This window comes from Cherax quadricarinatus, chromosome 18 (genome assembly GCF_038502225.1).
Source record: "Cherax quadricarinatus isolate ZL_2023a chromosome 18, ASM3850222v1, whole genome shotgun sequence".
In the NCBI taxonomy this organism is placed as follows: domain Eukaryota; kingdom Metazoa; phylum Arthropoda; class Malacostraca; order Decapoda; family Parastacidae; genus Cherax; species Cherax quadricarinatus.
In genome coordinates, this window is record NC_091309.1 from 11866637 (window position 1) to 11938725 (window position 72089).

At 41.7% G+C, this 72089-nt stretch overlaps 2 protein-coding genes across 5 annotated transcripts in view; one reads left to right on the forward strand and one right to left on the reverse strand.

Annotated features, from left to right (window-relative positions):
- Positions 1 to 8328: 8328 nt before the first annotated feature.
- LOC128689526 (organic cation transporter-like protein) lies at positions 8329 to 35050 on the reverse strand. Its single transcript, XM_070086185.1, is given in 8 exon segments — positions 8329 to 8627; positions 21625 to 21707; positions 23255 to 23402; positions 29942 to 30110; positions 30278 to 30432; positions 31833 to 31936; positions 32541 to 32649; positions 33188 to 35050. Coding segments are annotated over 8 exon segments (879 nt in total). The 5' UTR covers positions 33286 to 35050; the 3' UTR covers positions 8329 to 8614.
- A 20440-nt stretch (positions 35051 to 55490) lies between these two features.
- The window catches only part of LOC128689376 (organic cation transporter protein), a 108628-nt gene continuing 92029 nt past the window's right edge, over positions 55491 to 72089 (forward strand). For 2 of the 4 annotated variants that reach the window (XR_008407153.2, XM_053777583.2), the window contains exon 1: positions 55491 to 55722. The gene's annotated coding sequence lies outside the window, so the exon portion shown is untranslated. Of the gene's footprint in view, positions 55723 to 62752; positions 63010 to 72089 lie in introns of all 4 variants that reach the window. The other 2 variants (XM_070086188.1, XM_070086187.1) reach the window with 2 other exon arrangements.

Here is a 72089-nt window from a genome sequence, read left to right on the forward strand (position 1 = left end):
AAGAAAATCATTAACAAAAAATATATATATAAATTAGGCCCTAAGAGTACTCATCTCTTAACTTGACATTTTAAGGTATATATTTTTTTTTTTCAGGGGCAAGAAAGGGCATCGGCAATTATGTTAAGAGTTCCACTTAAGTGTTGAATACTAATCAGATAAAGTTGGATCCTCAGAGCCCACTTGAGGATCCGAGTGTTCTTTGATTTCATAGAATTAATATAAATTAAAGGGTTGTGATCAGAAAATACCATAATTTTATGGGGGGAGGTTCCCAGATAAACGTCAAAATGTTCCAAAGATATTACTAGGGCAAGAGCTTCTTTCTCTACAGTGGCGTAATTCTTTTGGCGACGTTTCAACTTTGAAGAAAAATAAGATATAGGATGCAAAATATCAGTAGAGGGGGATTTCTGAGGTAACACCGCCCCCACAGCATAACCGCTGGCATCAATGTGTAAATAGAAGGGTTGATTAAAGTCAGGACTTTTCAATACGGGTGACGAAGAAAGCAACCGCTTTAACCGATTAAAAGCTATCTCACAATCTTTCGACCAGCAAAACTTCATCTTGCTACTGGTCAACTCAGTAAGAGGAGACGCAACCTGAGAAAAATTAGGACAGAAACGTTGATAATAACCAGTCATTCCAAGGAACCTCTGTACAGACTTTCTATCTTGAGGGATAGGAAACTCGGCAATGGCCCTAACTTTTACATCAACAGGACGTACCTTGCCCTGGCCTATACAAAAACTGAGGTATTTAATCTTGGCTTGTCCAAACTGACACTTGGCTAAATTTATGGTAAAGTTGTACTTTTCTAACTTCTTAAATAAGGTTTCCAGGTGAATTATGTTGCTCCCACTCATTGCTATATATAACAAGATCATCTAGATATGCATCCACTCCTTCTAAATCATTGGTCAGCAGGTTCATCAGGCGCTGAAAGGTAGAGGCCGCGTTACACAACCCGAAGGGCATAACGCGGTAATTGAATAATCTGCCTTGTATAGTAAATGCGGATATTTCTTGGGCTCGCTGGGTAAGCGGCACTTGGTAATAGCCCCTTAATAAATCCAGGCAGGTAACATAGGCGGCTCCTGATACTCTGTCCATTAGATCATCAATACGGGGCAGTGGGAAACCATCCGGTACCATGAGAGCATTAACCTTACGATAATCAGTGCACATTCTAGAAGTTCCATCAGGCTTGGGAACTAATATACAGGGTGAGGCCCACGGACTTTTACTTCGCTCTATGAGTCCATGGGACAACAAAAATTCTACTTCTTTGTTTAATGCTTCTTGTTTGAGTGGACTTGCCCTATAAGGTGACTGTTTGCAAGGCTTAGCTCCTTGTACATCTATGTCGTGAATTCCCAATGTGCAACACCTAGGGACGTCATCGAATAAAACCTCATAACGTAATATCAAGTCTTTGATATCTTTTGCTTTTTCCAAATTAAGGTCCATAAGAAAGGTATCAAGAGATTGCAATGTCTCTGAATTTTTTAAACGTACTTCTATCGCTTTAGAGATGCTGGGCAGACGTATATTTTCAGTTTCAGCTAAAGGAAGAACTGTCGTAATTGGTACGAGACTAGGGTGGTAAGCCTTAAGTTGGTTTATGTGATAAGTACGTTTTGCTTTTCTCTTTCCTGAGTTCGTAGTACATAATTTACCTCATTGAGCCGCTCAATCACTTCCAAAGGACCTTCGTATCTAGGTTGCAGAGTGTGTCCAGGTAAAAATTTCTGTGCCATCACACTGTCACCTGGTTTAAAGAAGCGAGAGCGTGTGTGTTTGTCATAACAATGCTTCATCTTGGATTGGGCCTTAGCTAAGTTTTTTGAGGCTAATTCCCTCAGTTGTGACAAACGCTTTTGCATTAGAGTTGAAGTTGTTTTAAACGAGGGTTCTGATTTTCCCGTCCATGAATCTTTTAGTAAGGCGAGGGGGCCGCGTACTTGGTGTCCGTAAATTAATTCAAATGGACTAAACCCAGTGCTTTCTTGCTCACTTTCCCTTAAGGCGAACAAGAGAAATGGTATTCCCTCGTCCCAATCTCGGGAAAACTGCTCGTAATATGCTCTCAACATTGATTTTAATGTTTGATGAAATCCTTCGAGGGCTCCTTGTGACTGAGGGTGATATGCAACAGAAAATACGGACTTAATTCCGAGGCGAGATAAGGCATCACGAAACATCTTAGAGGTAAAATTTGAACCTTGATCGGATTGAATTATTCGGGGAATCCCCACCTGAGAGAAAAAATTTTGCAAACCGCGAACAATGATGCGAGAATTAATTTTTCTCAAAGGGATAGCCTCCGGATATCGAGTAACGACATCCATAATTGTAAACAGATATTGATTCCCTTGTTTAGTCCTGGGTAACGGACCAACACAATCTATTATCAGGCGTGAGAAGGGCTCACCACTGACGGGAATCGGAATGAGGGGAACTGGTGGAGGTGTGTGCGAAGGTTTGCCGGTCACTTGGCAGACTTGACAACTTTTTAGATAGTTTTCCACAGTCTCCTTCATTCTGGGCCAATGAAAATGCTTGGCTATTTTGCCCAGTGCTTTCCTTACTCCCAAATGTCCTCCCATGGGACTATGGTGGGCAAAACTAATAGCTAATTCTCTAAAGGTGTTAGGTAGCACTACTAGATGTTTGCTGGTAGACAGATGATCGTCGGAAGACAAAAGAGACTTTTCCTTTCTCATTAATATACCATTAGCAAGATAGTAACAATTGTCTAGGTCTTGGGCGTCATCTTCTGTAATAGCTATCTCTTGTAATTTCTCTAGGGATAGATCAAGGAACTGATCCCTTATTAAATCTTCTTTCGATAGCATTTTAATATCAGAATCTTGAAAAGGGCCGATCATAGAATATTTCAGATTTGAAGATCCGGGTTGTAAGGATCGGCTGAACAATAAACCGAGACCTAAATCCTCGCCTTCACTTAGGACTTCAGTTGACAAAGGATTTTGAGGCGCTCTAGACATTGCTCTAGTTATAACATTGAGAGGAAATAAGATAGGAGCCTCTTTTCGAGCTTCTATGGCATAGTTAATGTCAGTAGAATAATCAATAACTAGAGGCTCTCGGCTTATACCCAGAGAGTCTAGATCATTTCCTATGAGTAAGTCAACGCCCTGAATAGGAAAAGTTTCACTGGATATACCTACCGACACAAAGCCAGTATAGGTTGGTGTTTGGATGTATATCCTGTGAAGAGGCACTCTTATAATGGCGCCTCCATAGGCTTCTAATAACACATCTAGCTTGGTGTGAGTCATATCACTTACGGGAAGTATGCCCTGCTTCAATAAGGTCAAATAACTTCCAGTATCACGTAAGGAATTAACTTCAACTAATTGAGCCTCGTCTATCCCAACTTTCACTTTAGCAAAGTAGGGACTCATAGCCGAGCGAATATCTTGTTCTGAAATAGCTCTAGTATTGAGTCATCTAGAATGACTACTGATTCACTCTTGCAAACCTTGTTCGGTACTAGGGTTCAGTTTCTTTTGAGTTGTCGATGAAGATATTACCCGAGTAGGGAAACGAAGTCGCTCGTTCCTGGTATCCCTCTCTAGCCAATAAGTGTTTCCTTACATGCCCTTTTTTATTACAATAAGTGCAGTTCAATTCACTGTTATGCCTTAGTGGTTTTGAACTTTTCCTAGAGTTAGATCTAAATTTATCATTAATGGGTGTGGAGGCAAAATAGGAGGTCGGGCAAGGATTCTGTATGCGACGTATCTCCGTAAGATTAGATCGTCCTTTCTTAGGGGCATATTTTTCATTATCAATTATTATTAATTTTTTCTGTCAATTGGGGGGATATGGCCCTTGTAGCCCCCTTTCCTCTGGCTGCACATCTAAAAATTGAAAATGTTACCAGAAAGGAGTCATATACAGAACTTTTACCATAGATTAGGTTAGTGATTTGGGCTATGAATATTTTACTAATTCATCCTCCTTGATCTCCAATTTACTTAAACAGAAATCATACCGAGTCCAAGAACAATGCACAATGGTATTTATATTACCATTTTCATAACTAAACTAATCATTATGTTTTGCATGATATATGGCCTACCACCATAGATAAGGACATGAGAATTAAAGAATGCAGGGACAATTTTCAGTTTCACCCAACCAACGATTTTCTGATGTGGCTTATGTGTTTCTGGGGAAATATGTAGTAAATTAATTGATGTTCTACATCACTTCTAAGCATTTGCGACGGAAGTGATGTAGAACATCAATCGAGATCTGTTATCGAAATGATAAAGACTTAAAGACAGGACAAAGTGCTTTTAAAACCTACAAACGGAAGTCAGTTTGCATTTTTAGGTTTTTCTTTAGAGTATTTTTACCAAAAATGCGTCTTTACTGGTCAAGTAACCCTATCAGGTACCTCCCTTAACATTTAGAGGCGAAAACAAACATTTATCCATACACATCAATGTCTATCAACAACACTTCAGTTAATTTGTCACAGTACAAGTCTAGATAACATGAAATTACTACAGAAAATTGGAGAGGAATCTCCCATACTCACCCATTAGCGGGAAAACACAGCTGTTCTGATGTAAACAAAGGCGTGTTGAGTGTTGCCATCTATGGTTAGGTTTATTTATTTTTATTTTATTTTATTTCATTATTTATTTTTGTTTTGATTAATTTTTAAAAATCAATTTTACTCTCCAAACACTTGAACTTGCATCATGTGTGCAGTCTTGGATGAGCCCCTGAACCCCTTGGACCGCGGGGCCCCCAAATGCGCAGGGCCCTAGGCAAATGCCTAGTTTGCCTATGCGGTAATCCGGCCCTGACAGTACCGGTTTTCATATAATGAGGTTTATAAATTACATTTACCACATTTTACGATGAACAAGACTATTTCCTTCTGTTCTTCTTACATCGTTGCTTATGGGAATTGTACCCGGGCCCTGTGTGTGTGAAGCAAGAGCTTGCCAGCCAGGCCATGGGGGCCACCCTCATGTAACCTTTGGCCTCCAAAATGCTGAGTAAATTTTATGAGACATTTTGGGAAAAAATAGTCTTTGACACCGTAAAATATGATAATCATATTGTTGGAATACATTACATTAAAACACATTACAGTGGACCCCTGAGTTTCACGATTAATCCATTCCAGAGACTCTGCTGAAGGTCAAAATTCACGAATTTCAAAACTATTTTCCCCATAAGAAATAATGTAAATCCAATTAATCTGTTTCAGACACCCAAAAGTATTAAAAATTATTTTTTTATTGATTAAATATAGATTTACATACAGAAAAGAATGAGAAATCAAGTATAAAATAATAACATCATCACACTTACCTTTATTGAAGAACTCTTGTTGTGTATGGAAGACAGGAGGAGGGAAGAGGATGGAGAAGTTACAATATTGTTGGGAAAGGGAATCCCCTTCCATGAAGACTTTAGGTACCAAGTCCTTATCTGGGGTTACTTCCCTTCTTTGTTTTTTAATGCCACTAGGACCAGCAAGAGTCACTGATCCCCAGTCGCTCAAAAACTGTTAAAGAGCTCTGTTTCTGGTGTCTTTAAAATTTGCCTAAAATGGGACAAGACAGTCATTGTACATGCTGCAGACGCAGCTTGCAACAGCTTTGTTAGGGTGATGTTCCTCCACAGATGTTTGCACCCTACTCCACATTGCACAAATCTCCTTAATCTCTGAAGATGGCACCTTCTTCCATCTCTCTTCCTCCTCCTGTGAAGCAATTTCCTCGGCTGTGGTCTGTTGCTGCTGCAGCTCTTCAGTGGTTAGCTCTTTACTGTGGTCCTCCACCAACTCTTCCACATCCTGGCCACTCACATCCAACCCCATGGACTTCCCCAGAGACACAATACATTCCACAACAGGCATAGGGTTGTCATGGTCAGCCTCAAACCCTTCAAAATCTTTGTCGAGGACACATTCTGGCCACAATTTTCTCCAAGCAGAGTTCAAAATCCTGGAAGTCACACCCTGCCAAGCCTTATCTGTAAGCCTTATGCAATTGAGGATAATGAAGTGATCTTTCCAGAACTCTCTTAAGGTCAATTCAGTGTCTGAGGTCAAATCAAAGCACCTTTAAAACATTGCTTTGGTGTAGAGTTTTTTTAAGTTTGAAATGATCTGCTGGTCCATGGGCTGGATGAGAGGAGTGGTATTAGGGGGAAAGAACTTCACTGTGATGAAACTGAACTCCACCATTTGGTCATCCAAGTCTGGAGGATGAGCAGGAGCATTGTCCATTACCAGGAGGCACTTTAGTGGCAATTTATTTTCCAGGAGGTATTTCTTCACACTCGGGCCCAACACTCATATTGAACCAATCAAGGAAAATTTCCCTTGTAACCCATGCCTTACTGTTAGCCTTCCACATCACACACAATTTACTCTTGGTGACACTTTTTCTTGAACACACTGGGATTTTCAGAGTGATACACCAGTAAAGACTTCACTTTGAAATCCCCACTAGCATTGCCACAGAACAGAGTGTTAGCCTGTCTTTCATAGGCTTGTGTCCTGGCAGTACCTTTTCCTCCTGCATGATGTAGGTCCTCTTTGACATTTTCTTCCAAAAGAGGCCTGTTTTGCCACAACTGAACACTTGTTGGGGGAGGAATCCTTCATCCTCTACGTACACCTTGAATTCATACATGAATTTTTCAGCCACACATTTGTCAGAACTTGCAGCCTTGCCATACCTTACCACACTGTGTATGCCACTACACTTCTTAAATCTCTCAAACCCACTACGCTTCTTAAATCTCTCAAACCAGCCTTTGCTGGCCTTAAATTCACTAACATTAGCACTCGTTCCAGGCATTTTCTTTACAAGATCAGCATGCAACTGCCTTGCCTTTTCACAAATTATTGACTGCATAACATTATCTCCTGCTAACTGTTTTTGGTTGATCCACACCAACAACAAATTCTCAACACCTTCGTGTATTTGCGATCTCTTTATGGTGAGCAAATCTACCCCTTTTGCAACAACAGCTTCCTTGATTTCCTTTTTCTTTGCCACAAGGGAAGTGATCATTGAATGGGGCTTCCCATACATCCTGCTGAGCTCAGCCACATGCACTCCACTTTCATATTTTGCGATGATTTCTTTCTTTAATTCCATCGTGTTTCTCACCTTCTTTACCAAAGGGCTCGCACTAGAAGCTTTCTTTGAGCCCATGGGGGCTTATTTAGCAGTTGCAAGCACAAAAAAGAATGGATTATAAAATGTATCGTATGAATGCATGGGGTGATGGTCACTCGCCCAGAAACAATGCCACACTGACTCTCTGAATGGTGTGGGAGCCTTTGTGTATGTGCAGCTGTTGGGAGGCCGCTTGGACGTGTTCTGTACCACCAACAAACTGCGAGGCAAATCACGAAACACAAGGCTATATTTTGATGAAAAAAGTTGCTGAAAGTCGAAATTTAGGAAGTGTGGGGCTCACGCAACTCGGGGGTCCACTGCATAATACTACCTTGATCAGTATGGTATTGCATAGTACAGTATTTCTTTTGACACACATTAACCTACTATGCCAGGTATTCCTGTACTACCAAATTGAAAAAATTAACACATGCAATATCAAAACTAAAGTCAATCATGTGACAGCCATTCTAAGCTAAAGTATACAATTAGCAACAATAACTGAAAATTTCATGTACTACATCCCCTCAAGGGAGGTTCCTTGATGCTGGTGAGGGGCTCTTGATCTAGGGAATTGTATCTCTGCTCCAGTTCCCTGCATTGAGCCTGAATACCTTCCATCCCCCCCATGCACTGTATAATCCTATGGGTTTAGCGCTCCCCCATGATAATAATCATATGCAATTGTAATGTGCTAAACTCAAAACAAAAGTTCTTAACATGAGGAAGGAGCTTGGTATTTCTAGTATCAGTGATAGGATTGTTGAGATTAACACTGTACTCGGTATTAGAATGTTGAGAAATGAACCAGACACTGTCACAATGAATCTTACCAAGTGTCTAGAGGTAAATACACACAGATCGAAATGGATTGTGAAAACGTGCAATTGCATTAAGTTTTATAACCTGCATGAACTGTATCACTGTAGGCAACAAGATTATTATTATTATAATAAAAAAGAAGCGCTAAGCCACAAGGGCTATACAGCGCTGTAGGCAAGAAGAGCATTTCACCCCTCCGTGGAAGATGTGTTCATTTAATATCACATACCTGCAAGTGCTCATTGCTAGTAATCCCTTCCTTAAATCACTTGTTAAAGCAACTGCTCAAGAAGAAATTTCTCACCTAGCTGGTAGTAATAAGTTATCACAAGTTATATACACTGATCAGGCACGGATCTAGGAACAAAGTTTGGGGGGGGCCCGACGGCAGAATTTTCGGTTGTTTAAAGAGCATTAGCATTACCGTTTCTCCACTAACGGGATTCTTATTTGTTAATTACTGGCGGACTGACCTAAATGAATGGGCATAACCATCTGCTCTAGGTGCCAGTGTTCCTCTTCATGGTCACCATCACCACTCTTCTGGATCACTTTTGTCTTGAAGAACGAGGTGATCTTCCTCTCACTCCCGGCTTGCTTCATGTTACACTCCTTGTGAGAATGAGAAGGAATTAACTCAACAAAGCTTTACCTATTTTCACTGAAACAATAAAATTGAAACTGGCATCCTTCAGAGTGATGAAAAAAAAAGATAGTCCTTTACTGATAGCTGTCGTTGTAAGTTGTTACCGTTTTGTGGCTGCTGCCGTTAAGTAACTAAGTAACAGTCAAGTCAAACTATATAACGAAAAAAATATGAAAAGGGTAAAAATGGAAATACAGTACCAACGATAATAAATAAGTTAGTACAAACTTTCACTGCCAGTTTGATTCGAATACTCTATCTCACAGAATTTTCTGTTGTTTTCAATAGTGGTCTCAACACTTTTGTAGCTTGAATAGTGAGATAATATCTCACTATTCAAGCTACACATACTGACTCACTGCGAGCCGGGCACGAACCAGGACGAGAGGGTAAGGGTTCATGAACCATTCAGTGACCTTACTGCACCAGGTAAAGGGGCCAGGGCAAGATTAATACATTAGGCTATTGTGTTTATGCCTGTTTTGGGGCCTTGTGGGACAGTGCCAGAGTGGAGTGGGTTGGAGCCTTGGAGCTATGCCTACGGTAGCCTACCGTGAAAGAGTATAATAATAATAATAATAATAATAATTGTTATTTTTATTAGGCTAAGTTTCAACATATTTACCCATATCTCAGAGATATGGGTAAATATGTTGAAACTTAGTCTAATAAAAATAACAATTATTATTATTATTTTTTTTATTATTATACTCTTTCACGGTAGGCTACCGTAGGCATAGCTCCAAGGCTCCAACCCACTCCACTCTGGCACTGTCCCACAAGGCCCCAAAACAGGCATAAACACAATAGCCTAATGTATTAATCTTGCCCTGGCCCCTTTACCTGGTGCAGTAAGGTCAGTAAATGGTTCATGAACCCTTACCCTCTCGTCCTGGTTCGTGCCCGGCTTGCAGTGAGTCAGTATGTGTGTTGGAGCCTTGAAATACCGGGGGACGGTGACTCACCGTCACAGGGTCACGCCGCATCAGCCGTCTGATGTTACCACGTGCTCTCAACATGCAACACTGCTTGACGCGCATCAGCCGTCTGATGTTACCACGTGCTCTCAACATGCAACACTGCTTGACGCTCGCTGAGGCTGACCTCGCTCTCTCAGAGCCTGCCTGCCTCTCTGGGTGTTATGCGAAATTTCTTTCAAGTTAGGACATTTCCACGATTTTTTTTGCCACATCTCATTATTCTCAGCATCAATACAGCTCCAAAATGTTTATTATAAGTATCCAACCTTAAAAAGCATTTTTGTATTGTTATGGAGCTAGAGGTATTAGTGGTCTGTAAACTTGCAAAGTTGCAAAACAAATTTAAATGCATCCCAAAGCAGTGGCGTAACTACGGGGAGCCTGGGGGGTCCGCCCCCCCCCTCACTAGAGCTGTGGCCCCCCCCACTTGAAAAGGAGGATCTGCATAGTTTTGTGTCTAGAAAAGTATAAAAAAAAAAAAAAAAAAAATAATGTATGTACAGTGGTCCCTCAATAATCGTCCATAATCCGTTCCTGGAAGTGGGACTATTATCGAAATGGACGATTTACGAATCAATTTTCCCCATAAGAAATAATGTAAATTCAATTAATCCGTTCCTGACACCCAGAAGTATTAAAACAAAAAATTTTTTTACATGAAATATAGATGTAGTACATAAACAATACAGTGGCACATGATGAATTAAACATTAACAGAATAACACTTACCTTTATTGGCGATTCTTCTTTGTGTATGGAAGACTGGAGAAGGAGACTGATTGGATGAATTACTGTTTGGAAGGGGACTCCCCTTCCATCAACACCTCGGGTACCAATTGCTTTTCTGGGGTTACTTCTCTGTTTCTTAATGCCACTAGGACCACCTTGAGAGTCACGAGTCCTGTCTTGCAAAAAAACTGTCCAGAGAGCTCTGTTTCTGGCGTCTCTTTAAAACTTCCCTAAAATGGACCAAGACTCTGTCACTGTACAAGTTGCCGATATGGCTTGCAACATCCTTCTCTGGGTGATGTTTCTCCATAAATCTTTCCATCCTACCCCACATTTCAAAAATCTCCTTAATTTCTGAAGAAGGCACCTTCCTCCATCTCTCTTCCTCCTCCTCTGCAGCAAGATTCAGAGCTGCGATCTGTTGCTGTTCCTGCTGAAGCTCTTGCAGCTCCTCAGTGGTTAGCTCTTTGTTGTGGTCCTCCACCAACTCTTCCACATCCTCCAAACTCACATCCAACCCCATGGAAGTCCCCAGTGCCACAATGGATTTAACTGACATAAGCTCATCAGGGTCAGCCCCAAACCCTTCAAAATCCCTCTTGTGGACACAATCTGGCCACAATTTTCTCTAAGCAGAGTTCAAAGTCCTGGTAGTCACTCCCTCCCAAGCCTTACCTATAAGGCTTACGCAATGGAGAATACTGAAATGTTCTTTCCAAAAATCTCATAGGGTCAAGTGAGTGTCTGAGGTCACATTCAAGCACCTTTCAGAACTTTACTGTGATGAACCCAAACTCCTTCAGAATTAGGTCATCCAAGTTTGGAGGATGAGCAGGTGCATTGTCCATTACTAGGAGGCACTTGAGATTCAATTTCTTTTCCAGGAGGTAATTCTTCACACTAGGGCCAAACACTTCATTGAACCACTCTACAAAAATTTCCCTCGTGACCCATGCCTTACTATTAGATTTCCAAAACACACACAATTTACTCTTCATAACATTGTTTTTCCTGAACACACTGGGATTTTCAGAATGGTACACTAGTAATGGCTTCACTTTGAAATCCCCACTAGCATTAGCACAGAACATTAGCATCAGCCTGTCTTTCATAGGCTTGTGTCCTGGCATTGCTTTTTCCTCTTGTGTAATGAAGGTCCTCTTTGGCATTTTCTTCCAAAAGAGGCCTGTTTCATCACAATTGAACACTTGTTCAGGTTTCAGTCCTTCAGCCTCTATGTACTCCTGGAATTCATGCACATATTTTTCAGCCACCTTGTGGTCCGAACTGGCAGCTTCACCATGCCTTAACACACTATGTATGCCAGTACGCTTCTTAAATCTCTCAAACCAGCCTTTGCTGGCCTTAAATTTACTCACATCATCACTAGTTGCAGGCAATTTCTTTACCAAATCTTCATGCAACTGCCTAGCCTTTTCACAAATAAGTGACGTCATAAGACTGTCTCCTGCTAATTGTTTCTCATTTATCCACACCAATAATAACTTCTCAACATCTTCGAGTACTGGTGATCTCATTTTTGTCAGCATATTTACCCCCTTTGCAACAACAGCATCCTTGATTTCCTTTTTCTTGGCTATGATGGAAGATATGGTTGTGTATGGGATTTGTTATACATCCTGGCCAGTTCGCCCACACGTTCGCCACTATCATATTGTTCAATTATGTTTTTCTTAAATTCAATCGTATTTCTCACCTTCTTTACCAAAGGCTTGGCACTAGGAGCTTTCTTTGGAGCCATGGTAGCTTATTTAGCACTTAAATAACTTGCAAGCACTAAAATAAATGAAATATTATGAAATATTTCGCTGGAGCACGTGAGGGGACCGTCGCTCACTGGTAAACAATGACACACTGGCTGGGAAGGAAAGGCCAAGGCGGCTCGAGGCGGCTCAGACCGTGAGTACGCGTCCGGGATGAAGGACTATTAGCGAGTTACCGGACCATTTCCGAGCCAATATTTTGACGAAAAAACAGGACTATTTCCAAAATGGACGACTTTCAGGCCAGACGATTATTGAGGGACCACTGTATATGTATATATATATATATATATATATATATATATATATATATATATATATCGGCTTTAAAATCTCAAATAATTCGGGAGGGCATGCCCCCGCCATGTAAAGGATTGGCCCCTCCTTCCCCTCGCCCCAAAACGAAAACCCAGCTACGACACTGGGCCAAAGCCCAAAGAGGGCCAAGGGGGGGGGGCCCGGGCCCCCTGGGCCCCCCCCCTTATATCCGCGCCTGACACTGATGGATCTAAACAGGAGTCTTCTGGCAGGGCTGCATCTACTCTTGTTGCCACCTCCCTAGTTAAGAACGATAATAAATTTGTTGAGTTAGGCATAAGAATTAACAACTGGGTGTCTACACTGCAAACTGAATTGTTTGCAATCCTAATGGTGCTAAAGCTAACCTATGACACTGAGCTTGACTATATCATCATTACTGATTCTATGTCATCACTGAAGGCTCTTGACTCATATAATGACTCCAACAACATGCTCATTGGAGAAGCCAGGTATAGATACTCAAAAATTAGGGACAAAGGAATTAATGTACAATTGCTATGGATCCCATCACACATTGGATTACTCCTTCATGATAAAGTTGATATGTTAGCCAAGAAGAGTACCCAGAAGGAGAATGTAGAATATAACTTTGGTATAACTGTGTCTAGCATTAGGAATAATACTGTATTAGGAGAGAAGTAAATAATGAAAATGATTGTTATAGGAATGCAGTTAGAAGCCTGAGTAGATCAATAACCCACTATGATAACATGAACGTAGATAAGTATGTTTACGGAGCAACTTGCAATGTGAACAGACTGACTGATGTTGTAGTGGCCAGGCTTAGGCTTGGTTACAAGTACTTCTGGCAGTTTGGGAGACACACAGATGATGATCAAACTAAATGTAAATTATGTGATCAGGCATATGGTCACTGTCTTGAGCACTATGTGCTTAATTGTCCACTTATTGAGGAATACAGAGACAGACAGTATAATAACCTATGTGACATGTCAAGATATCTTATTAATGAAAATAAGATACCAGATATACTAAGCAAATTTCCTAAATTTGCTTGTAACAAATAAGTGAACTATAGACACGTAGATATAAATCCATATGTATTCCTGCTAACCCTTTGGGGCCTAGTTCCTAGGGCTTTTGTGTATCCATATGCTCTTGCGCTACCGTCCACAGGATGGATATGGGGTGCACAATAAACTAGCCACTTCGGTAGCAAAATCTAATCTGCTAGTTTGTAGTGATATGTTGAAAAGATTAGCCAAAGGTATGCCAAGTTCCTCTTTACATTCCTTTAACACCCTTGCAAACAGTTCATCAGGGCCTGGGGATTTGTTAGGTTTTAGTTTCTCTATTTGTCCGAGAACCATATCACTAGTTACCGCACTTGTGCATAGTTTAGTATCGTCCTGTTCTACACAATCTATTATTTCTGGAATTTTGCTAGTATTTTCCTGGGTAAAAACTGAGAGGAAGAAAGTATTGAAAATTTCACACATATCCTTATCACTGTCAGTGATCTGACCTGAGTTACTCTTAAGTGGGCCTATCGTATCTCTAATCTTACTTCTGTTTACCTGACTCCTGCACTTGAAAGCTAAAAAAAAAAAAAAAAAATATTTTTACTCATACAACATGAACCTGTCTTATGATACTATGTAATAAATAATAAAATCATATCTCCAGAACCTATCCAGAAATTGGGAATGGGGTTTAACATTTTGGCCCATACTGTACCACTAACTAACCGCAAGTTGTTGCTTGATAATGGTTTTGAATGGACTGAAACGTCTAGTTTCCATTTCCAGTTTGTGGTCTTGTTCTCATTACATTATTGTGCATTTTATTTATATCTTACTTGATGGAACAAAGGTGAGGCCAAGTAGTGTGATACCCGAGATGAAAAAACAGATCATGTTGGATATCCATCGTCCAAGATGGTTGACCATAGGGATGGTGATGGTGGAACCACGCATCTCCATGATGCCGGAGAGTGCCATGTAAATAAAGGGGTCAGAACTATAACCTTCTCCTCCCAGGGAGAGACCAATGTACACCACCCCAGAAGTGAAGAAGATACAATACACTGAGAGAGTTATTCTTCACATATTATTTGTTCTGGCAAGGAGGAAATTAAAATTATAAAACAATTTCATAACTTTCTAAATGTGAGAAGTGGCTTATCAATAAAAGTTATGTAAACATGAATAAAAATAATCTAATTCTAATCAAACTAAATGCTAAACCTGAAAAGAAATGTGAAGTGGGTCATTGTAATAATTTATGTTTTATTTCTTTATACTGACAGATTTATATAATAATGTTGCAGCAATAAAAATATTCCTAAATAGAGGCCCACTGGTTACTCAGCATTCTGTAAGCTGTGTCAAGCATTATATGCTCAATGATAAGAAGCCTAGTGACAATATAATGGAGGAGCATTACAACAGACCCACTGGTTCATGCTCCTAAAAGGTTCCTTAATGCATATGAGAGACTCTTGATCCAAGGAGTTATATTTGTTCTCTTGGATCGAAACTGATTACCCTTCATGCTCCGGGTGCTATGTGACCCCAACTGGTCTAGCACTTTCCCTTAAATATATGTAAAAATAAAACTGGCCCATAAAAGGCAGGTTCTCAAATACATTCCTTCTCACTTATATTTGTACAACCTGTTTTGTTAAAGCTACTTAAAATGTTGCATTAATGACTAGATAAGAAATAAATAGGATGCTGAAGATATCTAACCAAGAAAGAACCCAAAACAATGGATTTATACTGGCTAAATTCAGATACAGAATGCTCTGCCAAGGAGAGTGACTGAAGCTGGCTCTATGGGTAGTTTCAAAAATAGGCTAGACAAGTACAGTGGACCCCCGACTTACAATATTAATTTGTTCCAGAAGGCTGTTCAGGTGCCATTACCGAACTAATTTGCTCCCATAAGGAATATTGTAAATTAGATTAGTCCATTTCAGACCCCCAAAAATACACTTACAAAAGCACTTACAAAATACACTTACAAAATTGTTTGAGTTGGGAGCTGTTCGTAAGTCGGGGGTCCACTGTATATGAGAACTTAAGATTTCAGAAGGACTTGCCTAGTATGGGCCAGTAGGCCTATTGCAGTGCTCCTTTATTCTTGTTCAAATTTTATAAGAAGTTTCTATTGGTTGTTCTCCAGGTTGAGGGGAGAGGGGAAAGAATCAGTATTGAGCACCTAAGATTAGTTATTTTCTTCTGAAAACTACAACCAAACATTCATTATCATTTCCTTTAGATTTTATTTATATATATAAATATATATATATATATATATATATATATATATATATATATATATATATATATATATATATATATATATATATATATATATATATATATATATATATATATATTTTTATGTAACAATTCAAGTTTTCTCTGACAGAGATATTCCATTACCTTTCTTCTTGTAGCTATCAGTGTGAAATAATTTATATACATTTGGCAGGCATCTATATTCTATAAATTAGCCCTGTTTCAGTTAGTGAAATAATGTTCACATTTCCCATACATGCACTTATCTTAGTTTGTTTATTTTAACCCTTGAAGCTATAAACTAGGTGAAGTAGAGCTTGATCATACAGAATGTGAAAAAGACTTGGGAGTCATGGTAAGCAGAATTCTAAAGCCAAGACAGCAGTGCCTTAGTGTGCGCAACAAGGCCAACAGATTACTTGGATTTATCTCAAGAAGTATAAGTAACAGAAGTCCAGAAGTTATTTTACAGCTCTATACATCACTAGTGAGGCCTCATTTAGATTATGTTGCTCAGTTTTGGTCTCCTTATTACAGGATGGATATAGACTCATTGGAGAACATACAGAGAAGAATGACTAAAATGATTTACTGTGTAAGGAATATCCCGTATGAAGATCAACTTTGAGCCTTGAATCTCCACTCCCTGGAGAGACGTAGAATGAGGGGAGATATCATTGAAGTGTATAAGTGGATGATGGGGCTAAACAAAGGTGATTATTAATAAAGTACTGAGGGTGTCAAACCAGGTAAGAACCAGAAATAATGGATTTAAGTTAGATAAATTTAGATTTAGAAAGGACATAGGTAAGTACTGATTTTCAAACAGAGTTGTGGATGTGTGGAACGGTCTTCCAAGTAGGGTGATCAAGGCTAGGACCTTGGGCAACTTTAAAGATAGATTGGACTAATATATGAGTGGGAGGGGCTGGGTTTGATTGGTGTCATGGGTACGGGAGTAAATTCTTGGGTAGTTTAGGGTAGGGGTGGTTTTGTTAAGGACCTGCCTTGTATGGGCCAGTAGGCCTTCAGCAGTGTTCCTCCATTCTTATGTTCTTATTTTGATCATAATGCTATGACTACTTCTGTAATATATGCTGAATTTGTTTCTTTTGTATCTTTACCCCATTTATATTTATCTGTTTTTATCATTGCCTAATATTTTTGAATGTGTTTTTCTTACAATATATTCCTTATTATTTGGATGGTTTACTTTGTAGATGAATGGTTCAGAGAACCGACAAGTTGATAAATTTGACACATGTGCAACATTTGGGTATTTTTAATGAGGAAATGTTTTGCCACACAGTGACTTCAGTCCGTACAAAGGAGAAAGGAGAAGAACAGGAGGAGTTTGAGGTAATCAGTCCCTCAGCCTTGAGTCAATGTTATCAATCCATCAATTTTGAAAAGAATTGATGGACTGATCACATCAACTGAAGGCCGAAGGACTGATTACCTCATTTACTCTAATTTATCAACATGGTTTATTTTACTATAGTGAAAATTGTTATTTTTAAAATCAATAGGACCCCAATGGAAATAAGTCACTCTCTCTGACTTTTTTGGGTTATCCTAAGTACTTTACACATATGCTGCTATGTATGATAATCTATGTTAGTTAGTTTAATATGTTTATTATGCACCCCATACCCATCCTGTGGGCGGCAGTCAAAAGATTACAGAGGTACATAATGGGTCCAGGGACTGGGTCCCAATGTTTTAATAGCTTAGCAAGTAATCTATGTAACTGTATTTGTGTATAGTACCTGAATAAACTTACTTACCACAATCACATCTTTTTGCATGCATTCATACTTCTAATTTCCCCCAGTTTAAGGCCTTATACATTGCAGCAACAGCCAACTCAACTACACTAACCATCACTGCCACCTCTGCCCTAGAAAGATGGACCCCCATCCCTAGCATACGTGTCAGTTCTTCTGCAAACTTTGTCCCTGTTACAATCAATAAATAATACTAGTGTCCTTACAGCACTTGTCCAGCCAGCAAGTAACAAATTGTGCTGGACAACCATTCATTGTCAACAGTCCACATGTATAACTGGGATCCCTCCTGACATCCTAATTATGGATAAAATAATTTATCCACATTTCAATAACAACAGTGCGACTAGCCGAGGACTCGAACCCATTTTGTTTTGGCCTGCCTCATGGTGAGCGAACATCACATGAGCGAACATCACAGGACCACTCAATCCTACAAGAATCATGCACCCAGCAGAACTAGGTGTTTTACTGTGATCCAAGGACATATGGTGGTGTGGGTGCCTCTGAACCAATTTCATTCTACTCCCCGTTTGGTGTACTAGCCTCTACAAGCAGTATATACAGTGGACCCTCAGTTAACGCCTGCATCAGATAGTGCCAAAATCAGATAACGCCTCGCTTTGGTGTAAGAAAATTGGCTTGGATAACACCTAAAAACTCAGTTAGGAGCTTTTGTTCCGAACGTGTCCGCTCGCACCCTGAGTGGGCCCGGTCAGTCACTCTGTCTACCAGCCAGTGTGCCATTGTTTACAAGCCACTGAGGACGGTTCCACACGTACATGCAATATATTTTGTATTATTCCATTTTTTTAGTGCTTGTAACTGCTAAATAAGCCACAATGGGCCCAAAGAAAGCTTCTAGTGCCAACCCTGTAATAAAAAGGGTGAGGTGTACTATCGAATTGAAAAAGAAGATAATAGAAAAGTACAAGAGTGGAGTGTGTGTCTTGGAGTTGGAAAAGTTATACAACAAACTCCATTCAACCATCACTACTATCTTGCACAACAAAAAGGCAATCAAGGAAGCTGTTGTTGCAAAAGGTGCAAGTGTGATTAGAAAACAGAGATCGCAAATACTCAAAGATGTGGAGAGACTGACTGTTGCTGGTGTGGATAAACAAGAAACAATTATCAGGAGATAGTGTTTCACAGTCAATCATATGTGAAAAAGCTAGGCAGTTGCATGAGGATCTCATTAAGAAAATGCCTCCAAATAGTGCTGTTGTTGATGAATTTAAGGCCAGCAAAGGCTGGTTTGAGAGATTTAAGAATCGTAGTGGCATACAGAGTGTGATAAGGCATGGTGAGGCTGTCAGTTGACAAAAAAGTGACTGAAAAATATGTGCAGGACTTTAAGGAGTACATAGACACTGAAAAATTAAAACCCCAACAAGTGTTCAATTGTGATGAAACAGGCCTGTTTTGGAAGAAAATGCCAAACAGGACCTACATTATTCAGGAGGAAAAGGCACTCCCAGGACACAAGCCTATAAAAGACAGGCTAACTCTAATATTGTGTAGTAATGCTAGTGGGGATTACAAAGTGAAGCCTTTACTCGTGTATTACTCTGAAACTCTTAGTGTGTTCAAGAAAAACAATATCGTCAAGACTAAATTGTGTGTGATGTGGAGAGCAAACAGTAAGGCATGGGTCACTAGAGACATGTTTATTGACTGGTTCTATGACATGTTTGGCCCCACTGTGAAACAGTATTTCCTGGAAAATAAATTGGACCTCAAGTGCCTCCTGGTAACGGACAATGCTCCTACTTATCCTCATGACTTGCAAGAGCAAATTGCGGGGGAGTTGAGCTTCATCAAAGTTAAGTTCTTGCCTCCTAATACCACTCCTCTCCTCCAGCCCATGGAGCAGCAGGTGATTTCAAATTTCAAAAAACTGTACACCAAAGCAGTGTTTCAAAAGTGCTTTGAAGTGACCTCAGACACTGAACTGACCCAAAAAGAGTTCTGGAAAGATCACTTCAGTATCCTTAGTTGCATAAACTTTATAGGTATGGCTTGGGAGGGAGTGACTTGCAGGACTTTAAACTCTGCTTGGAGAAAATTGTGGCCACAATGTGTACAAGAAGAGTTTGCAGCTGACCCTAAGGAGCCTATTGTGGCATTGGGGAAGTCCATGGGGTTGGAGGTTAGTGGCGAGGATGTGTAAGAGTTGGTGGAGGACGACGATGAAGAGCTAACCACTACAGAGCTGCAAGAGCTTTAGGTGCAACAGCAACAGACCAAAGCTCAGGGATTTCCTTCAGAGGTGGAGGAAGAGAGAGAGAGAGGAAGTTGCCTTCGTCAAAGATTAAGGAAATGTGTACAATGTTTCCAAAGGGGCAAGGATTTATGGATGAATATTATCCTGACACAGCTGTTACAAGCCATAATGGCAACTTGTACAATGACACTCTTGTGGCCCATTTTAGGGAAATCTTAAAGGGACACGAGAAACAGAGCTCTCTGGATACATATTTTGCGCGACAGGGGTCCAGTGACTCTCAAGCTGGTCCTAGTGGCATTAATAAACAAAGGAGGCAGGTAACCCCAGAAAAGGACTTGTTACCTGAAGTCTTTATGGAAGGGGATTCCCCTTCCAAACAATAGAACACCTGCATCATCTGCCCTCCTACCGTCTCATCACTCATCAACCATTCCACAATAAACCTGGAGTTTACCTGGAGAGAGTTCCGGGGGTCAACGCCCCCGCGGCCCGGTCTGAGACCAGGCCTCCTGGTGGATCAGAGCCTGATCAACCAGGCTGTTGCTGCTGGCTGCACGCAAACCAACATACGAGCCACAGCCCGGCTGATCCGGAACTGACTTTAGGTGCTTGTCCAGTGCCAGCTTGAAGACTGCCAGGGGTCTGTTGGTAATCCCCCTTATGTGTGCTGGGAGGCAGTTGAACAGTCTCGGGCCCCTGACACTTATTGTATGGTCTCTTAACGTGCTAGTGACACCCCTGCTTTTCATTGGGGGGATGGTGCATCGTCTGCCAAGTCTTTTGCTTTCGTAGTGGGTGATTTTCGTGTGCAAGTTCGGTACTAGTCCCTCTAGGATTTTCCAGGTGTATATAATCATGTATCTCTCCCTCCTGCGTTCCAGGGAATACAGGTTTAGGAACCTCAAGCGCTCCCAATAATTGAGGTGTTTTATCTCCGTTATGCGCGCCGTGAAAGTTCTCTGTACATTTTCTAGGTCGGCAATTTCACCTGCCTTGAAAGGTGCTGTGAGTGTGCAGCAATATTCCAGCCTAGATAGAACAAGTGACCTGAAGAGTGTCATCATGGGCTTGGCCTCCCTAGTTTTGAAGGTTCTCATTATCCATCCTGTCATTTCAGTAATGTTTATTGTGCATGTAACATTGTGTTCTGTGTAGGAAAATGTATATTTCATGTGAAAAAAAAATTTCATACTTTTGGGTGTCTGGAACAGATTAACTGGATTTCCATTATTTCTTATGGAGAAAATTAATTTGGTTAAAAGCTAAATTGGTTAAAGCCTAGCTCTCTGGAACGGATTAAAGGCATTAACTGAGGGTCCACTGTATATTATTGTAACCACACTCATTTGTGGTTACAATAATATATATACATACTGCTGTGGAGGCTAGTACACCAAATGGGGAGTAGATTGAAATTAGCTCAGAGGCACCCACACTACCATATGTCCTCGGATCATAGTAAAACACCTAGCTTTGCTGGGTGTGTGATTCTTGTAGGATTGAGTGGTCCTGTGGGTTAGAGCATCATGTAATCCTCGTTCACCACAAGGTGGGCCAAAACGACATGGGTTTGAGTCCTCGGCTAGTTGCAGTGTTGTTATTGATTAAATACCACTCGTTCGTGGTTGCAACAATATTTATCCACATTTAATTTATGCAGAAAATCACTTTAAAATTATGGCTTATGAAGCAACACATGCATGAGTTAAAAAATAACTTTAAAAAAATTCTTACTTATCAAAATATGTAGAAAAATCAGATTACTTCATACTACCCAGGCATTGTATGACCCCTATGAGCTTAGCACTTCCCAGTGAACACAATAATAAAGATGTATTAATAATTTTACTAGTGAAAATAACTTACTTAAGGAGCACAGAGAACTCGCTAAGAACGAGACGAAGATAAGCGAGGAGTCCTTGGTTGCTGCTGGTGAAGTGGTATGCGTGCTGCTCTCATGGATGCACATCAACCACAGTGACAAGATATTGTATTAGCATACATCTATCTGGATGGCATTAAAATTACTCTATTACCAGATGCAACACACCACCATTACATAAATCACATACAAACCCAACCCTGGTATAATTTATGTCATGTAACATGGCTTTGTCTTTGCTAACCTATCTATATTAAGATTATTATACAGTATCAGGAAAGAATCAATTCCAATGGTGAACCTTGTGGAACTTTCCCTTCCCCTCACTTGTCCATTATGCTCTCTCCTCCTGGTTCATCACTATCTTCTTTATGTTAGGTAAGCCTATTTCTTGATCCAGTTTTATACAGTTCAATTTTGCTTGCTCTTCTAATTTGTGCAGTACTATGTAATATACCTTATAGTCCAGCAATATGCAAGTGTGTCCAGATACCTAAATTGATTGTTGAGATACACATACTATTCATACTCTCATGTCTTAATCTACAAGTCACCCAACACCCTTGAGTTTGAAGTCTTCCATAAGCCCATTAACATGAATGACCTCACCCATTTCTGGTTCCACCACAACATGAAGACTAGAAGAGGCACACAAACTGAATTTTTTTCTCAGAGCATATAGAATATGCAACTGCATCTCAAACTACTCTTTCCTATAAGTTTTGTACAAGACACTGGGAAACAATAAGGTGATATTTTTTTGCACTACCACTGTTCCTGAAAATACTGCTAAACTTTTCCACAAGGTCAACCTCAACATCACCATCACATTTTCCATTAAAGCTCGTGACTGTGGATTCTTCAAGAAAAAAAGGTAAAGTCAGGGTTTACACCATTCCTTGTAGTGGTTACAACAAGGTTTAACACAAGCCGTTTGACTAGCAACAGTTTGAATACTTGAGTAAATCATTGTAATACACAGAGAAGCAGCAGTGCTTAGAATCAGCTCAAATTAGCACTACAAACACAATTACACAGAATACTGATAGCTTTAGACATGCTCAGTCTCACATCAACCTTCTGCAGGGCCAACTGCATGAATTGACCTTATTGGTCACCTCACCATCTCTCTTCATTTGCACTGTTACTCTATATATTTCAAGCCTTTCCAAGCTTTGTTTATAAGATTTGATAAAACATTGTGTCCAAGCATAACATCATCTAATTAAAGTTTCCATACTGCTTATGTATCTTTTACTTAAATGTGTCAGTAATTCATACTTTGTGTATGTATGAAGAAAATATTTTGAAATGCAATTTAATGTAGGTGATAAAACAGAGGCATGCAGGTTCAATCCAAGGAAGGAGAGGATAGATCCAATTCCTTGAAGAGGATATTTTCCAGTAAAAATTGGCATTGACTGGGAATGTATGATGCCAGCGTAACTGTTCAGTGTGTTTATAGACAAGGTTGTAAAATAATGAATGACAGAGTACTTGTATATTGGTGAAGTAGGATGCTTTATGCTTGTGAGTGTAGGCAAGGCACAGAGTGTATGTGGAGGAAGGAAAACTGTTTGGAGGAAGACAGTGGACTAGTTGCAGGAGTGTTACCTCACGAGTTATGCTGCCCATCAGAGTAAGGAGCTGGTCTTGTGGAGGGAGTTGAACCTTGTTCCAGCGGGCAGCCTTCTGCAGTACCTTGAGGGCACGGTCATGGTGGCCATGAACTATCAACCACCTTGGCGACTCATCCAGCAACCTGGTGAAATACAGAAATGACAAGCAAATGTATGGTATATGAAATGAAAACAACATGCTTTGTGAGGCAGTGGTCACAAATGTTAAGCAATACCTAAAATAAATAAATATACATATATATTATACACAGTATACATATATACAAATGTATACATACATATATACATGTATAATGCTTAAAAGTTCACAGTCAAAATTATTTACAAACATTCTCTCTCAGACCAGAGTAGGGCTCAAACCTGAACACTCTGCATCAAAGTACATGGTAATTATATCACAGAGCCTGCTGCCCCAGGTATGGGAAACAATGCCTAACTGTCAGGTCCAGTTGTGTAGCACGAGTACTGTGTACTTGGATGCAGAGTGTGCAGGTTCAAGTCCTGCTCTTGTCTGAGAGATAATGTTTGTAAATAACTTTGCCAGTGCATGCAGAAGGATGAGATGAAATAACTTGACTATTACCCTGGTGCCCCAAGGTATGGGAAACAATGCCTGGCTTCTTCTAGGTGCCCATACTTATCTAGGGTCTGTGGCATAGGTACTGTGCACTTTGATGCTGAGTGCACAGGTTTGAGTCTTGTTCCGGTCTGAGAGATAATGTGTGCATGCATGCATATACAGTGGTCCCCCGCTTTTCGTAGTTCCCGGCAATCGTAAAATTCATCAATCATAAGGGTATTTTCGTATAAACATGGACTCGCTTTTCATAGGTTGACTCGCGAGTCATAGTTCGTCCGGGACGCGTACCCACGGCGTGAGCCAGGGTGGCAGCCAGTCTGGCATTGTTTACCAGTGAGCAAAGGTCCCCTCACGTGCTCCAGCGAAATATTTCATAATATTCCATTTCTTTTAGTGCTTGCAAGTACTAAATAAGCTACCATGGCTCCAAAGAAAGCTCCTAGTGCCAAGCCTGTGGTAAAGAAGGTGAGAAATACGATTGAATTTAAGAAAACCATCGTTGAACAATATGAAAGTGGTACAAGTGTGGCCGAACTGTCCAGGATGTATAAGAAACCCTACACAACCTTATGTTCCATAGTGGCCAAGAAAAATGAAATAAAGGATGCTGTTGTTGCAAAGGGAGTAACTATGCTGACAAAAATGAGATCACCAGTACTGGAAGAGGTTGAGAAGTTATTATTGGTGTGGATAAATGAGAAACAATTAGCAGGAGATACTCTTATGACTTCGTTTATTTGTGAAAAGGCTAGGCAGTTGCATGAAGATTTGGTAAAGAAATTGCCTGCAAATAGTGGTGAAGTGAGTGAATTTAAGGCCAGCAAAGGCTGGTTTGAGAGATTTAAGAACCGTACTGGCATACACAGTGTGGTAAGGCATGGTGAGGCTGCCAGTTCGGACCACAAGGCGGCTGAAAAATATGTGCATGAATGCCAGGAGTACATAGAGGCTGAAGGACTGAAACCTGAACAAGTGTTCAATTGTGACAAAACAGGCCTCTTTTGGAAGAAAATGCCAAAGAGGACCTTCATTACACAAGAGGAAAAGGCAATGCCAGGACACAAGCCTATGAAAGACAGGCTGATGCTAATGTTCTGTGCTAATGCTAGTGGGGATTTCAAAGTGAAGCCATTACTAGTGTACCATTCTGAAAATCCTAGAGTGTTCAGGAAAAACAATGTTATGAAGAGTAAATTGTGTGTTTTGGAAATCTAATAGTAAGGCATGGGTCACGAGGGAAATTTTCGTCAAGTGGTTCAATGAAATGTTTGGCCCTAGTGTGAAGGAGTATCTCTTGGAAAAGAAATTGGATCTCAAGTGCCTGCTAGTAATGGACAATGCACCTACTCATCCTCCAAACTTGGATGACCTAATTTTCGAGGAGTTTGGGTTCATCACAGTAAAGTTATTGCCCCCGAATACCACTCCTCTCCTCCAACCCATGGACCAGCAGGTTATTGCAAACTTTAAAAAACTCTACACAAAAGCAATGTTTCACAGGTGCTTGACTGTGACCACAGACACTCACTTGACCCTAAGGGAATTTTGGAGAGAACACTTCAGCATTCTCCACTGCGTAACCCTTATAGGTATGGCTTGGGAGGGAGTGACTACCAGGACTTTGAACTCTGCCTGGAGAAAATTGTGGCCAGATTGTGTCGACAAGAGGGATTTTGAAGAATTTGGGACTGACCCTAATGAGCCTATGTCTGTTGTAAAATCAATTGTGGCACTGGGGAGTTCCATGGGGGTTGGATGTGAGTTTGGAGGATGTGGAAGAATTGGTGGAAGACTACAATGAAGAGCTCACCACTGAGGAGCTGCAAGAGCTTCAGCAGGAAGAGCAACACATCGCAGCTCAGAATCTTGCTGCAGAGGAGGAGGAAGAGAGATGAAAGAAGGTGCCTTCTTCAGAAATTAAAGAGATTTTTACTATGTGGGGTAAGATGGAAAGCTTTATGGAGAAACATCACCCTAACAAGGTTGTTGCAAGCCATATTGGCAACATGTACAGTGACAAAGTCTTGGGCCATTTTAGGAAAGTGTTAGAGATGCCAGAAACAGAGCTCTCTCCACAGTTATTTTGTGAGACAGGACTCCAGTGACTCTCAAGGAGGTCCTAGTGGCATTAAGAAACAGAGAAGAGAAGCAACCCCAGAAAAGCAAATGGTACCTGAGGTGTTGATGGAAGGGGATTCCCCTTCCAAACTATAAACAATCCACTCTTCTCCTCCAGTCTCCCATACACTAAGAAGAATCTCCAATAAAGGTAAGTGTTATGCTGTTAATGTTTCATTCATCATTTCCCATTGTATTGTTTATGTACTACATGTATATTTCATGTTAAAAATTTTTTTGTTTTAATACTTCCGGGTGTCAGGAACGGATTAATTGTATTTACATTATTTCTAATGGGGAAAATTGATTCGTAAATCGTAAATTTTGTTTATAGTACAGTGGACCCCCGGTTAACGATTTTAATCCGTGCAAGAGGGCTCATCGTTATGCGAAATAATCGTTATGCGAATCAATTTTCCCCATAAGAAATAATGGAAATAAAATTAATCCGTGCAAGACGCCCAAAAGTATGAAAAAAAATTTTTTTTACCACATGAAATGTTAATTTTAATACACACAAACTGAAAAAGGCATGCACAATTAAATGACACTTACTTTTATTGAAGATCTGGTGATGATTGATGGGATGGGAGGAGGGGAGAGCAATATCTTCTTACTGTTTAGAAGGGGAATCCCCTTCCATTAGGACTTGAGGTAGTAAGTCCTTTTCTGGGGTTACTTCCCTTCTTCTTTTAATGCCACTAGGGCCAGCTTCAGAGTCACTGGACTTCTTTCGCACAAGATATCTGTCCATAGTGGCCTGTACCTCTCGTTCCTTTATGACTTGCCTAAAGTGTTTCACAACATTGTCAGTGTAATAATCACCAGCACGGCTTGCAATAGCTGTGTGAGGGTGATTTTCATCCATGAAGGTTTGCACTTCAAGCCACTTAGCACAGATTTCCTTAATCTTTGAAGTAGGCAACTTCTTCAATTTCTCTCTCCCCTCCTCCGAAGCAATTTCCTCAGGTGTGGCCTCTTGCTGTTGAAGTTGATCTAGCAGCTCATCAGTGGTTAGTTCTTCATTGTCCTCCTCCACCAACTCTTCCACATCCTCCCCACTAACCTCCAACCCCAAGGACTTTCCCAATGCCACAATGGATTCCTCAACTGGCACAGGATTCTCAGGGTTAGCCTCAAACCCTTCAAAATCCCTTTTGTCTACACATTCTGGCCACAGTTTCTTCCAAGCAGAGTTCAAGGTCCTCTTTGTCACTTCCTCCCAAGCCTTACCTATAAGGTTTACACAATTGAGGATATTAAAGTGATCTCTCCAAAACTCTCTTAGAGTCAGTTGAGTTTCTGAGGTCATTACAAAGCACCTTTCAAACAGAGCTTTTGTGTACAGTTTCTTGAAGTTGGAAATAACCTGCTGGTCCATGGGCTGCAGGAGAGGAGTGGTATTAGGAGGCAAAAACTTCACCTTAATGAAGCTCATGTCCCCATAAAGTCGCTCTGACACGTCTGTAGGATGACCAGGGGCATTGTCTAACACCAGGAGCCACTTAAGTTCTAATTTCTTTTCAGTTAGGTAATTTTTCACATTGGGGGCAAATGCATGGTGTAACCAGTTATAGAAAAATTCCCTAGTGACCCATGCCTTACTGTTTGCCCTCCACAGCACACACAAATTATCCTTGAGGACATTCTTTTGCCTGAACGCTCTGGGAGTTTCAGAGTGATACACTAATAAAGGCTTCACTTTGCAATCACCAGTAGCATTGGCACACATCAACAAAGTAAGCCTGTCTTTCATAGGCTTATGTCCTGGGAGTGCCTTTTCCTCCTGAGTAATGTAGGTCCTGCTTGGCATTTTCTTCCAGAACAGGCCTGTTTCATCACAATTAAACACTTGTTCAGGTTTCAGTCCTTCAGTTTCTATGTACTCCTTGAATTCCTGCACATATTTTTCAGCCGCTTTGTGGTCCGAACTGGCAGCCTCACCATGCCTTATCACACTATGGATGCCACTACGCTTCTTAAATCTCTCAAACCAACCTTTGCTGGCCTTAAATTCACTCACATCATCACTAGTTGCAGGCATTTTTTTAATTAAATCGTCATGCAACTTCCTAGCCTTTTCACATATGATCGCTTGAGAGACGCTATCTCCTGCTATCTGTTTTTCATTTATCCACACCAATAAGAGTCTCTCAACATCTTCCATCAATTGCGATCTTTGTTTCGAAAACACAGTTGAACCTTTGGCAAGAACAGCTTCCTTGATTGTCTTTCTGGTGCCCACAATAGTAGCGATGGTTGATTGGGGTTTCTTGTACAGCTTGACTAGGTCGGCTATACGCACTCCACTTTCATACTTATCAATTATCTCTTTCTTCATCTCTATAGTAATTCTTACCCTTTGAGGTGTAGGGTTGGCACTAGAAGCTTTCTTGGGGCCCATGGTCACTTATTTTCCAGAAACAGCACCGAAAATACTGTAATAATACGAAATATTCCGAGTGTATGCTTGGATGTTACCGCGGAGGCTGGCTGGTAAACAATGGGACGGAGCGGCACATGTGAGGCTGGCTGAGGGCACATTGGACGCGTCTCGGACGAAAATCGGTATGCGGGTTTTTAATCGGTATGCGGGGCAAAAATTTTCCGATAAAAGTAATCGTTATGCGGAAAAATCGCTATGCGATGCCATCGTTATGCGGGGGTCCACTGTAATGGCTCCAGGAACGGATTAATTACGAACAACGAGGGACCACTGTATCTGTATGAATGCACAGATGTTCACATGAGTGCATGTGCGCAAAGAAATGTATGCTCAAAAGCTGAGGAACACAAGAGATAGGAGCACTGCAGCTGGCTCACATATCCACAAAGAAGCTATAGACCTCGAGTAGCAATCACAGAAGCCTCAGACTCATGATGTGTTGGTCATATTTTATTATGTCTGTATATACAAGGGCTTCAATCCCACTGTTACTCACTTCCAGCAAGAGTAAAAATATATACGTATTCTATTGTAATAATGTGTGACACCATGTAACTGTATACACCATATTTGCAAAACATTAATATTTAATAGGGTTAATATTAGTTGGTTGGCTTGTTATTTTGTATTAAAGCTTACAGACTAAAGGAGCATCATTAAGGTTGAATGTAACCTGTTCACAACCAATCAAGAATTCTTTAATCCCTAAAATAAGGACTAAACTAAACTCTCAGTGTACATAAAGGCCCTGATTATATGGCAGGTTAGGTTTCAGGTTACTGCTGTAAAGCAAAAATCACCATAAAATGAATCACCCTTTTCTGACACTTTTAAATGAACATAAATGCCTGATAATATGTTTACACTATCATATATTAAGTGAGCATTAGACTAGGCCTAAAAACAATAAAAAAGTAAAATGCATATACATGTAGAGTAAAGCCTCTCCTCACTTAACGACGGAGTTCCGTTCCTAAGACCACAGCGGTAAATGAATTTGTCGCTAAGTGACTAACATACTATAATGGTAATGGGTTTGTGTCAACCATCTTTGATATTGTTTTAATGTCACCTTTGCACCATTTATAGCATTTCTGGTAGATTTTTAAATGTTTATACAGTAGTGTACTGTATATTGTAATAAGTAGAATAGAGGAAATCAGCTGTAATATACATTATTTAGGTATGCATACTGGTCAGAGAGCCCATTGTAAGTCCGAGTCATTGATAAACGAGTATGTCACTAAGTGAGGAGAAGCTGTACATTCATTACTTAAAATATTTTCATCCTTAGCATATAGTGAGTGGCGAGTAGTATTAGCTTTAGGTGACGTGTCTTGCCTCACTGGGTCAAGGCATTGGCTTAAGCTAGTGGGAGAATTGGACCTGCCTCGCATAGGCCAGTAGGCCTGTTGCAGTGTTCCTTCTTTCTTATGTTCTTATCCCCTTGGCCATTTCCACATTAATGCAATATTAAAAACAATGAATAATATTAAAAATAACAAAGAAGGTCATACCAGACTACTGGAAGGATGAAGGCAGAAGGAATGGTGACAGTAAACATAAGTCAGCGCCAGTCTCTGATGAGGTAAGCTATACCACCCCACCACACGAGAGCCAGAGTCCAAGGCAGGTACACCATAATGCCCACCACAGACCTAAGACGTGGTTCACATATTTCCATGGCTAGCAAAGAAGAAGAATAATTTCTTTGTATTATTAACCCAGGACTAACTAGGAAAACCAAGCAGTGAGGCTCTCATAATAGTCTTATATTATCATTTACACAATATCTAGGTGTACATTTGGTGGTAGTGAGGTGGTGTGGAAGAGATGGTGATGACAGTACTTACCTAAAGTATATGAAGTCTGTGTGGATGTTGGATGCATCAGTCCCATCATGAAATGCAGCACTAGTATGGTAGATATGTTAGGTAACCAGTTGCGACTATTTCCAAGAATAATATATGTAACTATACCTATACTCATCATAGTCTTGCACCCGTACCTGCAAGGAGGATGAACACCAAGCTGAAAATCATTTCCCAAATCGCATACTTATCATAGATTAAATGTGCAATCGCTACCTCACAAAAAGTAACACTCATAATACTGCAGCTGTAATATTTCACAACTAACCTGCACTTTAGAGAGAAAACTTTAGGCAATTTTTCTGTAAGTCCTGGATCATTATCAAGTCACAACTGTCATTTGAGTCTCAACTGTGACTTGAGAATGGTCCAGGATGGACCGAAAAGTATCTTGTACACATAGCAGCAGTTTCGATATTTTCAGAGCTTTGACCATGTAGGCTACTCAACACTCATGGCAATGAAAAAAATATACAAAACAAACACACACATACTATAAAAGCTTATACAAAATAAACAAACACCACAGCTCGATCCCTAGCGCACTCAGGTCACACACCAGGGTCTGAAGTTCAAATCTCCTCCAGTATTGCTGGAAAACACTAGGGACGTGTTTCCATAAGACACCTGCTGTCCCTGTTCAACCATCAGTTTAAAATAGGTACCTGGGTGTTAGCTGACTGATGTGGGTCGCATCCTGAGACAAAACTGACCTAATTTGCCCGAAATGTTCAGCATAACAAGGGGCTTTCTATATAGTAGAACATACATATGTCACTGATGTTAGCTAGGCCTGTATACCATGTACATGTACTTGTAGTAAATAAAGATATTATTATTATAAATGCTGAACACACAAATACTATCTTATTAAGTTAAAGTAACCAGCCCTCTCCAGTGTGGGTTATTTGTTAATGAGTCGACCCATGTTGTACAGAATAATGACACCATGTATTGCACTCAAACATGGCATTTCTGTGCCTCTAGCTTCCTCCTTACTGCAATATTTAGAGCCCATGCCTTACATACACATAAAAGTGTTGGTACAATTATACTCTGGTACATTTCTCTTTTTGATTCTGCTGATAAAATTCCTTTTTCCCATAGATACCTGAACAGTGATGGAGTGAATGATGGTCAAAGTTTTTCTTTTTCGGGCCACCCTGCCTTGGTGGGAATCGGCCAGTGTGATGATAAAAAAAAAAATAACCTGAACACACCATCTACCTTGATTGCCCTTACCCATTCTATGGTTTACCTTGTCTTTCATATACTCATCTGTCTAAATGTCTGCACCTAAATACTATCTGAATGCATTCCTCGAATCTGATATCCAGGCTCTCACTGCCTAAACTTTTTTGTTACTTTTAACAATTATAAAAATAATAAAATCAATTAAAATTAATAATAAGTGCTCCTGGTATATAACCACAAGTTTTCCTCTCTCTTTTTATAAGAGAACTCTATAATGTATGTCTAACAATATTATGGGTTGCCAGTGTATGCAACTCAAAAGGTGCAAAGACAATTTGATTACCTGTCGGAGAGCCAGCCGCTCAATGGGGCAGCAAGGCAGGCACTGAAAAAGTACACGCTGGAGTATGTGGGTCTGAGGAAATCATAGTCACACACCAACTCAAACTGAAATACAGGACTGATTAGTAAGTGGCTCTAAGAAATATAGTCACACACCAACTCAAACTACAACAGTGTCTCCCAAAAAAGAAGAAACACTTTGTTTTACAGTTAACAATTTATACAGGGGATGGGTTACTAGCCCCTTGCTCCTGGCATTTCAGTTGCCTATTATGGTACACATGGCTTACAGAGAAAGGATTCTTTTCCACTGCCTCATGGAGCCTTAACTTGTTTATTTTTAAATATTAAGATACTGTGAAAATGTAGATGATGAACAGATGCTTTCCTCTTCTCCAGATGAGAGCAAATTAAAAATTAACTGGGAGAATGAAAGGAGGGTAGGTGCCTTGATTCCACTGAATGGCTCTTGATACAAGGACTTGAAGCTACTCTCTTCTTCCTTTTATAAAAACTGGTTGTTTCCACTCACATGTGAGCATACACACATAGATGCAGGAACTAAGACTCAACCTCTGAAACCACATATAGGTGAGTACCCACAACTTCTGGCAGGAGCGAGTCTTGACCCTGCATTCACAGATTAGCGAGCACGCATGCATGCACACACACACAAATAGGCGAGTACAAATAGGTGAGTACACAATACCTCAGAGGTGAGGGTGTTGTCATAGGTAGTCTTGTTGAAGCTCCAGTGTGTACAGGGAAGGACTTGGCCCTCTCTGTCTCCCATCTTTGCCAGGTAGGTGCACTTAGACCTGACCAAATGACCAAACATTCCAGCATCTGCATTCATATTAGGCCTCTACAATTAATTCACAATGAGCTACACAAGCATTAATATCGTATAAATACAGTGTAAATACTGTATACAATAATATCCTCATGTTTTGTTAATTAGCAAAAGACACTAACAAAAATACTGGTTCTTTGTTGCTGTTATACAACTGTTTTTTGTCATATATGTAAGTATTTTTAATACATACATACACAGGCAGAAATTCTGACAGGGGCATAATATGGAAGGAGGTGTGGAAGAGGAGGAAGCTGTGGGCAGGAGTGGCAAGCAAGTCTTGGAAGAGAGATAGCAAGGAAAGAGGGAAGTGAGGAAGAGGCAGAGGCAATGAAGTGGAGAAGGGATAGAGAAAGAGAGAGGCCATAAGGTGAAGGAGAGGGTGAGAGAAGCAGCAGGATGAGGGATAGACAGAGGCAGTGATGTGAGTGGGGGAAGAGGGATAGGCATCAAACTAGGAAGGCAGCTAGACAGATGGACAGACAGACGAAGGCGATGCTCACACTGTGGTAGAATTCCCATCACTGAGGTGAAGCGGCATACCACCTTCAGGAGGTAGGCAGGTGTGGTCCATGTTCGGAGTGAGGTAGGCACCACCCATGGAGTGGTATGGTATATGCAGTGTCCCTGTTTGCAGTGTGTGAGTGTTACAACACAACCTTCAAAGGATGGGAATGGGGGTACCTTCATGTTGGGAAAGATTTTTGATCCTAGGCACTGGAGCTACCCTCCCCTACCTCAGATCAAACTTGACAACTTCCCATTACCTTGTACTACTGCTGCTGCTACTACTACTACTACTACTAATAATAATAATAATAATAATGTTGGTGTGAGTTTTACTCTCAAACCATTTTTTAATGTAAATCATTCTGTATTTAATAAACAAAAAACAAAAGTGTATGTCTGGCTATATTTTACTAAACTATCAGGAATAATAAAATTCAGCCTATTATTTTATTAATTGTACTAGTAATTTAGTAATGTCACACTTGGCACCACAATATCCTTGTAAGGAAATGTAAACATCTAACTTTTGCATCACATATGGCCAGCTACAAAAGGGATTAAACTCACAGCATTAACATCTTATTATCTGATTATTAACCTACATCTGAGGAGGAGCTGGGAGTTAGAGTACGTACTCAGGAACACTATCGTCTCAGACACTTGGCAAGGAGAGACATATGCAGTTATATGGAACCATTACAGGCATTTTGGCCATAAAGTGGGGTTCATCAAGTAACATATTTGTTTTTGACTTGACACAAGCCCAATTTGGGCAAAAGGTCATCAAAACAAGACTGAATATAACTGTGTATGTGTTGGTCTCGAGTACCACTGCATACAAAACTTAAACACTGTGCCTCGAAGGAGTTGCGTGTATGGATGTAAAATAATCAAGATGATTATCAACTTAGACACCTCAGAGGAGAAGCTATGTGCAAACAAATAAAGACTAAAGATTTTATTTCTTTGTAAAGGTTACAATGTGTAATTACAGTTTTGGTTTGCTATGTACAAAGAAACCAACTATCATGCCAGGGCATTTTGGGCAGACTAATCCTAGTACAGTGGACCCCCGGTTTACGATATTATTTCATTCCAGAAGTATGTTCAGGTGCCAGTACTGACCGAATTTGTTCCCATAAGGAATATTGTGAATTAGATTAGTCCATTTCAGACCCCCAAACATACACTTACAAACGCACTTACATAAATACACTTACATAATTGGTCGCATTGAGAGCTGATCGTAAACCGGGGGTCCACTGTACATGATTATTTTTTTATTTTTTTTAATAACACATTAGCCATTTCCCATCAAGGCAGGGTGGCTCAAAAAATAAAAACTTTCACCATCATTCACTCCATCACCGTCTTGCCAGAGGTATGCCTACACTACAGTTATAAAACTGCAACATTAACACCCCTCCTTCAGACTGCAGACACTTTACTTCTCATCTCCAGGACTCAAGTCCAACCTGCCAGTTTCCCCGAATTACTTCATAACCTTGCTTACACTCCAACAGCACATCAAGTCCTTAAAACCATTAGTCTCCATTCGCTCCTGTCTAACATGGTCATGCATGCATGCTTGCTGGAAGTCCAAGCCCCTCGCACATAAAACCTTGTACATAATAACTACTTAAATCTAGACAAGGAAATGTGTGTGTGGATGTAGAATAATCAGGATGACCATCAACTTGGACACCTCAGAAGAGAAGCTAGGTGTAAACAAGGAGTTGTGTGTGTGAATGTAGAGTAATCAGGATGACTGTCAACTTAGACATTTCAAAAGAAAGACTAGGTGTCAATATACAGCAATCAATGTAGATACTTCAGAGGAGGAAATGTATGTAAGGACATTTGTGTTGCAGTGTCCGACAGGGTGAATGTCAAAATGGTATACAATACCGACAGGTTGGTAGGTAAGACACATAGGCAACAGTTAGGCAATTTTATTCCAAAACATTTCACCTACACAGTAGGCTTCTTCAGTCGCATACAGAAAGCAGGCAGGAACAGTAGAGATGTGAAGACGATGTAATCAGTCCATCACCCTTGAAGTCGGAATAAAGTTGCCTAACTGTTGCCTATGTGTCTTACCTACCAACCTGTCAGTATTGTATACCATTTTGATATTCACCCTGTCAGACACTGCAACACAATGGCATCTTGGTACAGAAAACACCTTGGACAACTTCTTCAAGTGAGAATTGTTTGATCTGAGAGGGACGTGACCTCTCAGTGGCAGCATTCTCACTACTACTACTACTACTACTACTACCCTGCACCTCTTCTTCCGACAGTACAGTATTTAAGTCTCCGCACTGTCGCTTGATCTTCAGATAGTTCCAGACTATGGAACTGAACTTCTCCAGGCTGAGGGACTGACAACCTCAAATCTACGACTTCAAGGGTGATGAGCTGATTACATCGTCTTCACATCTCTACTGTTCCTGTCTACTTTCTGTATTCGACTGAAGAAGCCTACTGTGTAAGTGAAACTTTTCGGAATAAAGTTGCCTCACTGCTGCCTATGTGTCTTACCTACCAACCTGTCAGTATTGTATACCATTTTGATATTCACCATGTACACAAATACTTGCATGCACACATACATGTATGTATGCACAAGTATACATTCACACACACTTGACCCCTGCAACCACAACTAGGTGAGTACAAACATGTATGCACAAATACATACATACATGCATCCATGCATGCATCCACACAAGCTGTGACTTGATATCTCCAACCACAAATAGGCGAGTACACACATGCAGGCATCCACACACACACACACACACACAACGGCATGCGCATATGCACACACAGACTTGTGTGCACACACATGTACACGATACACAAGCAAGCAAATATCCAAGCACACTCCCACACATGTGGGTGTGCACAAACACACATACACACAAGAACATGTGCACACATACACACATGAATGCACACACATATAGGAGCAATGACTCAACCCCTGCAACCACAATTAAGTGAGTACACACACAAACGCACACACATGCACTCACACACACACACACAATGGATCGTAATAACATAAAGTAGAACATCCTTTACCTCACCACTGGGCTGGATAATGACAGCTGGGGGCCAGAACCGATGACTTCCTCACCTCTCCACCCTGGTGCAAGCACTGCACTGCCCAAGTGCCAGACCTCCCCTAACACCCACACTGCTACATGTCACCCCTGGTACAGTGCCACCAGTAGCAGTCAAGAAGGAGCTTGTAATGTCTACAGTACAAAGATGACTCAACACACTCACTATTGATAGGATCTTCTACATCTTGTTTGATAATAAAGCTAAAAATACAAACAAAAAATAAACAATTTACTCACAGAAAGACTAGATGAAAACATTCTTAGATATACTTTAACACTTTGATTGCAGCCCAAAATTCAAAACTTATATCTAACACATGTCAAAGAAAATTTCCACAACTGTGGGTATTCTTTCAAAAATACACTACTATTTACCACAAACAACATTTCACATTTCAATCTACCCCTTCCATGCTTATGGTATGTGTGCATGAGGCTCTATAACAGATGATCACCTAAAACCTATCATCACCTTACAAAAATCAACTATATTACAATGATCACTCAAGCTGGTTCCAAACAACACATATTTTCACTATACATACAAGTCTAAATTCGCTCAACAAACAAAATGTTCACATCTATTACTGTGCATGTTATATATTTGGGACACTAAGAATATCAACCCAACACTCAATTCTTCCTGAACAGTGGCAATAGAACACACACACAATGCAGGCATAACATATTAATGCGGCGCTTGCTTTCGACAACTTTGCTAATACTGTACAGTGGACCCCCGCATAACGATTACCTCCGAATGTGACCAATTATGTAAGTGTATTTATGTAAGCGCGTTTGTACGTGAATGTTTGGGGGTCTGAAATGGACTAATCTACTTCACAATATTTCTTATGGGAACAAATTCGGTCAGTACTGGCACCTGAACATACTTCTGGAGTGGAAAAATATCGTTAACCGGGGATCCACTGTACAGCACTTTTCAATTATATTCATGTTTATTATTTTTAGGGCTTGCCTTGCTCTTAAAATGCTTTACAGTAATTTTCAATTTTTTTTATTTATTACTCTTACTTTCCCATAATTTTTTTAGGCCTAGTGCTATTATGCACATAATAAGTGAATTATTACTGAAAAAATTAGAGGCAAGACAGAGAGTAGGATTGCAGATGAGCAAGGAGGCTTTAGAGTGGGTAGGGGATGTGTAGATCAAGTGTTTACATTGAAGTATATATGTGAACAGTATTTAGATAAAGGTAGGGAAGTTTTCATTGCATTTATGGATTTAGAAAAAACATATGATAGAGTGGATAGGGGAGCAATGTGGCAGATGTTGCAAGTGTATGGAATAGGTAGTAAGTTATTAAATGCTGTACAGAGTTTTTATGAGGATAGTGAGGCTCAGATTAGGGTGTGTAGGAGAGAGGGAGAGTACTTCTCAATAAAAGTAGGTCTTAGACAGGGATGTGTAATGTCACCATAGTTGTTTAATATATTTATAGATGGGGTTGTAAAAAAAGTAAATGCTAGGGTGTTGGGGAGAGGGGTGGGATTAAATTATGGGGAATCAAATACAAAATGGGAGTTGACACAGTTACTTTTTGCTGATGATACTGTGCTTATGGGAGATTCTAAAGAAAAATTGCAAAGGTTAGGTAGAGAGTTGAAAGTGAACACAGATAAGAGTAAGGTGATGAGGGTATCAAATGATTTAGATAAAGAAAAACTGGATATCACATTGGAGAGAGGGAGTATGGAATAAGTGAATGTTTTCACATATTCCATACGTGACGTGTCAGCGGATGGGTTTATGAAGGATGAGGCTAACCAAAGAATTGATGAAGGAAAAAAGGTGAGTGGTGCATTGAGGTGTCTGTGGAGAAAAAAAATGTTATCCATGGAGGCAAAGAAGGGAATGTATGAAAATATAGTGGTATCAACACTCTTACATGGGTGTGAAGCTTGGGTTGCAAATGCTGCAGCAAACAGGCAGCTGGAGGCAGTGGAGATGTCCTGTCTAAGGGCAATGTGTAGTGTAAATATTACTCAGAGAATTCAGAGTGTGGAAATTAGGAGGTGTGGAGTTACTAAAAGTATTAGTCAGAGGGCTGAAGAGGGGTTGTTGTGGTGGTTTGGGCATTTAGAGAGAATGGATCAAAGTAGAATGACTTGGAGAGCGTATAAATCTGTAGGGGAAGGAAGGCGGGGTAGGGGGTCGTCCTCGAAAAGGTTGGAGGGAGGGGGTAAAGGAGGTTTTGTGGGAGAGGGGCTTGGACTTCCAGCAAGCATGTGTTAGCGTGTTAGATAGGAGTGAATCGAGACGAATGGTTTTTGGAACCTGATGAGCTGTTGAGGCGTGAGCAGGGTAATATTTTGTGAAGGGATTCAGGGAAACTAGTTAGCCATATTTGAGTTCTGGAAATGGGAAGTACAATGCCTGCACTTTAAAGGAGGGGTTTGAGATACTGGCAGTTTGGAGGGATATCTAATACTGTCGTATGTGAGCACCTCTACAGAGACAGTGATTATGTATGAATGAGGTGAAATTGTTGAATGATGATGAAAGTATTTTTCTTTTTGGGGAGTTTCTTTTTGAGTCACCCTGCCTTGATGGGAGACGACCCTCGTGTTGAAAAAAAAAAATGAAAAAAAGAGGCCATGATTTGCTTGAAGGCAATACAGCCTCTCCTCACTTAGCAATGTACTCGTTAACCAACGTCTTGGACTTACAACAGGCTCTCTGACCAGTATGCATGCCTAAATAATGTACATTAGTGCTGATTTCCTCTATTCTGTTTATTACAATATACGTACAGTGGAACCTCGATTTTCATTTGCCCTGGTTTGCGCCGAATTCGGTTTTCAACGACTTTTCGTCAAAATTTTGTACCAGTTGTTGTTCATCACCTCGATTCTCATCCGCCGTACCGAACGTGTCCGCCTGAACGTGCCGATAAAAAGCATCCCACACACACATTCTGAGTCAGTTTGGCTTTGTTTCTCATCGAGTGAACATTACCCTGCGCATTCATATAAAACATTTTGTAATAATCAACATTTTTTGTGCTTGTTAATTGAGTGCGACTGCTAAATAAGCCACTATGGGGCCAAAGAAAGTTCCTAGTGCCAGCCCTTTGATAAAGAAGGTGAGAAACATGACAGAATTCACGAACTGGTAGCAAAGTATGAAAGTGATGTATGTGTGGTTGATCTTGTCAGGACAATGACAATGCCTTGTCCCATTTTAGGCAAATCTTAAAGACACTAGAAACAAACCTCTCTGAACAGATTTTTTGTGACAGGGGTCCAGTGACTCAAGCTGGTCCTAGTGCCAGTAGAAGACAAAGAAGGGAAGTAACCCCAGATAGGGACTTGATACCTGAAATCCTTATGGAAGGGGATTCCCCATTCAAACAATAACCTCTCCTCCCTCTCCCCTCCTTGCCATCTTCCATACACCAACAAAAGTCTTCAATAAAGGTAAAAGTTATGTTAAATGTTCATTTATCCATTTCATTAGTCCTTTATATTTATTTCTCATTGTTTTCTGAATGTAAAACTATAGTTATTCTCTATAATATATATTTTTTTGTTAACACTTTTGGGTGTCTGGAACGGACTAATTGGATTTACATTATTTCTTATGGGAAATGTTGCTTCAGTTTTCATCGAATTTAGTTTTTGTCAGACTTTCTGCAATGAATTAAAGACAAAACCCAAGGTTCCACTACAGTACACTACTGTATAAACATTTAAAAATACAGTGGTCCCTCATTTTTCGTAATTAATCCGTTCCTGGAGCCGTTACTATAAACGAAATTTACGATTTACGAATCAATTTTCCCCATAAGAAATAATGTAAATACAATTAATCCATTCCTGACACCCAGAAGTATTAAAACAAAAATTTTTTTTACATGAAATATACATGTAGTACATAAACAATACAATGGGAAATGATGAATGAAACATTAACAGCATAACACTTACCTTTATTGGAGATTCTTCTTAGTGCATGGGAGACTGGAGGAGGAGAGAAAGTGGATTGTTTATAGTTTGGAAGTGGAATTCCCTTCCAGCAACACCTCAGGTACCAATTGCTTTTCTGGGGTTGCTTGTCTTCTCTGTTTCTTAATGCCACTAGGACCACCTTGAGAGTCACTGGAGTCCTGTCTCGCAAAATAACTGTGGAGAGAGCTCTGTTTCTGGCATCTCTTTAACACTTCCCTAAAATGGCCCAAGACTTTGTCACTGTACATGTTGCCAATATGGCTTGCAACAACCTTGTAAGGGTGATGTTTCTCCATAAAGCTTTCCATCTTACCCCACATAGTAAAAATCTCTTTAATTTCTGAAGAAGGCACCTTCTTCCATCTCTCTTCCTCCTCCTCTGCAGCAAGATTCTGAGCTGCGATGTGTTGCTCTTCCTGCTGAAGCTCTTGCAGCTCCTCAGTGGTGAGCTCTTCATTGTAGTCTTCCACCAATTCTTCCACATCCTCCAAACTCACATCCAACCCCATGGAACTCTCCAGTGCCACAATTAATTTTACAACAGACATAGGCTCATTAGGGTCAGTTCCAAACCCTTCAAAATCCCTCTTGTCGACACAATCTGGCCACAATTTTCTCCAGGCAGAGTTCAAAGTCCTGGTAGTCACTCCCTCTCAAGCCATACCTATAAGGGTTATGCAATGGAGGATGCTGAAGTGTTCTCTCCAAAATTCCCTTAGGGTCACGTGAGTGTCTGTGGTCACAGTCAAGCACCTGTGAAACATTGCTTTTGTGTAGAGTTTTTTAAAGTTTGCAATGACCTGCTGGTCCATGGGCTGGAGGAGAGGAGTGGTATTCGGGGGCAAGAACTTTACTGTGATGAACCCAAACTCCTCGAAAATTAGGTCATCCAAGTTTGGAGGATGAGTAGGTGCACTGTCCATTACTAACAGGCACTTGAGATCCAATTTCTTTTCCAGGAGATACTCCTTCACACTAGAGCCAAACACTTCATTGAACCACTCAACGAAAATTTCCCTCGTGACCCATGCCTTACTATTAGATTTCCAAAACACACACAATTTACTCTTTATAACATTGTTTTTCCTGAACACTCTGGAATTTTCAGAATGGTACACTAGTAATGGCTTCACTTTGAAATCCCCACTAGCATTAGCACAGAACATTAGCGTCAGTCTGTCTTTCATAGGCTTGTGTCCTGGCATTGACTTTTCCTCTTGTGTAATGAAGGTCCTCTTTGGCATTTTCTTCCAAAAGAGGCCTGTTTCGTCACAATTGAACACTTGTTCAGGTTTCAGTCCTTCAGCCTCTATGTACTCCTGGAATTTATGCACATATTTTTCAGCCTCCTTGTGGTTCGAACTGGCAGCCTCACCATGCCTTACCACACTGTGTATGCCAGTACAGTTCTTAAATCTCTCAAACCAGCCTTTGCTGGCCCTAAATTCACCCACATCACCACTATTTGCAGGAAATTTCTTTACCAAATCTTCATGCAACTGCCTAGCCTTTTCACAAATAATCGAAGTCATAAGAGTATCTCCTGCTAATTGTTTCTCATTTATCCAAACCTCAACCTCAACCTCTTCAAGTACTGGTGATCTCATTTTTGTCAGCATAGTTACCCCCCTTTGCAACAACAGCATCCATGATTTTCTTTTTCTTGGCCACTATGGAACATAAGGTTGTGTAGGGTTTCTTATACGTACATCCTGGACAGTTCGGCCACACTTGTACCATATTGTTCAATGACGGTTTTCTTAAATTCAATCGTGTTTCTCACCTTCTTTACCACAGGCTTGGCACTAGGAGCTTTCTTTGGAGCCATGGTAGCTTATTTAGTACAGTGGACCCCCGCATAACGATCACCTCCGAATGCGACCAATTATGTAAGTGTATTTATGTAAGTGCCTTTGTACTTGTATGTTTGGGGGTCTGAAATGGACTAATCTACTTCACAATATTCCTTATGGGAACAAATTCGGTCAGTACTGGCACCTGAACGTACTTCTGGAGTGAAAAAATATCGTTAACCAGGGGTCCACTGTACTTGCAAGCACTAAAATAAATGGAATATTATGAAATATTTCGCTGGAGCACGTGAGGGGACCTTCGCTCACTGGTAAACAATGCCAGACTGGCTGCCGCCACGGCTCACGCCATGAGTACGCGTCCCGGACGAACTATGACTCGCGAGTCAACCTATGAAAAGCGAGTCCATGTTTATACGAAAATACCCCTATGATTGGCGAAATTTACGATTGCCGGGAACTACAAAAAGCGGGGGACCACTGCATACCAGAAATACTATAAATGGTACAAAGGTAAAATTAAAACAATATCAAAGATTGTTGACACAAACCCATTGTCATTATAGTATGCTCTTCACTTAGTGACGACTTCGTTTACTGACATGGTCTTAAGAATGGAACTCCGTCATTAAATGAGGAGAGGCTGTCTTTACTTTATGGTGGCGGTCTGGAACCTAACCCGCCCTATCAGAGAGGTATGCCTGTACTAGAAACAAGCATTTCTTTGATACAAGTAAAAAACTCCATGGAAATTGAAGACCCTAAAATCTGGAACTATTTGCCAAATGATGCTGAAAGATCCCTACCTGCAAACTGGTTCAAAAATATTGTGAAAAAATACCTTAACAGTATAACATAAATTTTGCAGATTAAATATTTTATTGTTCAATACATCAGAAGCAACCTAGTCAGTCTAGGCTCAATAATAACCCACATGGAGACAGAAACTGAGGAGACTGCTTGATCTGAATATTTTGACCTTCATCTGGGATCCTCTTCAGCAGATGTCTGTCTAGATCTAATCAGCATTCATACCCAATGCCAACTTTCACAACTATATTTTAATACAGTATGTTATAACCAAATTTTCACTCTATTTCAATGTTAACTATAACAATTGCTATACTAGTGTGTTATATAAAATGTTACCATGTAATAAATTATATAGTGTAGTAATTCTAATAAACTCATGCAATAAAACATTGTGCTCTAGTTTTAAGATAAGATTTCATTCGGATTTTTAACCCCTGAGGGTTAGCCACCGAGGATAACCCAAGAAAGTCAGTGCATCATGGAGGACTGTCTAACTTATTTCCATTGGGGTCCTCAATCTTGTCCCCCAGGATGCGACCCACACCAGTCGACTAACACCCAGGTACCTATTTGCTGCTAGGTGAACAGGACAACAGGTGTAAGGAAATGCATCAAAATGTTTCCACCCGCCGGGAATCGAACCCGGACTCTCCGTGTGTGAAGCGGGAGCTTTAGCCACCACTAATTTTAAGATAATTTTAAGATAGTCCTGAACACACTGCACAGCAATGGGCTTTCCATTAAATCTGTATAATTTGTCACCAATTCCTACAAAAATTTTATACTAAATTTACTGGAAATAAATACTGCATTATTATTATTATTATCCCTGAATTAATACTACCTGCCATCCCTAACACAGTGCTACCTGCCACCTAACACAGTGTTCTCTGCCAACTTTTATATAGCACTACCTGTCACTGTTGGTACAGTGCTGCTTCTCTCACCTGATAAAGTGATACCTGTCACTGTGATCTAGGATACTATTATTAATCCCCCTTTACTTTTGTACTATATTTCACCTTTGCTTTGTTAAGCCTCTGAGCTGTTACATACAGATTTATTGCCTGCATTATATCATGAACCACAAAGTAATCCAGCTAGGACAATTATCATTTCTTTTGAGCCTCAAGTTATAAACTGTCCCCAGTTGTGAGTAAAGTGTCGATCTGGCATACAAATAACAGCACAGATTTAACCAAGAAATTTCTTTTATTAAACATAACTAAAGGTTTTAAGCCTCTGTATTTATTTTTACTGCCATGGTGCTGTTTCTTAAGGTGCCAGTAATGGATCTGTTAAACCTTAGGAAACATGAATTGGAAAAACATGGATCACTGAACTTGTAAAGCTGCAAATTTGTCTTCATTGACAGTTTCTGTGCACAAAAACATCTGCTAGAAAAATAATAGGATGGATAATGAGAACCTTCAAAACCAGTGATGCCAAGCTGGAATACTACTGTACACTAACTGCCCCCTTCAAGGCAGGCAAAATTGCTGACCTGGAGAGTGTACAAAGAACTTTCACGGCACAGACAAGTATGATAAAGCACCTAAATTACTGGAAACGGTTTAAGTCCTTTGATTTGTATTCCTCTTAATGCAGGTGAGAGAGATACATGACAATATACACTTGGAAAATCCTAAAGGGATTAGTACCAAACTTGCACATGAAAATCACTCCCCAGTGAAAAGCAGGGGTGTCACCAGTACACTCAGAGACAACACAATAAGTGTCAGGGGCCCAAGATTGTTCAACTGCCTCCCATCATACATATGGGGTACCAATAGACCCCTGGCTGTCTTCAAGAAGGCACTGGACAGGCATCTTAAGTCAGTACCTGACCATCCGGGCTGTGGTTCATACATCAGTTTGTGTGTGGCCAGCAGCAACAGCCTGGTTGATCAGACCCTGATCCACCATGAGGCCTGGTCTCAAACCAGACCACAGGGGGCGTCGACCCTCGAAACCCTGTCCAGGTATGGTAATGAGAAATTACCTCAATTCTCAGCAATTTGTATATGCTCTTGGAAATGAAACTCTTTAGGGCTGCTTTACCTACTGATGCTAGATGGTACAAATATGTGGATGATGCTTTGTCTGTGGCCAGACTGAATAGCTTGGTACCATTGCTGAAGTTTACTGCTCAGTATAAAATGATGAAACCACAATCATCGCACTGGTGTCACTGAGGTTGGTTGCTGTCACCACGTCCAGACTCTCTCCAACTTACCAAAGACGTGTCATTTTATTACCATGTCTAATGTACAGAGGTACATAATGGGCCCAGGGACTGGGCTCCCAAAGTTTTGACAGCTGAACTAGGTACAAAGGTAATTGAACTTGTCACAAGTTACAAAGGTAAAGAATCATGTAAGTAAATTTACTTACGCTTATACATGGTTACAATAATGGACAAATTATAGAGTAATGAGCAATTCACACGTCCACACCCGTCCATACCTTCGTAACTTGTCATGATTGTGACCAGATCTACCTGGAGTTTTTATTGACCTAAGAAAAGCTTTTGACACAGTAGACCACGACATCCTACTCCACAAACTTGACCATTATGGTATAAGAGGCCATGCGCTTGCATATTTCAAATCTTACCTTACTAATAGGCATCAGTATGTCACCATTAAAGACACAGCATCAACAACACGGCCACTTGATACTGGAGTTCCGCAGGGAAGTGTCCTTGGTGCCCTGCTCTTCCTCATATACATCAATGACCTTCCAAACGTATCCCAACACCTGAAACCCATTCTCTTTGCTGACGACACGACTTATGTCATCTCTCACCCTAATCTTGCCACCCTCAACACCATTGTTAACGAGGAGCTGATCAAAATATCGACTTGGATGACAGCCAATAAACTTACGCTTAACACTGACAAAACCTACTATATTATGTTTGGTAGCAGAGCAGGAGATGCACAAATTAACATTAAGATCGACAACACTCTAATTGCCAAACATAATGAGGGCAAATTCCTTGGCCTATACCTCGACAACAACCTGAATTTCAGCACCCATATCCAACACATAACCAAAAAAGTATCCAAAACGGTTGGGATCCTCTCCAAGATACGATACTACGTGCCGCAAACTGCCCTTCTCACACTATACCATTCACTTATTTATCCATACCTCACCTATGCTATTTGTGCTTGGGGATCAACTGCAGCAACACACCTAAAGCCAATAATAACCCAACAAAAAGCCGCAGTAAGAATAATCACTAAATCCCATCCCTGGCAACACCCCCCCCCACTCTTCATATTCAAATTCAAATTCAATTCAAATTCAAAGTTTATTCTCTATAAGGATTACAATGCTGAGTTTACAGAAATTTGGTTATTGTTTGGTTTACATGTAGTAAAATTGTGATTACAGAGTGTACCACTAGAACGCTTAGCATGGCTAGGCATTTCGGGCATACTTAGTTTTATTCTTAATTGTAAAATATTACAAATTATGAGGTAAGTTGGTCTTATGGCTAAGTGACTAAATACTAGTTTATGAGTTTAGCAATGTGAATGCTTTTGTTTTGGCACAGTATATAGTTTCAGTATTGGAGTATCACAGGATTCATTATTTTAAGACTGAGATTAATATTTCTGTTTATGGTCAAATGAGTGAGCGAGTGTAAGTGTGAACCACCAGGTGGTATTCGTGTAGTTAGTTGATGGGGTGTATCAGGGAGATAAGATGTTTTCTAATGGTAGTTTTGAAGGTGATGAATGTGTCTGCAGTTCTAGAGTTCTCAGGTAGGGTATTCCAGATTTTAGGGCCTTTGACATACATTGAATTTTTGTAAAGGTTTAGTCGGACACGGGGAATGTCGTAGAGATGTTTGTGTCTGGTGTTATGCCTGTGGGTTCTGTCACAACTATCAAGAAAGCATTTTTGGTCAAGGTTGATATTAGAGTTTAAGGCCCTGTAGATATAGATTGCACAGTAGTAAGTGTGGATGTACTGAACTGGGAGTAAGTTTAGATCTTTGAAGAGTGGGGGGGTGTGCTGCCAGGGATGGGATTTAGTGATTATTCTTACTGCAGCTTTTTGTTGGGTTATTATTGGCTTTAGGTGTGTTGCTGCAGTTGATCCCCAAGCACAAATAGCATAGGTGAGGTATGGATAAATAAGTGAGTGGTATAGTGTGAGAAGGGCATTTTGCGGCACGTAGTATCGTATCTTGGAGAGGATCCCAACCGTTTTGGATACTTTTTTGGCTATATGCTGGATATGGGTGCTGAAATTCAGGTTGTTGTCAAGGTATAAGCCTAGGAATTTTCCCCCATTATTTCTGGTAATTAGAGTGTTGTCAATCTTAATGTTAATTTGTGCATCTCCTGCTCTGCTACCAAACATAATATAGTAGGTTTTGTCAGTGTTAAGCGTAAGTTTATTGGCTGTCATCCAAGTCGATATTTTAATCAGCTCCTCATTCACAATGGTGTTGAGGGTGGCAAGATTAGGGTGAGAGATGACATAAGTCGTGTCATCAGCAAAGAGAATGGGTTTCAGGTGTTGGGATACGTTTGGAAGGTCATTGATGTATATGAGGAAGAGCAGGGCACCAAGGACACTTCCCTGCGGAACTCCAGTATCAACTGGCCGTGTTGCTGATGCTGTGTCTTTAATGGTGACGTACTGATACCTATTAGTAATGTAAGATTTGAAATAAGCAAGCGCATGGCCTCTTATACCGTAGTGGTCAAGTTTGTGGAGTAGGATTTGGTGGTTTACTGTGTCAAAAGCTTTTCTTAGGTCAATAAAAATTCCTAGTGGATATTCTAGATCTAAACTTACTCCCTGTTCAGAACATCCACACTTACTACTGTGCAATCTACATCTACAGGACCTTAAATTCCAATATTAACCTTGACCTAAAACACTTTCTTGATAGTTGTGACAGGATCCACAGGCATAACACCAGACACAAACATCTCTATGACATTCCCCGTGTCCGATTAAACCTTTACAAAAATTCAATGTATATCAAAGGCCCTAAAATCTGGAACACACTACCTGAAAATTCTAAAACTGCACATTCATCACCTTCAAAACTACCATTAGAAAACATCTTATCTCCTTAATACATCCCATCAACTAATTACACGAATACCACCTGGTGGTTCACACTTACACTCACTCACCCATTTGACCATAAACTGAAATATCAATCTCAATCTTAAAATAATGAATCCTAACTAGTCATTAGTTGGCCTGTGATACTCCAATACTGAAACTATGTATTGTGCCAAAACAAGAGCATTCACATTGCTAAACTCACAAACTAGTATTTAGTCACTTAGCCATAACACCAACTTACCTCATAATTTGTAATATTTTAAAGTTAAGAATTAATCTAAGTCTGCCTGAAATGCCTAGCCATGCTAGGTGTTATAGTGGCAACCTCTGTAATTAGTATTTTACTACATGTAAACCACACAATAACCAAATTCTGTAAACTCAGCATTGAACATTACAATGGTATAAAATACCGACAGGTTGTTAGGTAAGACAAATATGCAACAGTTAGGTATCTTTATTTCGAAACGTGAAGACGATGTAATCAATGCATCACCCTTAAAGTTTTGAGGTGGTCAGTCCCTCAGTCTGGAGAAGAGTATTGTTCCATAGTCTGAAACAATATTGTTTCATAGTCTGAAACAATATTGTTCCATAGTCTGAAACAATATTGTTTCATAGTCTGAAACAATATTGTTTCAGACTATGGAACAATGCTCTTCTCCAGACTGAGGGACTAACCACCTCAAAACTTTAAGGGTGATGGACTGATTACATCGTCTTCAAGTATCTTCTGCTTCTATCAACTTTTCTGTACTCGACTGAAGAAGTCTACTGTGTAGGCGAAACGTTTCGAAATAAAGATACCTAACTGTTGCATATGTGTCTTACCTGGAGTTTACCTGGAGAGAGTTTCGGGGGTCAACGCCCCCGCAGCCCGGTCTGTGACCAGGCCTCCTGGTGGATCAGCGCCTGATCAACCAGGCTGTTGCTGCTGGCTGCACGCAAACCAACGTACGAGCCACAGCCCGGCTGATCAGGAACTGACTTTAGGTGCTTGTCCAGTGCCAGCTTGAAGACTGCCAGGGGCCTGTTGGTAATCCCCCTTATGTGTGCATTGTAATCCTTATATAGAATAAACTTTGAATTTGAATTTGAATTTGAATTACCTTTGTAACTTGCTCAACTATCAAAACTTTGGGGCCCAGTCCCTGGACCCATTATGTACCTCTGGATTAATTAATTATTATTATAAGCATAACGAAGCGCTAAACCCTTAAGGGTCATACGAGCTGAGGGACTGATTAATACCTGAGGTATTGAAGCTAATTCTTAGGTAGCTTTGGAAAAAGGCTGGACAAGTGGGTGGTTGGGAATGGTTGGTTCAGAGAAAAACCTGCCTTGTATGGGCCTGTAGGCCTGCTGCAGTATTCCTCCTTCCTTATGTGTTTAGCCTACTCTGCTGGATAATAGGATACCTGTCAAATAGAGTATCCTCTGTCCTCTACCAAGGTTTTAGAAGCGAGTCTAAAGAAATGTCCCTAGGTACACCGCAGGGAGGAGTTCTCAGTCCCATGCTATTTAATGATCTGATTAATGCTCTCCTAAATGCTCTACCTGCCTCACCTAAACATATAGCTATACACTATGCTGATGACATCATGATCCATACAACAGGGCATAGGAAGATGAGCACCATTCTTAATGAAGTTCAAGCAATTTGTAATCGACTAGGCCTCATAATATTTTCCTCTAAAACAAAGTTATTAATAAGCAAACGACATCCCCTACCCACCTGTTTGCAGGGTGAAAACATTAGCTACGTTAAAACTTACAGATACCTTGGTGTAGATGTACCCTTTAATAAATCCACTATACCACAACTAAATAAGAAATGCAAAGATAGGCTAAATGCTCTCAAAGCTGTTGCTGGCTACAACCCCAACTATTTACCTGGTGCTAATGTGAGACTCAGGAGCTGGACAAAACTGGAAAATGAAACATTGCCACAACAAAATGCCACATTAGTTTCGTGTTAATATTTCCCATAGGAAATAATGTAAATCCAATTAAACCATTCCAGACACCCAAAAATATTAACAAAAAATACATTTTATAGATAATAAAAATAGTTTTGCATACAGAGGCAGGACTAAATTCGAGGGTCCACTGTATATCTATGAAACTCTGGTGGTTAAAGCTCTCGCTTCACACGGCGAGGGTCTGAGTTCGATTCCCAGTCAGGGTAGAAACAATAATCATAAGGCGTATTTCTGCCCCAGGCCCAGACTCGTGCAACTCGGTGTTCATCAAAAATTGCCTTCAGCATTTTATGGAGAGGAAGCATGGATACGGGTCGTCCCACACACACTAAAAACAACAGACATAGCCCCACTCCACAAAGGTGGCAGTAAAGCAAATGCAAAGAACTACAGACCGATAGCACTAACATCCCATATCATAAAAATCTTTGAGAGGGTTCAAAGAAGCAAGATAGCCAACAACCTGATTCCCATCAGCTACACAACCCAGGACAACACGGGTTTAGAGCAGGCCGCTCCTGCCTGTCCCAGCTACTGGACCACTATGACAAGGTCCTGGATGCTGTAGAGGATAAACAAAATACAGATGTAGTATACACAGGCTTTGCAAAAGCTTTCGACAAGTGTGACCAAGGTGTAATAGCACAAAATGCGTGATAAAGGAATAACGGGAAAAGTTGGTAGATGGATCTACAACTTCCTGACAGATAGAACACAAAGAGTAATAGTAAACAGAGTAGACCCAGGCAGCCACGGTAAAAAGCTGTTCCACAACGCACCGTACTCGCTCCCATTCCAAGCTTCATCCTCATTTCCGACATAGACAGAGATGTAAGCCATAGCTCCGTGTCTTCCTTTGCGGATGACACCCGGATTACCATGGTAGTTACCTCCATCGAAGACACAGCGAAATTCCAAGCGGACATCAACCAAATCTTCGAATGGGCCACTCAAAACAATATGAAGTTCAACGAGGAGAAATTTCAACTACTCAGATATGGGAAACTTGAAGAAATTAAAAATGTGTCAGGGTATACAACAAATTCTAATCATACAATAGAGCGGAAAAGTATTGCGAAGGACCTAGGAGTGATGATGTCAAAGGATCTCGCCTTCAAAGACCACAACAATGTATCTACCTCATCCGCTAGGAAAATGATAGGACGGATAATGAAAACCTTTAAAACTAGGGATGCCAAGCCCATGATGATTCTCTTCAAATTGCTTGTGCTCTCTAGGCTGGAATACTGCTGTACACTAACACTCCCCTTCAAGGCTGGCGACATTGCAGACCTGGAGAGTGTACAAAGAACTTTCACAGCACACATAAGTGCGATAAGGCACCTAAACTACTGGGAACGGTTGAAGGACCTTGATCTGTATTCCCTTGAACGCAGGCGAGAGAGATATATAATAATATACACTTGGAAGGTCCTGGAGGGATTGGGACCAAACCTACACATGAAAATCACCCCCTATGAAAGCAAAAGACTCGGCAGGAGATGCAACATTCCCCCGACGAAAAGCAGGGGCGCCACGAGTACACTAAGAGACAACACAGTAAATGTCCAGGGCCCAAGACTGCTCAATTGCCTCCCAGCATATATAAGGGGGATTACCAATAGACCCCTGGCTGTCTTCAAGAAGTCACTGGACAGGCACCTAAAATCAGTATCTGACCAACCGGGCTGTGGTTCGTATGTCAGCTTGAGTGCAGCCAGCAGTAACAGCCTGGTTGATCAGACCCTGATCCACCATGAAGCCTGGTCTCAGACCGGGCCGCGGGGGCGTTGACCCCCGAAACCCTCTCCAGGTAAACTCCAGGTAAACCTGTTGCTTATGTTTACCCATAAGTAAAATGGGTACCTGGGTGTTAATCGACTGATGTGGGTTGCATCCTGGGACACTGACCTAATTTGCCCGATATGCTCATTAACAAATGGCTTTCTGCATAGTAGTACATGTATATCATTGATGTAGCTAGGTCTGTATACCATGTTCATGTTTACTTAGAGTTTACTTGGAGAGAGTTACGGGGGTCAACGCCCCCGCGGCCCGGTCTGTGACCAGGCCTCCTGGTGGATCAGAGCCTGATCAACCAGGCTGTTACTGCTGGCTGCATGCAAACCAACGTACGAGCCACAGCCCGGCTGGTCAGGTACCAACTTTAGGTGCTTGTCCAGTGCCAGCTTGAAGACTCCCAGGGGTCTATTGGTAATCCCCCTTATGTATGCTGGGAGGCAGTTGAACAGTCTCGGCCCCCTGACACTTATTGTATGGTCTCTTAACGTGCTAATGGCACCCCTGCTTTTCATTGGGGGATGTTGCATCGTCTGCCAAGTCTTTTGCTTTCGTTGTGAGTGATTTTCGTGTGCAAGTTCGGTACTAGTCCCTCTAGGATTTTCCAGGTGTATATAATCATGTATCTCTCCCGCCTGCGTTCCAGGGAATACAGGTTCAGGAACTTCAAGCGCTCCCAGTAAACAGATGACAGCTAAAAGACTGAACAGTCCCTGGTTAACACCCAGCATCCTCAAATCCATAAATACAAAGCACCTATGCGAAAAACAGTACAGAATGGGTCACATAACCAGAGACCAAACAAAACGTTACTTGTCAATCCTAACCAGCCTGATAAAAAGGGCTAAAAAATTATATTATGAGAACAGATTATCCAACTTAAAAGGTGATATAAAAAAGACCTGGAAAACCCTATCAGAAATTCTAGGAACAAAAAAGATATCACGAAATAGGGCAACTGAACTAGCAAAACCAGATGAACCCGAACTCCCACCAACTGAAACAGCAAACAGACTCAACGATTTCTTCTCCACCACAGGGAAAAAACCTTGCCAATAAAATCCCAGGCTCAAATACCCCACGCAATGACTACCTCACTGGCAACTACCCGAACACACTATTCCTAGTTCCCACTAACCCAACAAAAGTCTCACTTATTATCAACACACTAAGAAACAAGACAGGAGATTTAAAAACCTTACCACCCTTTATATACAAAAAAGTGTCGCAAGTGCTGTCACCAACCACTGCAACACTTTCACAAATCCATCGAATCCTCTACCTTCCCTACAGTTCTCAAAATAGCGAGGGTCACCCCGATCCATAAAGGAGACCAAACAGACTTGAATAACTATAGGCCAATATCCAACTTACACCCTCTCTCTATAATCTTCGAAAAATTAATTCATAAGCGAATCTATTCCTACCTCATCTCCCACAACATACTCAACCCCTGTCATTTCGGGTTCAGGCCTAATAAAAAATACGAATGCTGCTATTATACACATGCTAGAACAAATATACACTGCACTAGAGAAAAAAGAAGTTCCACTGGGGATCTTCATTGATAATGCTCCCAGTGTATGGTACTGTGTCCATGCACTATACATTTATGTCATTGATATTTCTGTACAAACCGTACTGTCAGAGATATTATCTTGCAGTCTACTGATCTTGTTCTGTCTTCATAGTTCTTTAAGTTGACACATTTCATTATGATGGATAATGATTCTGCTAGTACCTAGCCGTACTGTCCTACTTTGTTCAATTTCGTTTGTTAGTGTTTTTATGACAATGTTTCGTAAACTTGTTTGAAAAAAACAAAATTATACTCGACATTCTCTTTATTTAATGCTTGTTTAGCTAATTCGTAAACTCTGTCATGCTTCTGGAGACCTGTGTGAGAGGGAATCCACAAAAGCTTAACTGTAATCCAACTCTTAATAATTTGTGTATACCTGTGCCTCACTTCACACACAAGTACGTTGCATTCAGGTTTCAGGCTATTTAGAGCGAGTAATGAGGTTTACGATAACAGAACTTCCCACCCTTCCACTGTCAAGGTTAAGAGAGCCATCAGCGTAGATATTATTTTTTTTGTGTGTGCAGATAGTGCTTGTTACATAGCAGTAGTCAAAGATAAGAAGTGTGTACGAATATTTTCTTGGGAGAGGGTAAGGAGGCATATATCGCATCCTACCTACCTGTCGGCCCTTTTCCATTCAATATAATAAGTTTATTTAGGTACAGGTACACATAAATACAGTTACATAAATTGTCATACATAGCAGCATGTGTAGATTACCTAGGATAACCCAAGAAAGTGAGACACAGTGTCATTTCCATTGGGGTCCTTGTAATACCTTATTATTTAAACCTTAAAAGTTTAGTAGATATTTAATATTTCAAGTACGTAACTTAAATTTTATTATTCAGTACCTGACCAACCGGGCTGTGGTTCGTACGTCAGCTTGCGTGTGGCCAGCAGTAACAGCCTGGTTGATCAGACCCTAATCCACCATGAGGCCTGGTTTCAGACCGGGCAGAGGGGGCGTTGACCCCCGAAACCCTCTCCAGGTAAACAAAAATTAGATACGTACGTCAGGACATACAGATGCAAATTCCCTTCAAGGCGAGTACCTGGTAACTAGCGAAGGATTCTTTAAACTAAATAGGCTACCATTTCTTTCTTGAATTAAGACTGGTTGCCTTCCATTCCCCAGGTGATGTACCACACATACGGATTTAACGCTTAGCCATGGAAACCGATAAAGTCCCTGGGAGACGAAACACTTCTCGTTAAAATGTCATAAACTGCATATTGAGTTTTATCAACATTAAATGTTATAAACCTTGGTAATAAATACCGACAAGTTGTTTTAGAAAAAACACGTAAACAAACACTAGGACATTTATTAGCAAATGTTTTAGTCCTGGGACTGTGATCACCACTTCTAACAGGTCACCATGCATCACTAACACTTCACTCTGCCTATATTTACTGTCTTTTAACCTCTGTATGTTAGAAGTGATCAAGGTCTCAAGACCAAAACGTTTTCTGATAAATGTCCTAGTGTTTGTTTACGTGTTTCTCTAAATCAACATTACATATATAAAAATAATGAGATGTTTATCAACATGGTAAAAAAAATAAACGCGAATTTTTAGTATTTAACAGTTTTCTTTTCTCAGTTACATTCCATTTTTCAATTCTCTACCATCCAATAAGGCAAAAAAGACGCATTTGTCTATAATCTGAATATCAAGTACCTCGTATAAGGTAGCAGACAGGAGAGCTATGGATCTGAAGTAAAATTTTGAAAATTGGTCTCTACGTAATCTTATAACGAGCCAAAGCTGCCTCTAATATATATCAGCACTGACAGAAAACAATCTTGTATGATGGTGAACAAAGATCTGGGTAGTAGCACGATGATGTTATTCGTAAATTTTAAGTGAAAAAGACCTCTCACAGGATGGGTTTGGCGTGCATACTTAATAATCAAAATTCTTTCTATCCAGGTACTATTACGATTAGTAGCTAAAATCTTATCTACAGGCGAGTTAATCTTGAAGGTCGCGCAACAAACAGCAGTAGAAATTATTTAATTCGTGACGGAAGTCACGAATTTGGAGAGAAATATGACAACGAGTTCCTGGCGGCCCCCATCCCCGTGGTGAGTCAGTCAGCTCCCTGGGTAGTGTGGGGAACACTGAGTGGGTGACGGGCTCCACCTTGCTAGGTGGTGGGCAGTGGCAGTAGTCATCCCTCTCCACAGTGGCAGTGTGTTCGTTGCTATAGTGGTAGAGGCATCGCTGCGTTGTCCCAGTGTGGGTGGGGTGCCTGCGTGTAGCGTGTAGAGCAACGCGGGTCCTCTGCTCTCGCTTCACCCCAGACGTGCTCCGACAGGCTGTGAGTACAGACTCATATGTTTCTTACGGTGTTGCCAGTTGCCACTACCACCATCTCCCCTTCCCTCGTCTGCCTCACTCCCTCGCAGTCTTGTTTGCTTCCAGTGAGATATTCACTGCCTAATAGGTTCATCCAGGGACATGTACAAAGGCATCAACCATGGCAACATCTGTAGACAAAGTCTCGTTCTTGAGGCATAGTTAACACCGGTGGCAGTATGGGAGATGCAGGTTGGTAGGTGCGTATGTTTGTGTACTCACCTAATCGTGGTTGCAGGGGTAGATTCATAGCTCCTGGTCCCTCCTCTTCACTGGTCGCTGCTAGGGTCACTCCCTTCATGAGTTTTATCATACCTCTTCTTAAAGCAGTGTATTGATCCTGCCTCCACTACATCACTTTCCAGACTTCCACTTCCCGACAACTCTGTGACTGAAGAAATACTTCCTAACATCCCTGTGACTCATCTGTGTTTTCAACTTCCAGTTGTGACCCCTTGTTATTGTGTACCGTCTCTGAAACATCCTGTCTCCATCTACCTTGTCAATTCCTCTCAGGATTTTACATGTCGTTTTTGTCCCCTCCCATCCCTCCTGTCCTCCAGTGTCGTCAGGTCGATTTCTCTTAACTTCTCCTAGTAGGACATGCCCCTTAGCTCCGGGACTAGTCTTGCTGCAAACCTTTGCACTTTCTCTAATTTCTTGACGTCCTTGACCAGATGCGGGTTCCAAACTGGTGCTGCATACTCCAATATGGGCCTGATGTGCACGGTGTACAGAGTCTTGAACGATTCCTAACTGAGGTGTCGGAGCGCTATTCTTAGGTTTGCCGGCGCCCATATGCTGCAACAGTTACTTAGTTGATGTGCACCTCAGGTGTGCCTGGTATTATACTCACCCCAAGGTCCTTTTCTTTGAGTCAGATTTACAGTCTTTGGCTCCCTAACCTGCACTCTGTCTGCGTTCTTTGTCTTTCCCCGATCTTCATAACTTTGCACTTGGGTTAAACTCCAGGAACCAGTTGCTAAACCAGGCTTGCAACCTGTCCAGATCCATTTGTAGTCCTGCTGATCCTCATCCAAGTGAATTCTCATTAGATTCACATCGTCTGCAAGCAGAGACACTTATGAGTCGATTACTTCCGTCATGTCATTCATATATACCAGAAACAGCACCGGTTTTAGGAAATCCGCTCGTCACGGGCGCCCACTCTGACACCCCGTCATGTACCATGACTCGTTGTTGCCTCCCTGTCTGGTATTCTCTGATCCACTGCAGTGTCTTTCCTGTTATGCGTTCCCGATCCTCTAGCTTCTGTACTAATCTCTTGTGTGTGGAACTGTGTCGAAAGTTCTACACAGAGAGAGAAGGGGTGTGCGTGTGTACTCACCTAGTTGTAGTTGCAGGGGTCGAGTCGCAGCTCCTGGTCCCCGCTTCTTCACTGGCCGCTACTCGGTCACTATTCCCGCTCCATGAGCTTTATCATACCACTTCTTAAAGCTGTGTATGGATCCTGCCTCCACTACATCACTACCCACACTATTCCACCTCTTGACAACTCTGTGACTGAAGGGATACTTCCTAACATCCCTGTGGTTCATCTGAATTTTCAACTTCCAACTGTGACCCCTTGCTGTTGTGTCCCATCTCTGGATCGTCCTGTCTCTGTCCACCTTTTCGATTCCTCTCAGTATTTTATATGTCTTCATCATATCCCCCCTATCTCTCCTGTTTTCCAGTGTCGTCAAGTCGATTTCCCTTAACCTCTCCTTGTAGGATATACATACCCCTAAGCTCTGGGACTAGTTTTGTTGCAAATCTTTGCACTTTCTCTAGTTTCTTTACATGCTTGGCTAGGTGAGGGTTCCAAACTGGCACTGCATATTCCAATATGGGCCTAACGTACACAGTGTATAGGGTCATGACTGACTATTTAGATGTCAGAATGCTGTTCCTAGGTTTGCCAGGCGCCTGTATGCTGCAGCAGTTATTTGGTTGATGTGCGCCTCAGGAGACGTGCCCGGTGTTATACTCACCCCAAGAGCCTTTTCCTTGAGTGAGGTCTGTAGGCTCTGGCTCCCTAAACTGTACTCCATCTGTGGTCTTCTTTGCCCTTCCCCAATCTTCATGACTTTGCTCTTGGTGGGGTTGAACTCCAGGAGCCAGCTGCTGGACCAGGCCTGCAGCCTGTCAAGATCCCTCTGTAGTTCTTCCTGGTCCTCCTCTGATTGAATTATTCTCGTTAACTTCACATCATCTGCAAACAGGGACACTTCAGAGTCTATTCCTTCCATCATGTCATTCACAAATACCAGAAACAGCACTGGTCCTAGGACTGATCCTTGTGGCACCCCGCTCGTTACAGGTGCCCACTCTGACACCTCGCCACGTACCATGACTTGCTGTTGTCTTCCTGACAGGTATTCCCTGATCCATTGTAAGCCGGGCTGTGGCTCGTACGTTGGTTTGCGTGCAGCCAGCAGCAACAGCCTGGTTGATCAGGCTCTGATCCACCAGGAGGCCTGGTCACAGACCGGGCCGCGGGGGCGTTGACCCCCGGAACTCTCTCCAGGTAAACTCCAGTGCCTTCCCTGTTATCCCTGCCTGGTCCTCCAGCTTTTGCACTAATCTTTTATGTGGAACTGTGTCAAATGCCTTCTTACAGTCCAAGAAAATGCAATCTACCCACCCCTCTCTCTCTTGTCTTACTGCCATCACCCTGTCATAGAACTCCAGTAGGTTTGTGATGCAGGATTTCCCATCCCTGAAACCATGCTGGCTGTCGTTGATAAGCTCATTCCTTTCTAGGTGCTCCACCGCTCTTTTGATAATTTTCTCCATGACCTTGCATACTATACACGTCAGTGACACTGGTCTGTAGTTTAATGCTTCGTGTCTGTCTCCTTTTTTAAAAATTGGGACTACACTTGCTGTCTTCCATACTTTCGATAGTCACCCTGTTTTGATAGATGTGTTGAAGATAGTTGTTAGTGGTACACAAAGTGCCTCTGTTCCCTCTCTCAGGACCCATGGAGAGATGTTATCCGGCCCCATCGCCATTGAGGTATCTAGCTTGCTTAGCAACCTCTTCACTTCTTCCTTGGTTGTATGTAATGTGTTCAACACTTGATGGTGTACCCCACCTTTCCGCCTTTCTGGAGGCCCTTCCGTCTCCTCTGTGAACATTTCTTTGAATCTCATGTTGAGCTCCTCACTTTGTGGTCATTTTTTGTAACCTCCCCTCCTTCCTCAGCCTGATTACCTGGTCCTTGATTGTTTTCCTCCTGATGTGGCTGTACAACAGCTTTGGGTCGGATTTGGCTTTCTCTGCTGTCATTCTTGTATTGTTTTTGGGCCTCCCTTCTTACCTGTGCATATTCATTTCTGGCTCTATGACTGCTCTCCTTATTCTCTTGGGTCCTTTGCCTTCTATACTTCTTCCATTCCCTAGCACACTTGGTTTTGGCCTCCCTGCTCCTTTGAGTGAACCACAGGCTCATCTTGGTTCTTTCGTTATTCCTGTTACCCTTGGGTACAAACCTCTCCTCAGCTTTCTTGCATATTGTTGTGACATATTCCATCATCTCATTGACTGACTTCCTTGCCAGTTCTCTGTCCCACTGAACCCTGTTCAGGAAGTTCTTCATGCTTGCATAGTCCCCTTTCTTGTAGTTTGGCTTCATTCGTCTGGTCCTTCCTGCTTCCCCCTCCACTTGTAACTCTACTATGTATTCGAAGCTCAGAACCACATGATCACTGGCCCCAAGGGGTCTTTCATATGTGATATCCTCAATATCTGCACTACTCAAGGTGAATACTAGGTCCAGTCTCGTTTGTTCATCCTCTCCTCTCTCTCTGGTAGTGTCCCTTACGTGTTGGTACATGACGTTTTCCAGTACCACCTCCATCATCTTAGCCCTCCACGTTTCTTGGACTCCATGTGGCTCCAAGTTCTCGCAGTCGATTTCCCAGTGGTTGAAGTCACCCATGGTCAGTAGCTTTGCCCTGCTCACATGAGCCCTTCTGGCCACTTCAGCCAGTGTGTCAACCATCGCTGTGTTACCTTCATCATACTCTTGCCTTGGCCTCCTGCTGTTCTGTGGTGGGTTGTACATCACTGCAATTACCACCTTGGGACCTCCAGACTGAAGCGTTATTTTATGTAATCTCTTGCTTCTCCTCTGTCTCCTCTCTCCAGCTCATCAAAATCTCATCGGTTTTTGATCAGCAGTGCCACTCCTCCACCCCCTCTGTTCCCTCTGTCTTTCCTCAGTATCTGATATCCCGTTGGAAAGATGGCATCTGTTATCATCCCTGTGAGCTTGGTTTCTGTGAGGGCTATGATGTCTGGTGATGTCTCTTTGACTCTTTCATGCCACTCCTCCACTTATTCGTTATTATATCAGCATTGGTGTACCATACCTTCAGTTTTCTCTCCAACACTATGTTTTGGGGGATCTGTGAGGGTGGGGGACCTGGCAGTGTGCTGTAGGATTCTACAGTGTAGTGTGGGGGGGGGGAGCTCTGAGTGTGGATTGTGGTCTGTGTTGGGATATTGTGTTTGGTTGTGGGGTTCTGGGGATGGTTCTGTGTGTGCTTGCTCTTGTTGCTCTGCCCTGCTCTGGTTGTCCTCTGCTGATTCTGTCCTTATCTCTCTTTCTAGCTCCTTTTGCTTTTGTGTCCTCTCCCTCAGCTGCTGTCGTTCTGTTTTTATTTTTGTCTCAGTCTAGGAATACCCTCTTGTATGCTGACGATTCCTTCAACCGTGGTTTCTCTTGCAGGATCCTGTTTTGCACTGTTTCTGTCCTGAAAATCAGCTTGGTCGGCCGTTTTCTCCCCTTCAAGTATTCCCCTATTCTCTGAAAATTTACAATCTCAGATATGTCCTCTTCACCTATTTCTTTGATGATGTTCTCAATCTCCTGTCTTTCTGCCTGCCATCTTTCATTGTATCTCCTTCCCTCACTCTCCTGAAGCCCATGAATAGACATTGACTTCGCCCTCTCCTCCTCCCATTGCCTTTTCCTCTGTCTGTAGTTCCTGTTTGTACTTGCAGTTTACCTGGAGAGGGTTTTGGGGGTCAACGCCCCCGCGGCCTGGTCTGAGACCAGGCCTCATGATGGATCAGGGTCTGATCAACCAGGCTGTTACTGCTGGCCGCACACAAGCTGACGTACGAACCACAGCCCGGTTGGTCAGGTACTGACTTTAGGTGCCTGTCCAGTGCCTTCTTGAAGACAGCCAGGGGTCTATTGGTAATCCCCCTTATGTATGCTGGGAGGCAATTGAACAGTCTTTGGCCCTGGACACTTGTTGTGTTGTCTCTTAGTGTACTCGTGGCACTCCTGCTTTTCATCGGGGGAATGTTGTATCTCCTGCCGAGTCTTTTGCTTTCATATGGAGTGATTTTCTTGTGCAGGTTTGGTACTAATCCCTCCAGGACCTTCCTAGTGTATATTATCATGTATCTCTCTCGCCTGCATTCGCAGGAATACAGATCAAGGACCTTCAACCGTTCCCAGTAGTTTAGGTGCCTTATCGCACTTATGTGTGCCATGAAAGTTCTTTGTACACTCTCCAGGTCTGCAATGTCGCCAGCCTTGAAGGGGAGTGTTAGTGTACAGCAGTATTCCAGCCTAGAGAGCACAAGCGATTTGAAGAGAGTCATCATGGGCTTGACGTCCCTAGTTTTGAAGGTTTTAATTATCCATCCTTTCATTTTCCTAGCGGATGAGGTAGTTACATTGTTGTGGTCTTTGCAGGCGAGATCCTCTGACATTAGCACTCCCAGGTCCTTCACATTACTTTTCCGCTCTATTGTATGGTTAGAATTTGTGGTATACCTGGAGTTTACCTGGAGAGAGTTCCGGGGGTCAACGCCCCCGCGGCCCGGTCTGTGACCAGGCCTCCTGGTGGATCAGAGCCTGATCAACCAGGCTGTTACTGCTGGCTGCACGCAAACCAACGTACGAGCCACAGCCCGGCTGGTCAGGAACCGACTATAGGTGTCTGTCCAGTGCCAGCTTGAAGACTGCCAGGGGTCTGTTGGTAATCCCCCTTATGTATGCTGGGAGGCAGCTGAACAGTCTCGGGCCCCTGACACTTATTGTATGGTCTCTTAACGTGCTAGTGACACCCCTGCTTTTCATTGGGGGGATGTTGCATCGTCTGCCAAGTCTTTTGCTTTCGTAGTGAGTGATTTTCGTGTGCAAGTTCGGTACTAGTCCCTCTAGGATTTTCCAGGTGTATATAATCATGTATCTCTCCCGCCTGCGTTCCAGGGAATACAGGTTTAGGAACCTCAACATTTTTAATTTCTTCAAGTTTTCAATATCTGAGTAGCTGAAATTTCTCCTGGTTGAACTTCATATTGTTTTGAGTGGCCCATTCGAAGATTTGGTTGATGTCCGCTTGGAGTCTCGCGGTGTTTTCGATGGAGGTCACTGCCATGGTGATCCGGGTGTCATCCGCATGGAGCTATGGCTTACATTTCTGTCTATGTCAGAAATGAGGATGAGGCTTGGAATGGGAGCGAGTACTGTGCCTTGTGGAACAGAGCTTTTTACATATCCATTTTCTCCCTTATTTTTTCTTGTAGTTCTTGGTGGCATTGTCGTGCCTCTGCATAAGACCTGTCCCCCCTCTACACCTTCAACCCCATCCCCCTCCACCATCCCTGCTCCCAGCTGCTCTTCCCCTTCATTCCTCGGCCCTGCTTGGTGGGCTGATAGGGCCTTAGCGTGAGTTTTATCTCCTTCCTTCCCGTTGGGCCCCCTCATTCAGTAGGGGTGTACCAGCTTCAGATGCTGTGTCTCCTGGTGTGTATGTGTGTGTGTTTTAAACGCGACAGGCGTGAGGGATGACAGTGTCTGATGCCAGCACAAAATAACAAGCAAAGAATGCTACCCCTTGGAGTACATACAGTGCCAGGGTAATAGGAGGTAATCGTTTTTATCCAAGGAAAGTAGAATAGCTCCATCGTTTCTTAGGTCAAGACTTAATGATAAGAATTTTTTAAAAATTTTTCTCGACAGACCTAAATTATATTCGGTGCTTATTTAATTTGGGCAAGCATGAGGAACGCTACCGGGACAAGTGTAGAAGTATTCAAGAGGAAACTCGACTAGGACCTCCATTAAGTGCCAGATCATCCAGGCTGTGATGGATATGTGGGCCACCGGGCCGGCAGCAGCAACAGCCTAGTTGACTAGGCAAGCACCAGACAAGCCTGGCCCAGAGTAGGGGCCAGGGAGTAGGAAAACTCTCGAAACTCACCAAGGGTATATCAGAGGTAAGGAATCATTTTGTTCCCGGAAGCTTGTGTGAGAGGAAATTCACAAGTTTAACTCGAATTATAGTGTGTGTGTGTGTGTGTGTACTCAGTATTTGTGGGTTGCAGGGATCTAGGGTCAGCTCCTGCCCTCCACCTTGATACTGGCCATGACTGCTTTCATACACAATAACTCATTAAGATAAGATAAGATTTCGTTCGGATTTTTAACCCCGGAGAGTTAGCCACCCAGGATAACCCAAGAAAGTCAGTGCGTCATCGAGGACTGTCTAACTTATTTCCATTGGGGTCCTCAATCTTGTCCCCCAGGATGCGACCCACACCAGTCGACTAACACCCAGGTACCTATTTGCTGCTAGGTGAACAGGACAACAGGTGTAAGGAAGCGTGTCGAAATGTTTCCACCCGCCGGGAATCGAACCCGGGCCCTCCGTGTGTGAAGCGGGAGCTTTAGCCACCGGGCCACCGGGCCACCAATACATTCAGGTGCTTGGCTACTGCGGGTGTTCGTGGCTCGGCTGATAGCGTCCTACTTGTACACTGAAGGATGGAAAACGTTGTCCAGGTTTCCTGATATCTGTTTACCAAGCATTAAGTAGGTAGGTACCTGGCTGTTAGTCGGCTGTTGTGGGTCGCACCCTGAGAATAAGTTTATTTACCTGGAGGGTGTTCCAAGGGTCAGCGCCCCCTCCTCCCGGTCTATGACCAGGCCTCGCGGTGGATCAGGGCCTGTGCAACCAAGCTGTTACAGCTGGTCTCAAGCAAACCGACGTACGAACCACAGCCTGACTGGTCAGGTACGCCTGCCGAGTCTTTTGCTTTCATAGGGAGTGATTTCCGCGTGCAGATTTGGGACTAGTCCCTCTAGGATTTTCCAAGTATATATTATCATGTATTTTTCTCGCCTGCATTCCAAGGATTACAGGTCAAGGGACTTCAACCGTTTCCAGTAATTCAGATGCTTTATTGTTCTTATATGTGCAGTGAAAGTTATGTATTTTCTCAAGATTTGCAATTTAGATGTGGTAGATATATTTTTATGATCTTTGAAAGTGAATTTCTCTGACATTATCACTCCCAGGACTTTGACATAGTTTTTCGTTCTATTGTGTGGTTGGAATTTGTTTTATAATCCGATCTAGTTTTTATTTCCTCGAGTTTTCCATAGCGGAGTAATTGAAATTTGTCTACAATGAACTTCATTTTGTTTTCTGAGGACTATTTAAAGACTTGGTTAATGTTCGCTTGAAGATTTGCAGTGTCCTCGATGGATGACACTGTCATGAAAATTCTGGAATCATCAGAAAAGATGATATAAGATATAAGCTACAACATGGTGTTGTGGCTTATATCTCTTGTGTTGTTAGCTATGAGAATGAGGAATAGGATGGGAGCGAGTGCTGTACCTTCTGGAACAGAGCTTTTTACTGTAGCCCCCCCTGACTTTACTCTGTTTACTATTACTCTTTATGCTCTATTTGTTAGGAAGTAATGATCCATCTACCCACTATTCCTCTTATTCCTTTATCACGCATTTTGTGTGCTATTACACCATGATCGCACTTGTCGAAGGCTTTCGCAAAGTCTGTGTATATACTACATCTGCATTTTGTTTGTCCTGCAGAGCATCCAAGACCATGTCATAGTAGTGGTCCAGTAGTTGTGAGAGGCAGGAGCGACCTGCTCTAAACCCATGCTACTCTCGGTTGTGCAACTGATGGTATCCAAGTGGTTGGCGATCTTGCTTCTTAGAACCCTCTCAAAGATTTTTATGATGTGGGACGTTAGTGCTATCGGTCTATAATTCTTTGCAATTGCTTTACTGCCACCTTTGGGGAGTGCGGCTATGTCTGTTGTTTTTAGTGACTGTGGGTTGACCCCTGTGTCTATGCTGTCGTGAAAGAGGTTTCTTGCTGTTCTTGATGAACACGCAGTTTCACGAATCTGGGCCTGGGGCAGAATGTATAGGCATGCCATTTATTGCTTTTTCAAAGTCCTGTCCTGTGGTGTTAGGATTATATCAGAATTTTTTTAATTAACCAGATTTTGAGTTTCGGTCATAAAAAATTCATTTTGATTGTCGACCCTGAGCCTGATTAACGCCTTACTAAACGCTGAGTCATACAAGGTCTTCAGTATCTCACTCATTTCTTTATGTAAGTCCAATCTCGTTTAAGCAGGGACCAAAGTACACATTAATATAGTACACGGACCAAAGTACACGTAAATATAGTTACACAAATTATCATACAGAGTAACAGATTTGTAAATTACCTAGGATAAAACAAAATAGTCAAAGCAACTTATTTCCTTTGGGGTCCTCGATTATTTCCAATATAAAACAGTCCCCGATGATTCACTGACTTCATCTTACCACATCTTACAGCAGAATGGGATGAGAGTAGTGTGACTCGCTTATATAGGCAGATGAAACGCCACGTTTATACCTATTTCTAATTTTGGCCGGCTGAGCAGTTATTTTATTGTTCACCTGCAGTTCATACTGTCAGTGGCAACGCAGAAGAACAGGATTACAGGACTTTTAATAAACCCCAGTGAGTGTAGTTACTTCTTTAAAAAATTATAGTCATTTCACAATTTTTTCACACAGGTAATCTTCGCAGTACTGTAAAAAATCGATCGGGAGAAAACATTCAGTTATCTTATCATTACCATTAAAAGCACTGGTCTGTATTTGGCTCCAGTTTCTTAAATAACAGATTGTTTTTCTAGCTTGTGCAAAATGTGGGTACAATATTAACGTTTTATGGATCCTATTTACAATGAGTGAGCTGTCATTTCCTGCATGGTGGTCTGCTTGGATTGAATATTTACAAACAAATATAATATTGTAGTGTATGGCTCTTTATACCCATGCCATTGGCATCTCCATACAAACTGTACTGCCAGAGATAATTATAGACTAGCCTTAGCTGAAGCGTGTCAGCGTGCCTCGTTGTGCTCCGGGTTTTTCGTGTTTTCACGGTCGCTCTTACGTGCTAGAACTTTAATTTGTGTCATCAATCCTATACGATACATCCCTCTAGCGCCTGGAACAAATCTTGGGCGGAAAACATTATATACTGAGTCAAAAAAGGAGAATTAGTGTGCACTAGCAGAGTTTACTGCCAGAGGGGAATCATAGGCCTGTCCCGTGTGGAAAAAAAATAATAATTGAACTTTTCATGTCAGAGGAAAGAAAGTCTCCCTGATAACATTGAGTATACATAGTGTATAGTGTATACTACAGGGGCTCCCTAGTATATTGATGATAAAGGCTAAAGTGTCATTTGAAAACAGGTGAATTTGTAAATGAAGTGATAAGCCTATAGAGGCAGGTGCCAGAAGTCGCCAGAACTTACCACAGGTCAGCTGTTTTTAATAATCTTCCTGGCTTGCCAGTGTACTCGCATATAACTAGTGATACCAGTGATTAGCAGAATACAGTGTTGTAGTAGCAACTAACCAGTATTATAATGGTACTTAGTGGAGTGGAGTGACTTTCATTAGTTTCTTTTTCTTGAAATACGAGACGTTACTGTGAATTTCATATAACCTGTAGTTACCAGCAGTCGCAATATACACAACGAGAAGCAATTATTACTACAGAAAAAGCGTCCTTCCTCCAAAATTTGCACCAGTCAACTATAGTGATAATATAGCATTTATTGTGGTGGAGACGGAAAAAAGAAAAAAAAAAAAAAAAAAAAAAAAAAAAAAAAAAAAAAAAAAAAAAAGAAAAGCCAGATACAGCGATTGATAAACAAGGAGGTGACCGTTCGTCATTGTAGGAGCTGCCAGATATCACCGGCTCTTCAACACGCAAGTTATACTTTTGTATCAGTCAAATCACATATTACTCGGGTAGATAATTTCCAGTAGATCCTTCATGTGTTAGCTCAAATCACCGACCAGTATGTTTTAAATAAGTGACCCACTGATCAGAGCAGATCGCCTGGCCCGAACCCTTGCCTGGTCCGAACCCTTGACTGGTCCGAACCCGGGACTGGTTTCAAACAGTTTCGTTGGACAATAAAGCAGACTGTAAACGGATGGGGTTGTAGGCGCCCTATAAACACAAACATTAAAAATCAGGAACGTGACGGTAAGCTGTCCAATATACAAAAAGAGTTAGAAACAGAAATACAAATAGCTAGAGCTTCATTTAAGGTTATTAATAGAATTTTCAAGAGGTTGCTAGTAGAATTTGCAGTAAATCAACCATTCAAATCATTATGAAGCCCTGTGTAGTCTGTGGTCAGTCAAACAAACGGGCTTCCACATGGATAAATTGTCATTTTTGTGGAAATTGGTGTCACGCCCCTTGTGCAGATATCCCAGAACTAGCTACAAGCAGTATTAAAACAGAGAAGTGTTTTTGGGTATGCTCAAATGAGGAAAATCTGTGGACTAAAATCACAAGGGTATTAAAAGAGGACAACATCAAAGCTGCTTTCATAGAAAACCTGGAAGCTTTCTACAACAGATGGGAACATAAAATGTCTGGGCTGAATGGTACTGCCCTTGATACTGGCCATGTAGTCATAAACTGTAAGGCTGGAGGTGATGTCCTGGTAGTCAGTAAATGTGGGGCTGATAGTGCTGTCCTGGGAGACAGTAATGGTGAAGCTGGAGGTGCTGTCCTGGGAGACAGTAATGGTGAAGCTGGAGGTGCTGTCCTGGGAGACAGTAATGGTGAAGCTGGAGGTGCTGTCCTGGGAGACAGAAATGGTGAAGCTGGAGATACTGTCCTGGGAGACAGAAATGGTGAAGCTGGAGGTGCTGTCCTGGGAGACAGAAATGGTGAAGCTGGAGATACTGTCCTGGGAGACAGTAATGGTGAAGCTGGAGGTGCTGTCCTGGGAGACAGAAATGGTGAAGCTGGAGATACTGTCCTGGGAGACAGAAATGGTGAAGCTGGAGATATTGTCCAGGTAGTCGGGAATTATACGCAGGAAGGAATACATATAAATGATCTCATAGGGGACAGGAGCCATAGTAGGGAAACAAGTGTAGTCAAAGATAAGATAAAACCAATATTGCAAACTAGAAATACCGCAGGAAATAGCAAACAAGAGGACTCCAATAGCAATAGTGAGGATAAATTACCAAAAACAACTGGTGGGAGCTCCATTGTTGGTGCTAGGGAGGATAGAAGTAAGACAGGGAAACATGCACCAACAGGGAATACAGTCACAGAAACCCAAGGCAAGCGGAAACCAAGCCTGTGCACATACTATGCACTTGGTATCTGCTGGCATGGGAAATCTGGAAAAACAGATGGGACATGCAACTATGACCACCCTAGAAAATGCCATGCCCATATGAAAACAGGAAAATGCAAACTCCCTTCCTGTAAGCTTTTTCACCCTGAAATGTGTACCTCTTCAGTACAGGAAAGACTGTGCTATAACTTAAATTGCCAGGCATACCATCTAAAGGGGACAAAAAGATACAAAACATCCAGGCCATGGGAAAACCTGGGTAGCCACAGCCACTCAAGAGGGAGAGGTTTTTTAGTGCCAGGAAGGAAAAAAAACTGGCAGGAAATGGCAGAAATCGTACACCAAATCCAGTCATTCCTGGAGTGGAACCACAGTCGATGGCCTCCACTCCAAACCAACAGATACAGATACTAATGCCGGAAAAAAAATCCCCCCCCAGTACCAACAATACCACCAGTCCGATAACATTCTTCTTTGCAAATATACAGGGTCTAAAGCCAGCTACAAACAACAAAATACCTTTCATCCGTGGACTGCTTGCAGAGGCAAAGGCAATGTTCGCGGCTTTCACTGAGACCCACATAAAGGATCACTTGGACAACGAAGTATGGATCCCAGGTTACAACCTATACAGATGTGACAGAGTGAACAGGCAAAAGGGGGGGGTTGGCCTGTACATTGCAGAGTCACTTGTTTGCACAGAACTGCTTAATGCCTCAAATGACGTAGTGGAAGTTTTAGCAGTAAAGGTCGAGAACCAAAACCTAGTCATTGTGGTAGTCTACAAGCCTCCGGATGCAACATCCCAGCAATTCCAGGAACAGCTGTTAAAAATTGACCACTGTCTGGAAAATCTTCCAGCTCCTGCACCCAACATCTTGCTCCTGGGGGATTTCAACTTAAGGCACCTAAAATGGAGGAATATAGCAAATAATATTGTTGCAGTAATAACACCAGGAGGCAGCTCTGATGAAAACTCACACTCACACGAGCTTTTAAATCTCTGCACAAAATTCAATTTAAACCAGCAAATAATAGAGCCTACAAGACTGGAGAATACACTAGACCTCATCTTCACTAACAATGATGATCTGATAAGAAATGTCACCATATCAAAAACAATATACTCAGATCACAACATAATTGAGGTTCAGACATGTATGCATGGAGCCCCAGACCGACAAAATGAGACTAGTCACGAGGGAGCATTCACCAAATTCAACTTCAATAACAAAAACATAAAGTGGGACCAAGTAAACCAAGTCCTAACCGATATAAGCTGGGAAGATATACTAAGCAACACAGACCCAAACTTATGCCTAGAACAGATTAACTCGGTGGCACTCGATGTATGCACAAGGCTTATTCCTCTAAGAAAAAGGAGGAGTAGATGTAAAATAGAAAGAGACAGGCGCTCCCTTTACAGGCGACGGAAAAGAATAACAGAGCGGCTAAAAGAGGTCAATATATCTGAAATGCGCAGGGAGACACTGGTCAGAGAAATAGCAAGCATCGAACTTAAGCTAAAAGAATCCTTTAGGAGTCAGGAATCGCGGGAAGAACTAAAAGCCATAAATGAAATCGAAAGAAACCCAAAGTATTTCTTCTCCTATGCCAAATCAAAATCGAGAACAACGTCCAGTATTGGGCCCCTACTTAAACAAGATGGGTCCTACACAGATGACAGCAAGGAAATGAGTGAGCTACTCAAGTCCCAATATGACTCAGTTTTTAGCAAGCCGCTAACCAGACTGAGAGTCGAAGACCAAAATGAATTTTTTATGAGAGAGCCACAAAATTTGACTAACACAAGCCTATCCGATGTTATCCTGACGCCAAATGACTTCGAACAGGCGATAAATGACATGCCCATGCACTCTGCCCCAGGGCCAGACTCATGGAACTCTGTGTTCATCAAGAACTGCAAGAAGCCCCTATCACGAGCCTTTTCCATCCTATGGAGAGGGAGCATGGACACGGGGGTCGTCCCTCAGTTACTAAAAACAACAGACATAGCCCCACTCCACAAAGGGGGCAGTAAAGCAACAGCAAAGAACTACAGACCAATAGCACTAACATCCCATATCATAAAAATCTTTGAAAGGGTCCTAAGAAGCAAGATCACCACCCATCTAGAAACCCATCAGTTACACAACCCAGGGCAACATGGGTTTAGAACAGGTCGCTCCTGTCTGTCTCAACTACTGGATCACTACGACAAGGTCCTAAATGCACTAGAAGACAAAAAGAATGCAGATGTAATATATACAGACTTTGCAAAAGCCTTCGACAAGTGTGACCATGGCGTAATAGCGCACAAAATGCGCGCTAAAGGAATAACAGGAAAAGTCGGTCGATGGATCTATAATTTCCTCACTAACAGAACACAGAGAGTAGTCGTCAACAGAGTAAAGTCCGAGGCAGCTACGGTGAAAAGCTCTGTCCCACAAGGCACAGTACTAGCTCCCATCTTGTTCCTCATCCTCATATCCGACATAGACAAGGATGTCAGCCACAGCACCGTGTCTTCCTTTGCAGATGACACCCGAATCTGCATGACAGTGTCTTCCATTGCAGACACTGAAAGGCTCCAGGCGGACATCAACCAAATCTTTCAGTGGGCTGCAGAAAACAATATGAAGTTCAACGATGAGAAATTTCAATTACTCAGATATGGTAAACATGAGGAAATTAAATCTTCATCAGAGTACAAAACAAATTCTGGCCACAAAATAGAGCGAAACACCAACGTCAAAGACCTAGGAGTGATTATGTCGGAGGATCTCACCTTCAAGGACCATAACATTGTATCAATCGCATCTGCTAGAAAAATGACAGGATGGATAATGAGAACCTTCAAAACTAGGGAGGCCAAGCCCATGATGACACTCTTCAGGTCACTTGTTCTATCTAGGCTGGAATATTGCTGCACTCTAACAGCACCTTTCAAGGCAGGTGAAATTGCCGACCTAGAAAATGTACAGAGAACTTTCACGGCGCGCATAACGGAGATAAAACACCTCAATTACTGGGAGCGCTTGAGGTTTCTAAACCTGTATTCCCTGGAACGCAGGAGGGAGAGATACATGATTATATACACCTGGAAAATCCTAGAGGGACTAGTACCAAACTTGCACACGAAAATCACTCACTACGAAAGCAAAAGACTTGGCAGACGATGCACCATCCCCCCAATGAAAAGCAGGGGTGTCACTAGCACGTTAAGAGACCATACAATAAGTGTCAGGGGCCCGAGACTGTTCAACTGCCTCCCAGCACACATAAGGGGGATTACCAACAGACCCCTGGCAGTCTTCAAGCTGGCACTGGACAAGCAACTAAAGTCAGTTCCTGATCAGCCGGGCTGTGGCTCGTACGTTGGTTTGCGTGCAGCCAGCAGCAACAGCCTGGTTGATCAGGCGCTGATCCACCAGGAGGCCTGGTCACAGACCGGGCCGCGGGGGCGTTGACCCCCGAAACTCTCTCCAGGTAAACTCCAGGTAAACTCCAGGTCCAAGTTGGACCGAAATGTCGTCGTGAGCTTCTCTCTTTTATGTGCGGGTTATTTGTGTATCGTTCCAGTCACGGTATTGTGTCTTTTTTTTTGTTACAAAGAAGCCATCAACGCAGGTGGTCACTGTGATATTTTTAGTGTTTAGATCGTGTGTGTGTGTGTGTGTGTGTGTGTGTGTGTGTGTGTGTGTGTGTGTGTGTGTGTGTGTGTGTGTGTGTGTGTGTGTGTGTGTGTGTATGTGTGTGTGTGTGTGTGTGTGTGTGTGTGTATGTGTGTGTGTGTGTGTGTGTGAGTGTGTGTGTGTGTGTGTGTGTGTGTGTGTGTAAGTAAGTAAGTTTATT